This window comes from Aedes albopictus, chromosome 3 (assembly GCF_035046485.1).
Source record: "Aedes albopictus strain Foshan chromosome 3, AalbF5, whole genome shotgun sequence".
NCBI lineage: Eukaryota > Metazoa > Arthropoda > Insecta > Diptera > Culicidae > Aedes > Aedes albopictus.
Window position 1 is genome coordinate 232,994,067 of NC_085138.1, and position 72,089 is coordinate 233,066,155.

The 72,089-nt window shown below is 41.0% G+C and overlaps 1 protein-coding gene across 2 annotated transcripts; it reads left to right on the forward strand.

Moving 5' to 3' along the window:
- The first annotated feature begins 19,400 nt into the window (after positions 1 to 19,400).
- On the forward strand, positions 19,401 to 56,055 carry LOC134291575 (synaptic vesicle glycoprotein 2C-like). Of its 2 annotated transcripts, none has more exons than XM_062859510.1 (6): positions 19,401 to 19,557; positions 53,401 to 53,543; positions 53,777 to 54,311; positions 54,373 to 54,521; positions 54,591 to 55,410; positions 55,477 to 56,055. In XM_062859510.1, exons 2-6 carry the CDS (start codon positions 53,507 to 53,509, stop codon positions 55,658 to 55,660), a joined length of 1,725 nt encoding a protein of 574 aa, XP_062715494.1. In that variant the 5' UTR covers positions 19,401 to 19,557; positions 53,401 to 53,506; the 3' UTR covers positions 55,661 to 56,055. The 2 variants fall into 2 exon arrangements, with proteins under 2 accessions (XP_062715494.1, XP_062715495.1); XM_062859511.1 differs by lacking the exon at positions 19,401 to 19,557 and adding an exon at positions 39,874 to 40,541.
- The last annotated feature ends 16,034 nt before the right edge of the window (positions 56,056 to 72,089 follow it).

Below are 72,089 nucleotides of genomic sequence, written 5' to 3' on the forward strand. Positions count from 1 at the left end.
TCTTCTCTTTCCGGAATCTTTACCAGAAATTGTCCCGAGATCCTAGATACTCCTTTAGGGATTTCTCCCAAAGTAATTGCAGGGATTCTTCTACGGGTTTTTCTCAGAATGTCTCCTGAGATAACTTACGAAATACCTTATAGGAAATTCATGAGAAATATTCGAGGGAATACAAAAAAATCTTGACAGGAACTTCAGGAAAAACATCTCGAAAAAAGTTCTAGGTAATAGTGATCCCGTGAAGTAATATTAAGGACATCCAAGGAGGAATGCTGAAAACCTCATGGAATCCTGAAAGCAGCTGCGAAGTTCCGCGAGGAAAGCAAGAGGAATATCGGAACACTATCGGTAAAAATCCAATAGTTTATGGATAGCTGTCCCGGAAAACCACTAAAAAAGACATGGACACTGGCTTTAGCCGGCGGCTGTACCGATTGAACGAAACTTAACACGAAGTGGCTACGTATAAGAAGCTATTCTCGTGAAAAATTTCATCACTTGGAGCGGGAATTGAACCCTCATTCATCCGGACTCTAACCGCAAGGCTACGAGGTTCAACCAATGACATTCTTGAAGAAACTTTGAATAGTTTTAGATGGATCTTCAGGAGGAATCCTGCGAGAATTTCTAGAAGTATACAGGGAAACCTTTGCAAGAAATATCGGGTTTTACTCCAACAGATATTTCGTGTGAAAGAATACTGCGGAAAGCCAGGAAGAAACTTTGGAAGAAATTCCAGGAATTATGCTCAGAAATATTGAAAGATTTTTTGAAGAGTAGGGGAACTTACGTATTTTCGGCAGTTTTGTACTCTTTGTCATGGGGGGTTTTTTGAAACCTGTTGAACTCAGAGTTGGCATCAAATCCTTCCCAACCAAGGTGAATATGATCAAGTTTCAGGCAATTTGGCCGGCATAAATCCCTCATGACGAAGAAAACAAACCTGCCGATGATACCCTAAGTCATCCTTTATAATTTCTAAAAAAAAAATGTTTTTTTTTATTATAAACTTTCAAAATTTCATCTGGAAAAACCTGGAAAACTCAGGGAATTTTATTTTGAGTTATGAGTAGACACCCTGTAAATGCATAATACGGGCTGATACACGGCTTATTCAAATGCTTAGTGGTTACCTGGGCAATTCTTCTTTTTATTTGTTTGTACGTTCATACTCAAGCTTATTATTTAGCAAAAAATGGAAATATCGGTTGTTGGAAAATGTTCGTTTCTTGGAAAATGTTCACCTTGCCGTAACCCTCTGTGAGATTCGAAGGGACTCGAGAGTGTCCCTGATACTCAAACTACGCTCATCACTCGATCCATCGTCTTCTTGATCAATCGTATCAGTTTATCCGGTAATCCGTATTTGTGCATAATCTACCGTAGCTGGTCTGCGGTTCAGCGAGAGTTACCAGCAATAATAATAATACCAGCAAAGACCAAACCACCAGAGCAAGGTTTTCCGGCGAAACTAATTAGGTTGAAACGAACAACAACGCTATATGCATCATATTAAGGTGTCATGATGCATCACTGAGCTTTTATACGAATCATTTTTTTTTTTTTTTTTTTTTTTTAGTTTAACGACCTTTTAACCTCATAGGTCATTCAGGTCCATAGATTTATTACCATAATCATAGTTACATTACATGTTTTTTCTAATTTTCGCAATGCGCTTTTCTTGCCGTTTTGATGTTTTGGAAAAACGAATGATCCATGCATCGACGTCCTTTTTATCTGGTTCTGGTCCAAGATCCGAATCCATATCTACAGTGCTTTCCGATCTATTATCAATCTCGCTTTCATCCGATTCATCAGTCGTCGGTACCACTGCTTCTGCCGTGATTGTTTTTTGATCCGTCTTCTTACGCGGTGGTGATGTGGTTTCCGATGAGCTCAATTGGCGAACGGTGCGTTTCAACTGACTTTGCTTTTCAATGATTGCTTGCCTCGCCTTTTTTGAAGTGATAAAAAACTGATAATTCTGCAGTAACGCAGCTGAAAAAGTATCATAACAATCACTGCTAGTGAGCATATAGGATGATACTTTTTCATGCGCATATTCACTTTCGTGGCTGAGAATTATCACTTTGAAATTTAGAATCACATATCCAACATGGCTGCCGATGGTGATGATGCCGTAAAAAGCCTTAAGGTATTCGGATCGCAGGCGAAATGTCTTTTTCGTGGTTTTGTATGGATTGCAACAAAGGGATGCACTTTCAAATCGATCGTAGGGCAGTAGAGGGAGAATTTGTCATGCCACAAAAGCTCAGCTTAGAAATTAGCTTAGAATCAGTTGAATAACAGTTTCCTAAGCTTAAGTTTGCTTAAGAGTGGTTTGTTCTACTCATGTGCAGCAAAAATGTTTGTTGGGACAACACTGGGTCATTACCAATATTTGGGAGGAGGAAGTATTACCGGAGGAAAAAGGACAACAAGTTGGATTGCGGGAACTATCGCGTCATCATATTACTGAGCGCTGCCTACAAGATACTCTCAAATTTTATGCCACCGTCGATCACCGATTGCAAGAGAGTTCGTGGGGCAATATAATATGGCTGGATTCGTGGGTGAACGCACTACAACGGATCAGATGTTCGCCATCCGCCAGGTGTTGCAGAAATGTCGCGAATACAACGTGCCCACACATCACTTGTTCATCGATTTCAAATCGGCGTATGATACAATCGATCGAGAACAGCTATGGCAGACTATACACGAATACAGATTCCCGGATAAACTGATATGATTGATCAAGGCGACGCTGGATCTAGTGATGTGAATAGTTCGAGTATCAGGGACACTCTCGAGTCCCTTTGAATCTCGCAGAGGGTTACGGCAAGGTAATGGTCTTGCGTGTTTGCTGTTTAACATCGCCGTGGAAGGTGTAATAAGGAGAGCGGGGATAAACACGAGTAGAACTGTTTTCACGAAGTCCGTTCAGCTGCTTGGTATCGCTGATGATATTGATATTATAGCTCGTATATTTGAGACGATGGCGGAAACGTACATTCAACTTAAGGCAAAACTGGAAGCATTTCCTCATTTTTTGGTTTTTGATTTTTTATTAAATAACGAAGCAATATTTTTAAAATCGGTTTTCGTGCACATGTAGAGTATGGATCAGGGTATCTTCTGATTTTTTTACGCGATAGAAAATGTTTTTCGTTTTTGCAGAAACCATTTTTGAACAAAATTTCACTAAAAAATGGTTTCTGCAAAAACGAAAAACATTTTCTACCGCGTAAAAAATTCAGAAGATATCCTGATCCATACTCTACATGTGCACGAAAACCGATTTTATAAATATTGCTTCGTTATTTAACAAAAAATCAAAAACCAAAAAAATGAGGAAATGCTTTCAGTTTCGCCTTAAGAGTGAAGTGTGAATATCATTGGCATTTTTCGAAGGTAGTCCGGGACATTTACCTTAAATATTCGAAAAATATCGATTTTTCCGTGACTTTCTTGCAGAACTGGTCTAGCCGAACAAGTTTTTCATATACCGTATTTTCAGCTTCAGCTTCTAAAATGAGCTGTAGGTGATTGAATTTAGATATGACGAAATGAATTTTTCAGCACTGGCAGCCCGCCACTTCGAATTTCTATCAACGGTGATGAAATCGAGGCGGTTGAATAAATTTTTCAACCGCCTCGACAACGACACCAGCAAAGAAATTCAGAGTCGAATTGTGGCAGGAAATCGAGCTTACTTTGGACAATCAATGGATCACGTTCGGTGTAGTACATACTAGATTTGTAGTAATGAGCTGAATTTTAGTATGGTGAGAAGGTCAGTTCTCCGTTTCTGCAATGACATGGTGCAAAAAGCGTGGGTATGTATTATGATTCCTTGCCTAATTTGATACTGTTTGAGCAAAACTTTGGATAACTATGTTGTTTATGTTGCAAGAAATGAAGAAAACAACAACACTGTTGTCTAAAGTTTTGCTCAAACAGCATCAAATTAGTCAAGGAATCATAATACCATTTAGTACCATTTCATTGCAGAAACGGAGAATTGACCTTCTCACCATACTAAAATTCAGCTCATTACTACAAATCTAGTACTTCACTGAGCTGTCCTATTAATAACTGTGGAAGTGCTCAAAGAACACTAAGTTGAAGCGAGGCAGGCCAAATCCCAATGGGAATGTAGATCCACAAAGAAGAAGAAGAACTCTACGATCGAAAGTTTACCGTCACAACGCGGATTAAACCAGTAGTCCTGTATGGGCACGAAGCATGGACTCTACGTGCAGAGGACCAATGGGCCCTTGGAGTTTTCGAACTCTTCGGCGGAGTGCAGATGGAAGACGGGAATCGGAGAAGGCAAATGAGCTGCTGAGAGGATACGGTCATCAGGATGTCGGATAGCAACCCGACTAAAACGGTTCTCGAGAGTCATCCGACCGGTACAAGAAGACGTGGTGCGCAGCGAGTTAGGTGGCTCGAGCAAGTGGGGGACGATTTGCGGACCCTCCGCAGAGTGCGGAACTGAAGACACACAGCCATGCCGGTACATACATATATGAAGTTATTGAATAATTTATCTGTATCAATTTGTGGCATGTGACATTTCTCATGAAATTTGAAGGCGTATTGCGTAAACAACTCGAGTCCCATAACTTGCAAACGTAAACGAAATTTCTCTGTTCTGTATAAAACAACACTTCCGATGGTTTTTACCGGAATGAGGCTTGCCGGGCTTCATGTAGTCCAAAAAGTTTTCGATTTTTTCATCGTAAAGTTCTGCTAATACTGAAATAAGAAAGCATGCTTAACCCTCGAGCGATCGCGCTGTTGTATTGTGTTCAACACGTTGAAAAAATCTCGCTTTTTGTACTCAGCATTAGCGTGGTACTGGCGGTGGTGGCCAACCGCGCGTGTTACGAAAGGTTAATATAAAAAAAAATCAATTTGTTTGTCTGCTTGATTAAACTATTTTTACAATTTTTTATGAATTTTCAAGCTAAATCTTTTTTAAAATAATGCAAAAAATCATGTTTAAGGAAGCTACAAAATATAAACAAGACACTAAAACGATCATTGTGATCGTGGAACATTTCTGGAAGAATTCCTACATCTATTGTAAGGGAACTATGCATCTACGTATAGCTGCCATCATTGTCACCGTCTGTCTGAATGAAACCGAACGTTGTTTGGGCATGAATGGGGAAATAAACGGTATGGAGTGGTTGACGGTGGTGACAGAATAATCATTCTCGTTACCTATGTGGATCATCACTTCAGTATTGTATCACTTTGCGGATTAGTTCATGAAACGATACGGCGCGGTCAAGTCGATGGCTACTCTGATCTTCTTTGAAACTACCGGCAATTTACGTGTACGATACATCTCGTGGCATTCTGCGATCTACAACACCGAACACGATCGAAGTCAGCTGATCGACACCCATGTGCTCCGATAGCTGTTGATGAACCTCGACTGCTCCATTTTCTTTTTGGTAATTTTTTTCACTTTCAAATCGATTTGGATTAATTTGTTCATTGTTGTGTTGTAATAACAATCACCCGTTGAGTCGTATTACGTGCGTTTTGTTTGAAACGATTGTGTCTGCTATCCAGCGAAGCCAGCGCCGAACACGCTTATCGGAAACACGTTCTACGCGTTCTCTATCATCAGTTGCGAAGGAGCGGTTGAGTTTCAGTTGGCGGAAGTTTGTGGCACCTGGCCTGGTATTGTGATTTGTCAGTGATCGTCCTGGTGCTGTGAAATAATCCTAAAAAAATATCTGCGCATTTTCTCACACGGAAAATGATCGGATATTAAAGTCAAATATGTTGGATTGCGCACGTTGATTTTGCAATGAAAAAAGTGTTATTATTTCAACCAAGAAGAATTGCTTGTGATTATAATAAAAATAATGTTAGAAATAATCTGAAATTCGAGTGAAGTGTAAATAATTTGAATCAAATATACAAACGAATCGTGTTTTTGCTGAATATATATTTTCTGATTTGCTACACAACAGGATACAACAAAAGTCTTGACCACATAACCCAACTGATTCATTTAAGGTTAGTATATAGCTTGTAAAACTAGTAAACTACATAATGAAATTCATAGCATAATGCTCTTGTATCACAAATAACAGACGTTCATTCTTTGATCACCAGTTGGAAGCTTTAATCGGTCATTTTGATGCATGTCGTTATGCTCCCGTAAGACGGCGCACAATTTTACAATTTGGCCTAATGCCGCTATCAAAATTTGATACTTGCATTGTGCTCTAGTGTCTTTTGACGCTTGCAGGAGCCATCGTGTTTTTTATATGAGTTTGTATGTCGGGAACTCTGCGTTGGCGGCGTAATCTTCGACTGTATCCTTTACGCAGATATTTGTATTGTTCGTGCAGTTGAAAATCGGAATTTTTGACACGCGAAAATCGATTTTTCTCCCAAACCGTTGGTCGGACGTACGTCGGGCAAAGTGCGTAGGATAGAGGGCCAGATCCGCTGCCCAGCGCACTACGTCCGACGTTAGGTTTTACGTGTGGATTTGGAGAAAATTCGATTGTCGCGTGTTGGGAAACTTCGGGTTTCAACCGCGACTACAATAAGAATTTTGTTCGGGCCTTCATGTCTGTTCTGAGTGCTTGCAAATTTTGCATAATCAGTGGTGTATCAGTGTGGTTTGTATAAAAAAATACTACGTTTTCGTAGTTGTCGAGATGAAACATATTCAAATCTTTAATTTAAAAAAAAAAGTTCCATTGAAACGATGTCGTTTACACATGATAACCTTGCAAGTTTATGAGCATGCACCGTGTTTCATAAGACGGAAGAGGTAACCTTGTCCAACCTTATTCACAAAGCGCAAATAATAGAAATTGTTTCTGAATTAATGCAATACGACTTTCATTTGTAACCGAAAATGGTGACCAAACTATGCTACAGTATTTTAACATTGAAAATACATATGCTACATACAATGCTTTAGCTGTAAATGGATCGTGAAAATGATAACTAAATCGTTTTATTAGGCCTGTTGTTTGCTTTGTTGATAACTGTATTATAGTGATTTGTAAAAGTTAGTTAAGATCACTCCCAAATCTCTAATTCTCATGTATTTTTCTACCTGTTGATCACCCAATAATTTTGTTACATTTAGTGTACTACGTTTCCAACTTATGGCTATGGATTTTTATTTTTTCATAGTTGCCTTTTTACACCATACATAAAACATTTTGATTTCTTGTTGAAAAGTGTGCAAGCCTTAACCGTTTACTACTTTTAGAAAGAGTTTTCAGGTCATCCGCATATACAAAAATGAAGGAAATGTCGTTGATGTACAAAATAAATAATAATGGGCTCAAATGAGATCCTTGGGGTACTCCTGATGTAACTTTAATATGTTTAGATTTTACCCCCTTATATCTAACTTTTTGTAATTGGAAAGGTATGACTCGACCCATTTAAGAAGACCTGACCCAACCCCTATTTTTGTAGTCTCAAAAGCAACATTATTACGTCAAATCAATCAAATGCTTTACTTAACTGCCGTGTGCAGCATAGTTGTTCTGTGGGAATCCCTTTTAACATAACATGGGACAATTATGCTGCACACGGCAGTGAAGTCTGTATAAAGAAATTCCACGTGATTGTCATTGTCCATGGCCGTCAACGAATAGTATATGAATTCAAGTTTGTACATGTTAAACGTCCTTTGAAAAACCCGTGTTGTGTGTGAGTTATTCTGTTTTTTTTTACCATATGGTCACAAATAAATTGAACTAAATATTAAATGAGCATGAGCATGAGATGACCGTCCAATTCGTAGTTGCTACTCCGTTACTGACCAGAACAGTCAACATTGCACAGGGAACCAAAAAGATGGGACCTGGGTGTAGCTTTCCATCCTCAATGTGCAATTTTGAAGGTTCAAAACTTTATATTGTCAGTACCAGCGCCGGCCACGTCCTTACGGTCATCGGGGAAGGGAAGGAATGTTAGTGTGACATCTGTTGCTACTAGAGACCGTGTGTACCTCCGGATCCCCACGGTCACAGGAAGGAAGTTTGTTAGTGGGAGGGGATAGATAGTTACATAGATCTGGATTCACATTGGTAAGTGATGTGAGCTATGCAATCCTTGATATGATTTAGTCTTCCGCCAGCCGCGTAATATAAGTTGAAGATGTGATAGTGCTTATTGAGCACTTCCACAGTTATTATTTGAATGGCTTTCTTTGCCTGCCATTGCATGAATTTGTATATTGTGAGGCAAGCACAATGAGACACTATGCCCAGGGAGCCGAGAAAACTTCTCCGACCGGAACGGGAATCGAACCCACCGTCCCCGGATTGGCGATCCATAGCCTTAAACACTGGGTTAACAGGAGACCCCCACCGCGACGTGTACTTTCATTTAACTAGTGGATCATATCATCTATCAAAGCAGGTGTCTCCTAGATTCTCGCCTTACCCTGCCCTACTAACAAATACTTCTTCCCAAGACAAATGTGGGATGCTGTGAATTCCATGGTTTCTAGTAGCAACGATTGTCGAACTAACATTCTTTCCCGATGACCGTGGCGTAAGGACGTGGCCGACGCCGTTACTTTCAAAAGTTGAACTCTCGAATTGTGCACACTGAGAATGGCGGCTAGTCTCAAGCCTCACATTCATTGGTTCTCTGTGCCACTTTGATTGTTCTGTTCAATCACGGAGTAGCAACTACGATGTGTGCGGTTATCTTTACTTTGCTTTGAAAACACTTCAAAATTTCTGCTCTTTAATGACATTTATGAGTGAATTCTAGAATGTCCATCGCATTGACAGCTTTGAAAATATCGAGAGCATGCATCTCATCACCCAAACAACACAGAACTGGGAATGCTACCTATTGTTTACTCACTATCACTGAACATTGAGTAGCATTTTCAACATTATGTGTTTTATGCATGAGGAGATGCTCTTGAAAAGAAGAGTAAAAATACGCCTGGACGCGCTCCCATTTCACCTTAATGTGATAAAATAAATGGCGCAATTTCGAGGGCATTGAAAAATAAATTATTTCATTTACGGATCAAATGGACCAAGCTGTACCGTGCAGATAATCGTACGATTCTTACGATGTACAACCATTTCAGGAAAATGTTTGTTATTTTTGTGATAACGCAGCCTAAGTTGGCAGATTAACTTTTTGTCACAGCGTATCATCTTCTCCCTCCTACTAAGATAAATATGCCATCACGTTGCGAAATTGTGATCACGCTTTCGAAACGAATCTGTATATCGTAGGTATGGCATAATGGACACCCGGGGCGAACAAGTCATGGTTCTATTTTTCAAAAGAACCATTTATATTGCTCCAAAATAACCAAAATATCATTGAAATATGTTTTTCATATGGTGAAATTCTTATAATTTCGAAGCAGCAGCAAATAAGGTATTACGAGTGTTGGAGTGTGTTCGCCATTAAGGACAGACTTGTTAGAATCCCAAAATGGCCGCCACAATGGTTGACTTCGGCACCTACTCACGATTTCGGGTGCACAAAACTCTTCGTAAACAAAACCAGCGCACCTGATCTTTTTATTTGAGGCTCATTACAAGTGAGAAAGAACAGAATAATGAAATTCACTGTTGTTTGAAGCTTGCATCTTGAGATTTGTGCGTCTGAAGTTCTGATGCACGGTTGAAGCGGGATTTCAATATGTTTGTCTTTAAAACAAGTGAATTGTTACCTTATCTACATGTATGGCAAAGGATGAAGTGTTTTATTTTTGATCAGAATTTACTTAAAATAGCAATTTTAATGTTGTAGTCGATGCGGGGCGAAATGAACACCGGCAATTACAAATGGATGTACGCACATTGCATACTGTTAGGCGTTTTAGAGAGTTTGGAAAAAAATCAATCCGATTATTTTAGCCTCAAGTTTATTTAATTAACTTTGATGTTATGTAAACTCGTCTAAGATGGAGTATTATATCTGTGGTATTGATCTCCGTAGGCAGATTACTTAACTGATCGATGTAATCAAAGAATTAGCATAAAATATGCAGGGGTGTCCATTATGCCCCGATGGGTGCCCATTTCGCCCCGTACCTTTCCTGCCAGCCCTAAAGAACACACGATTTTTAATTCATCATTTCTTCACAATAAAGACATTCTACCTGCTGTAAATGATTGAAATACGTAGGAAACAAGCTAAAGTTGTAAGCCAACTGATAATATGTTAAGTTTTTCTTCGCTATACAGGTCTAACGTAACCGTTTGCTTAGGGTGTCCATTATGCCCCTAATCCCGCTTGTTATAAAAAATATACCTATACTATGAAACTCAATAATGAAATTAGTAGAATTAATTACGATTAGTTGAAAAATAAATCACTATCAAATATCACTTTTTGAAGATAGCCACACTGTTAGTTTTTAGATACAATTTTTTACTTCAATTCCAATTGGGGCAGGTATTTGCCAACTGCAAACAGTTGATTAGACCAGGAAAATATATAAATGCTTAGAATCATAAACTTATAATTCGTTACCTAGCAACATCGTATGTTGTTAGATTTATCTGAGTCGATTAGTTCATAAACCGTGACTTGCTCAGCCGACTTCGGATGATGTCGGTGATTGTGACGTGTTTTATAGCTGCCTCAGTTAGATATGAAAATCGTTTACAACTGAAAACATCCATGAGATGTTCAAGATAACGTGCTTACAGGGGGAAAACACGATCTATATGAATTATTTGTGATGATATTTCAGAAATCATGATATTTTTTTTGTTTTTTTAGGTTCTAACTTACTGAGATACTAAGTATAGGCCCGAAGCAATCACGCTACGAGCAATCACAAGATATAAGAGTAAGATCATTAAGTACAAAGAAAATTACGGCTTTTTCTTAACCCAAAAAAAAACATGGATAAATAGAGTTCTTCAGAATAATTCTATGCATAAAGTTCGATTCGAAACAACCAGATCGTCAAAACAATCATGAGAAAGAGAATTATAAATCATATTGAAAGACAGATAAGAAACACGTTTAAGCTGCTTCTGTGAACCAATAGAACCGAAAACACTGTCTACCAGGATGGATATAAACACCTTAATCATTTTGGCAAAGCAAACAATCAACATCATATCTACACATTTTCACACATGGTTTTCATGTCCGGTAACTGGAGCTTTTGATTCGCGAATCATCTTTCTATATCGGTTCTCAGTTCCGCGTGATGATTCAAGTGGCTTTAGGAAATATTCTTTTGAAGTCCCAGTAGAGAGAGGTATTCAGCTGAATCATGCATTCTGTCAACCAGTGTGTCGCTGACCGTGAAAGTGCGAATAGGACAACCAAGATATTAACAAATCAAGCAAACAAACTTCTTCTTGCGTAAACTGCAGCAAAAATCCGATCTAATCCAGACCGCTGGCTGTTTCTGTGTTGAAAACTAACGAAGGTTTAGTCAGTAGGCAGTTTCTGGCCGTAGGGGATGGTGGGCGATAGTTAGATACCACACTGCTGTTATCGTCGTCCGGACCTGACTCTGATCAGTACCTGGTGATGACCAAGCTACGTCCAAAACTCTTTGTCATCAACAATGTACGGTACCGAGGACTGCCGCTATACCAGCTAGACTGGTTGATGTCGCCAGATCCGCAGAATCTCGAAGCAGCGTTGCACGGACGAGGGAGACCTCGATGTGGATTCACGAGAGGACTGCTGGAGTACAGTTACTCCATCAATGACGTAATCGGGAGTACTGTCGGTTATGTAGAGCGGTATAACGATTTTTTTGACGAAAATTAGGTGCAAGAACGTGGAACGATATGAATAAAACCGGAAGCACATTGGCGAATCTAGCTTTTTCTTTTTTCTCATTCATCCTCATTGATAAACAAAAGAAAGAGCGGGATGAGAAGGGGTGCCGCGGAACTCCTTTCCATCCTTCTCTTTCTGCTGTTTGTTTAGGAGAGTGAGCAAGAAAAAAGAAACAGCTAAATTCGCCAATGCGGAAGCAATCGCTTTTTGGGAGAATAAAAACACCGCTTGTATAAGGCGGCGTGTGAGGCAATGGAACTCCTTCAGTTCTGTCTGACATACTGTCAATTTCAAAAGAGGCGAAAGTTCTACCAGAATCTCAACGCATCCCGCAACGGCTTCCTGCCGGAATGTGCAGGAATAGGGACGGATTCCTCTTAATGGACACAGGCGAACTCGTGAATGAGGAGTCAATGGCACCTTCTTTTTTTTCTGAACGATCACTAGTTCAAATGTCGCCTACCTACAAATTGCTTTCCCGGGTCATCTTCCGTCGTCTATCACTTAAAGTAAATGAGTTCTTGGAAAGTTGCCAAGCCGGATACGTCGACGGCCAGTCGACAACGGACCAGATGCTCTCGTTACTTGATTTACATAACGTTCTACCATATTTATAACGTTAAATTTATGCAGAACATAATCGAGTGTTCAACGTCACATAAAGAGAAATAATTGGTTTCGATTGAGGCTAACAACAAATAAAATTCCTCATTTTTCCGCAAGTAATTTCGACATGAATAGAACATGACCTCAGCTTAGTGCTGTAAGATCACTAAGCTCTGAAAGGATAGCTTACCCCAGTTCTTTCAAAGTACTTTCTTACACCGAAATAACTACGTTTCTTAGTCTCAGCTACGAGTAACTATTGGCTACTATCCCCTAGCATTATTCAAGCGCCCTAGACAGAGAGTAAGCAACCATCGAGTCGTCGTGGTTGGAGATAATGTAGCTCCAAATCCCCAGCAATTTATCAACTCTTTCGACGACGACAGCTGAGACGCAAAACGTGCTCGCATGTGGACCATAACGTTCACATGCATGAACACCTTCTATTCTTTGTATTGTGACGTACGAATGTTATATACCTACATTATATGTTTGGTTTTCTGGATGAACAACGGACCTTAAACAATGAATAAACTGCGATCCTTACATCAATTGGGCTCAATTGAGTTAGATGCCGCGCATGACAAATTTAGATGGGCTTATGAGTGGATGATTTGATTACGGGATTCATAGGCGTCGTAGGACCGTCCGTCCGATCGGAATGATTTGACCACAGCATTTGATCCTCAAATGGTACCAATGAGATAGTTTACGTTTACATGAGTTTTCTTATTCTAACAAAGCTGGCGGTACATCATAGAGAATGTGTAATAAGGCTACAAGGTTAAATATATTTGGAAATCTAATTCAGATCGAATTTGTAAAAAGTATATCTGTAGAGATTATCTTCGATGCTCAAATTCAGGTACTCTTCGATATAACGTACAAAACAAAATTCTCTTCGAAGTGTACGTTATATCGAAACAGATTAAAATTTAATATTTTTTATGCTAGTATTGATGTATTCGACGTGAAATTAACCCTTAATGATGATTTCGGTGAAATTCACAAAACCAATAAGGAAAAACTTTTTTGTACTTCGATATAACGTACACAATTTTTTTCCCAAATTGCACTAATTTTGGGTAACAATGCTGATGCTGCAACACAGCATTGATTTGAGTGATTTTGTAGTTTATCTGTGGGTTATTCCTGGGAAAAAATAAAAAAAAATCAATGTTGTACATTATATCGAAGCAAAATGTACGTTATATCGAATTCGCTATATCGAGGGTAAGTTATATCGAAGAATACCTGTATATGAAAGTGGAACATGAGGTCCACTATTTGAGCTTTGGATTAATAGTGTGAAATGGTATTTTCTAAAGTATGCGTCTCCCTAATTATACAATTTCACTCAAAAGTTACTGTAACTGTAAGTGACAAACACATGACAATTAATCTTTTCGTTGAGTCTGCTTCTATACCTATAAGCACATATCGTCGGTTTCCTGCAATAATGGCACAACTCAAAATTTGTCATTTTTGAGATTTTGATGGCAAATGATGAAAAACTATGTAAAATTTCATCTCACAAAGACCCGTTCCAAAATTCGTTGTAAAACGCGAGATTTGGGCATTTTCACCAATTTTCCGCAGTATGGGCACAACTCAAAATCAGTCAACTTTTTCAATAGTCGTTGAAAAATAGTTGTCAAAAATTCATGAAACAGATAGTCCTTCAGCCTTTTTTAATGATACAACAATCAAAATTTGTTTACTTTTGTCACATAATGAGAGAAATAAGTGAATTTGCAGGAGGTGCTTCATGATTGCCAATTTTCAAACGCTTATTCTGAAAATTTACATTTTTTGAGTTGTGCCCCTATTGCAGGAAACCGACGATATGTGCCACAGATAAACAGACGTCACACTCCTGCCGCTTCCCATCGAACCCCTTTTTAACGGTTGATTCAAATTTTCGGTAGTTGATCAATTAACCATTCGCGGCACTGGCATCGTTTTTGCTCCTGTTGGACGTTTGCTCACTACCACTACCTAGTGATGGCATGGCCAACCACAGTACGTTTAGTATTGGGCGATCACGCTTTCGTACTTACCTTACCGGTCAGGCTAAGGCCGGGGTGGCCTCTGCTGTACATAGTAGCCGCCTCCATTCCACTCGGTCCATGGCTGTTTGTCTCCAGTTCCGCACTCTGCGTAGGGTCCGCAGATCGTCCTCCACTTGGTCGACCCACCTAGCTCGCTGCGCTCCACGTCTTCTTGTACCGGTCGGATGACTCTCGAGAACCATTTTAGTCGGGTTGCTATCCGACATCCTGATGACGTGACCCGCCCACCGTAGCCTCCCAATTTTCGCGGTATGGACGATGGTTGGTTCTCCCAGCAGCTGATGCAGCTCGTGGTTCATTCGCCTTCTCCAAGTCCCGTCTTCCATCTGCACTCCGCCGCAGATGGTACGCAACACCTTCCGTTCGAAAACTCCAAGGGCGCGTTGGTCCTCTGCACGTAGGGTCCATGTTTCGTGCCCATAGAGGACTACCGGTCTAATCAGCGTTTTGTAGATGGTTACCTTCGTGTTACGGCGAACTTTATTCGATCGTAGAGTTCTGCGGAGTCCAAAGTAGGCACGATTTCCTGCCACAATACGCCTCTGAATTTCTCTGCTGGTGTCGTTGTCGTCGGTCACCAGTGAGCCCAAGTACACGAATTCTTCAACCGCCTCGATTTCATCACCTTCGATATGAATTCGGGGTGGCGGGCGCGGTGATTTCTCCCTGGAGCCCTTTGCCATCATGTACTTTGTCTTCGACACATTAATGACTAATCCGATTCGCCTGGCTTCACTCTTTAGTCGGATGTACGTTTCCGCCATCGTCTCAAATTTACGAGCTATAATACCAATATCATCGGCGAAACCAAGCAGCTGAACGGACTTCGTGAAAATCGTCCCACTCGTGTTTATCCCCGCTCTTATTATTACACCCTCCAAAGCAATGTTGAGCAGCAAGCACGAAAGACCATCACCTTGCCGTAACCCTCTGCGAGATTCGAAGGGACTCGAGAGTGTCCCTGATACTCGAACTGCGCACATCACTCGATCCATCGTCGCCTTGATCAATCGTATCAGTTTATCCGGGAATCCGTATTCATGCATAATCTGCCATAGCTGTTCTCGATCGATTGTATCATACGCCGATTTGAAATCGATGAACAAGTGATGTGTGGGCACGTTGTATTCGCGGCATTTCTGCAACACCTGGCGGATGGCGAACATCTGGTCCGTTGTAGCGCGTTCACCCATGAATCCAGCCTGATATTGCCCCATGATCTCTCTTGCAATCGGTGATAGACGGCGGCATAAAATTTGGGAGAGTATCTTGTAGGCAGCGCTCAGTTGTGTGATCGCGCGGTAGTTTCCGCAATCCAACTTGTCGCCCTTTTTGTAGATGGGACACACGATACCTTCCATCCATTCCTCCGGTAATACTTCCTCCTCCCAAATCTTGGTAATGACCCAGTGTAGTGCTCTCACCAGTGCTTCTCCACCGTATTTTAGAAGCTCGCTTGGTAGTTGATCTGCTCTAGCGGCTTTGTTGTTTTTCAACCGGCCAACCTCCTCCTCAATCTCTTGAAGGTCAGGGGCCGGAAGTCTTTCGTCCTGTGCACATACTCCTAGATCTGTTACCACGCCACCTTCGGTACTTGCAACGTCGCCATTAAGGTGCTCATCGTAATGCTGCCGCCACCTCTCGACCACCTCACGCTCGCTCGTGAGAATATTCCCGTGATTATCTCGGCACATGTCGGCTTGTGGCACAAAGCCTTTGCACGAGCGGTTCAGCTTCTCGTAGAACTTTCGTGTGTCCTTAGCGCGGGACAGCGCTTCCATCGCTTCGCGATCTCGTTCTTCCTGCTGGCGCTTCTTCATCCGGAAGACTGAATTCTGCATGTTCCGCGCCTGTTTGTAACGTGCCTCATTCGCTCTCGTACGGTGTTGCAGCATTCTCGCCCATGCTGCATTCTTCTCGTTTTTCAACTGTTCACATTCGCCGTCGTACCAGTCGTTTTTGTGATTCGGAGTCGCTGTAGCCGAGGTACTACCTATGGCGGATCGGATGTCCCTCCAGCCATCTTCAAGTGTAGCTGCGCCAAGCTGCTCTTCCGTTGGTAGGGCCACTGTTAACTGCTGCGCGTAGTCTTGAGCCGCTTCTACGTTACGAAGTTGCTCGATGTTGAGCCGCGGCGTTCGACTTCGACGCGTGGTGATAACTGTCGGAAGTTTTGAGTGCATGCATACAGCGACTAAGTAGTGATCCGAATCTATATTCGCACTGCGGTATGTGCGGACGTTGGTTATATCCGAGAAGAATTTACCGTCGATTAGAACGTGGTCGATTTGGTTTTCTGTTTGATGGTCGGGTGATCTCCAGGTGGCTTTGTGGATATCTTTGCGGGGGAAGAAGGTGCTTCGGACTACCATACCACGGGAGGCTGCAATGTTTACGCATCGCTGGCCGTTATCATTCGATACGGCGTGCAGGCTGTTTCGCCCGATTACCGGTCTGTATATTTCCTCCCTTAAAAGGGCCCATATAGCCGAGGCGGTAAACGCACGGGTATTCAGCATGACCATGCTGAGGGTGACGGGTTCGATTCCCGGTCGGTCCAGGATCTTTTCGTAAAGGAAATTTCCTTGACTTCCTTGGGCATAGAGTATCTTCGTGCATGCCACACGATATACGCATGCAAAATGGTCATTGGCAGAGGAAGCTCTCAGTTAATAACTGTGGAAGTGCTCATAGAACACTAAGCTGAGAAGCAGGCTTTGTCCCAATGAGGACGTTACGCCAACAAGAGAGAGAGAGAGATATTTCCTCCCTTCCTACCTGCGCGTTCATGTCGCCGACAACGATTTTCACGTCACGCGGCGAGCAACCATCGTATGTTTGCTCTAACTGCGCGTAGAATGCTTCTTTCTCGTCATCGGGTCTCCCTTCGTGTGGGCAGTGGACGTTGATGATGCTGTAGGCCCTTAACTCTCAACATGCACATCCTTGCGTTGATCGGCTGCCACCCGATCACACGTTGTCGCATCCTGCCCAACACTATAAATCCTGTTCCCAGTTCATTGGTGGTGCCACAGCTTTGGTAGAAGGTAGCCGCTCGATGCCCGCTTTTCCACACTTTCTGTCCAGTCCAACAAAGTTCCTGCAACGCCACGATGTCGAAGTTGCGGGGATGTAGTTCGTCGTAGATTATCCTGTCACATCCTGCGAAACCTAGTGACTTGCAATTCCACGTTCCAAGTTTCCAATCGTAGTCCTTATTTCGTTGCGTGGGTCTTTGCCGATTGTATCGAGTCGTATTTTCTCCTATGTTATTCGCAATGGGGATTTTTACGGGTGGCTTATTGGGCCTACGCCAACACTCCTGTCTCGCCGGAGGGCCATCGTGCCAGTTCTGTTTAACGTCCCAACCAATACTGGGACGACCACGCTGATGGGGCTACCACCTTGGATCTAGCTGGACGTGGTGCAGCGTTTCTTACTCAGCCGCTGTATGCCAGAACAGACGCTGTTTGAGCCGCACCTCCTTGGTGAACAGACACTCGGATCGTACCTCCTTAATCTAGCTGAAGTCAGAAGGACAACAGTGCCCAGGCTGCACTACCAGCTAAGCACACAACTCTTAGCTGGCGGTCTTTGTCATCGCTTGACCCGTGGAAGCATGAGGTAGGAACTTGTGAGGACCAGAGCTATATTGGACGCTCTCCTTATCGACTCACCGTTTTGCAGCCCTTTCGTGAAGATGTTTTTATAAAGATTGTTCTAATGTCAGGTCTATTTCTTTGTGCTATAAGCATTTCCATAATTCAGAGCAGATACGGACATCAGAAGATTAGAAATTGTCCAATTTGTCTAAGCCATGTACTCGCCGATGGCCTCAGTCATGTAGTAGGTGACCTCTAATCCGCGCTGCTTGACGAGCTCAATGAGGGCAGAGTTCTTGTTGAGCTTCTAGCTGAATTGGTCATAGAACTTCTTGTAAAGGTCTTCTATTCTTCGGTGAGTTCCTCGAACAATTCCAGGCTTCCAGGTTCCAGGTTCTTGCGGATGCCCTTGAGGATCTTGTTTTGCTGTAGGTTTTCATGGAATGATGTTCAGTGGCAAGTTCTAGGAGTTGACGATACCCTTGATAAAGTACAGGTAGTCGGGAATCAGTTCTTCGCAGTTGTCCATGATGAAGACTTGGTGGACGTTGTTCTGAAGACTCTTGTGGCTTAATGTTCTTCTTCTTCTTTTATACGACGGATTGGTTCTACTTATGGTATGATATAGCTCGACTGGAACGAAGTCGTCCTCCTGTGCGACGGTGAGTCAACTGGTCGACTTGAGTTTATTCACTTTGGGACCATGCACAAATTACGTCACGCTTTTAGGGGGGATAGGGGGTTTTGCAGAACTTGACGACCTATACAAAAATTGGTATGGTCCCTTACAAAAAGTGTGACATAGAGGAGAGGTGGGTTGAAAAAGGTTGATTTTTGCGTGACATAATTTGTGTATCACCCCTTTGATGTTCGATTTATGTCTTGTTGCGCCATTCGTAGCATGACGATACAAAAATGACGACTGTGGAAAAATAACTGAAATCCAGAAAGTTGAGTCAAGTGAAGTGAAGAAAGTAAGTCAAATGAATTTGCAAGTGAAGTGTTTTTAATATTTTGAAACTCATTTAAACCGACCAGGATTTCTCTCACATTGGATACCACAGATAAGTAACTTCGTTTTAAAAGTCAAAAAATAGAACACAAACATTGCCAAAGTGGTGACGTGTACGCTTATCGCTAAATGCGAGTATTCATCAGCATCACAAACCGCGTACAGTAGCACGAGACAGATTTGAATCTTGGAAGACCATAAGATATCTATTTATTTTGTGATAACACATTATCAAGTGATTTTCGCTGCTGCTTCTGCTGCTGTTGCTTCTTTTCCGGACAACTTCCGAAGCGAGATGCCAAGTAATCACTATATATACCCCCATATGGGCCGGGCAATCGTCCACTTACGGTTTGCTTGCCAAACCAACATTTCAAGTTGCACAGGAGTGATATTAGTGAAATTTTGCCTGGAGTAGTGATAATTTGCCATAACCAGTGGGACCAACCACAGCGCCAAACAACCGGTGAGTAATCTCGAGATGGAAGGACATTTCGAAGCAACAGTTTAGAAAAAAAAAGTTTGGTGAGCAAATCATCTGTTTAGTGGAAATGTGGTTGTTTATACATACACCAGAACTATGCACTAGATGGTTTTTAAGTTCCATTCCAGTACTGTTGTAATGAAAATTAGGATTCTTATTACTAGATTTTTATGGTTTTGCTCTTAAAAATAGGCGACTGTGAATAAAAAAAAATATCATGATTTGAGTGAAAATGTAAAGTTCATTTGTAGGGTTATCTAGTACGGATGAAGTTTAATCTTAATTCTAAAAAAAATGTAAGGATATAAAAACGAATGGGCGGATTTTGAAGCCAGATTGCTCCTGAATTAGGAATGAGTCATTCTGGCTGAACGCAGATAAACAGGCACCATCTGAAACAATCGATGATAAAGACATTCATTCATAAGTGTTCCAATTTCAATTGGGGTTTCCAGGGTTATCAAGTCAACTGAATGTTCACGTATGAAAGACTGAAAGACTGAACTGAAATCAAAATTTTCATATTTTTTGGGTCGTTGTAAAGTCTCTTAGAAGAGCATACACTCAGCGAAAAAAACTATCGAAATTCATCAAAATACCTTATGAATGTTTGCCATAACTCAGCTGTATGGATGCCATAAGAATACCTTATGAAAACTAGTTTTCATAAGTTATCCTTATGACATGACATAAGAAAATCTCATGAAAATGAGTTTTCATAAGATTTTCCTCATGGCTTTCATATAATATAAATTCTAATTAAAAACGGTTTGATGTACGGTGTTAGACTTTGGACGGACTACATATTGAACGTATAAATTTAAATTAAACATTTTTTTTCTTGATAAGGTACTTAATTTGTAGTCCGTTCAAAGTCTAACACCGTACATCAAACCGTTTTTAATTAGATTTTGTTTTAGATTTTATAGAGGCATTTTAAAAACTTCCCCTGTGTTGTAGGGATAGGATTTTTTTCAAAACACCATCGTTCTTCTTCTTCTTCATGCAACATCAAATCACCAATAGGCCGTAGAGACCCTTGAAAAACGCCAAATCTCCAGGGTGAAACGTTGGGTGTACAGACAAATTGTTCATAATTTAAATACTGAGAAAGCCGCTTGCATCCATTAAGTTGCCAGTCGTAAAACACCTTACAAAATTGAAATAAAGTTGATTCCAAAGGTTCAATTGACTCTAAAAACTAAAACAAAACGTTACTGTAATGCGTTGTTAACACTCAAACTGCTACTCCGGTGAACTCCGGTTTAACCCAGTTTCTCTGTATGAGCCATTCCGCTTTAAACCTGATAAAACCGAAATGCTGATGAATAATATAACATATTTACGGCGCTCTTTACGTTACGCTAGATGTCAGATCAGCGGTAAAGCCGTTACAAAACAACCCTCATAGAAATAGCATTACAAAGGACTTCCAATGACAAACCGATAAATTTGAATGACGGTGCATCGAAAACTATCAGAGATCGATGCTTCATCTTTAACGGTTGTCCCCTGTTGCTGATAACCGTTCGTTTACGTTCACCGAGCTTTCCGCGCATATATCACCGCGCGCCGCCTGTCACTCGGCGACGACGACGTCGTCGTCATCGAGCGCAATTGTTTGCAACGTGGTCGACCTGGGCGGCGATGGTAGCCCAGTATATCCACCCGCAACGCCCATTGTCTGCGTTACCATATACCACCCACCCCACTGGCTGGCCGCAGCCACCGAAACCGATGGGGTCCAGCAGCGTGGCCGGACGGCAACGGGGTGTGATTTGTATCTATTTATCTACGTACTAATGTAAGAAGTGATTTAGAATGAGTAATTATATCTGCAGCGCCAGTAATTTGAATACTCACTCGCATGTCCACAGCGTCCGTTGTGGTGGAGTAAGTTAGGTCTACATCCGTGGATTAAAATTTGTAATCACCAGACGAGGGAATGTGGTTAAGCAACTCGGTAGGGCTGTTTGATGTATTTATTTAATGTGTACCTACCCTACACCCTTTCAACATAGGGTAACTGACCGTTGTTTAAGGTACATATTATCAACATGGTAAAGATGAAAAAACATGTTTACTGTTTCTAGTCGCTGTTCTTTTTGAACGTCCCCAAGATTTCTATCTACCTCTTGGAATGCCTCTCATTATTTCTATTAAGATTCCTTCCGTATTCTTTCACGCCATTTTTCTGCTGAATCCTACCAGTACCTATCTTGATACCTTGTTCGCTACAAAGTAACTTTACTCCAACGCCGAGCGTATAGTAGAGCACCATCTTCGTCGGTCTTGGGCGATGTTCCTCCAGTTTCCCCGAACGTGTAGGGATCGTAGATCTTCTTCAACCGCGTCCAGCCAGCGAGTTCGCGGCCGCCCACGAAGTCGCCTACCTCTACCGGGTTCTCTGCTGAATATTATTTACGCTATTATTACTTCCGACATTCGCACTACGTGTCCAGCCCACTGAAGTCTGCCGTATTTTATGCGTTTCACAATATTCGCATCTTCGTACACTTGGTACAACTCGTGATTCATGCGTCTGCGCCACACTCCATTTTCTTGTTTCCCACCGAGAATTGTCCGCAGCACTTTGCGCTCAAAAACTTCAAAAGCTTTTCGGTCTACCTCCGTTAACGTCCACGCATCGTGACCGTAGAGGGCAACCGGAAGAATCAGCGTCTTATACAAAGCGAATTTTGTTTGCGTTTGCAAGTTACGGGACCTAAGCTGGCTACGCAATCCGTAAAAGGCCCTATTCGCAGCTGCAATACGCCTTTTCACTTCACGGAAAACGTCATTGTCACATGTCACTGGTGTTCCAAGATAAACAAATTCTTCAACAACTTCAAACACTTCCCCATCAATCACTACCTCAGCACTAACACCACTAGGCCTGCTTCTGTCTCTACCCGCTATCATGTACTTCGTCTTGGTAGAGTTAATCGTCAAGTCTATCCTCGCTGTCTCTCTCTTCAGAAGAGCATAAGCCAGGGGGGAAATTGTACACGAACGTTCCCGTATGCGTGAGAATTTTTTCGTTAGCAACGAAAAAAATTTACCCGAAGAGACCCGAAGTTGAGCCGAAATTTCTTATGGCAAACCCGACCAGCTGTTGGCGAGTTTTCTGAAAGTGTCGAAACATCACAGAAAAGTAGCAAAAACCATCGATATTTGCTACCAGATCGCATCAGAGGGATGCTTGCTAGTAATTGCCTTACAATTTCCTAATTTATTTGCACATTTGAAGAAATTTTCTGTTTTATGGTGCAAAAAGTTTCCATAACAAATTCCAATCGTGAACCGAAAGAACAGAAAAAGAATAAGAAGCTCAGAAAATTCACCGAAAAACGGCAAAATTCACCAGCCGTCGGCCACGCACACGACCATACTATCTTTATACCCGTCTTAAATTATATCCTGAGCATAAGCTTCCTCCACTGCCCTAAGATCGATGCCGATGAGATCAATATCGTCCGCAAAACCGAGGAGCATGTGCGACCGTGGGATGATAGAGCCATTCCTCTGCACGCCTGACCTCCTAATCGCTCCTTCGAGTGCAATGTTGAACAATAAATTTGAAAGAGCATCACCTGCTTCAATCCATCCAAGGTCACAAACGACACTTCGTCCGTGATCCGAATACTTGATTTTGATCCATCCAGCGTTGCGCGAATCAGTCTAATTAGTTTCGCCGGAAAATCATGTTCTGACATTATCTGCCAAAACTCATTTCTTTTCACTGAACCGTACGCTGCTTTAAAATCAATGAACAGATGGTGAGTCTGCAAGTTGTATTCCCGAAATTTATCTAGGATCATCCGCAGGACAAACATTTGATCCGTCGTTGATCGGCCCTCATGAAAACCAGCCTGATATTCACCGACGAAGGACTCCTCAAGAGGTCGCAGTCTGTTGAACAGGACACGCGACAGTATCTTATACGCCGAATTTAAAAGGGTAATCCCTCTGTAATTGGCACACTCCAGTCTGTGCCCTTTCTTGTAGATTGGGCATATGAGGCCATCCAACCAACTGGTGGGCAATTCTTCATCCTCCCAAATCTTTATAATAATCTGGTGGATTGACTGATGTAGCTGCTCGCTTCCGTGCTTAAGAAGTTCGACCGAGATATCGTCCCTCCCAGCAGCCTTGCTGTTTTTCAGCTCCTTAAGGGCCTTTTTAACCTCATCCAGTGTTGGTGGTTCCACTGCTTGACTGTCATCCATTACACCGTGTCCAATAAGTTCTCATACAAAACACAAATTTAGAAAATATCTTTTTATTTTACATATACGATTAATATTTTCAAAGTGAATACATGTATTGAAAGGCCACATAATACTGATTAAATAAAGGATACGGTTTAGAATAACTTTATTTTCTATTTGTTTTTATAAGCCTAGCAGTACACTTCCGTTTTATGAAATCCGTTTTCTCCGGCACGCATGAAAAATGTTCGAAAAGTTTTTCATTCTACGGTAGCAAAATATAGTCCATATGGATGAATTTTGAGTTTGTATCTCAAGTTATGTACCAAATAGATATACTAAGGCTTAAACAATACAGTTTGGTGATGATATGGTAAGAAATTTGTAAGTAAGCTCAACTTGGGCTGATTTTCATGAAAATATCAGTTATATCAAAGATTAACATCATAAAACCTAAATTTTGGACAAAATTTACCCAAATAGGAATACAAGCATGTTTTAAAAGTGAGAATGGTGTGAATTAACCATATAAGATGCACGCATGCTTTTTTAACACAACAAATCTCATTAAAACAGGTAAATGGACATTTTTGTTTAATTTACGTTTTATTTTATACAACATAAAACGGCTTCGTACTTTAGCAATACAGGATCTCATATTTTTTTCTCTTCTGGCCATAGTTGGTACTAGCAATAGGGAGGACAGGAACCTAATTTGTTTCAACATAAAACCATTACTCGTTAAAATAGGACGAAATACCAATGAAATGACGTGCGTGCCAACTGAAATGGACTTAGGGGGATTAGGGGCATAATGGACACCCTAAGCAAATGAGTCTGTTAGGCCTGTATAACAGACAAAAACTTAACATATTATCAGTTGGCTTACAACTTTAACTTGTTACCTACGTATTTCAATCATTTACAGTTGGTAGAATGTCATTATTGTGAAGAAATAATGAATTGAAAACCGTGTGTTTTTTGGGGCTGGCAGGAAAGGTACGGGGCGAAATGGACACCCATCGGGGCATAATGGACACCCCTACATATTTTATGCTGTATCTTTGAGAATATCGACCAGTTAAGTAATTTGCCAACGGAGATCAATACCGCAGATATGATACTCCATTTTAGACGAGTTTACATAACTTCAAAGTTAATTAAATACATTTTAGGCTAAAATAATCGGATTGATTTTTTCCAAGCTCTCTAAAACGCCTAACAGTATGCAATGCGCCTACATCCATTCAAAATTGCCAGTGTTCATTTCGCCCCGAATAGACTACAACATTGAAATCGCTATTTTCAGTAAGTTCTGAACAAAAATATAATACTTCATCCATTGCTAAATCTACGTATACATGTAGATAAGCTTACAATTCACTTGTTTGTATGGTGGACACCCTCAAACACTCGGTATACCTTATTTGCTGCTGCTTCGAATTTATAAGAAATCCACCATATGAAAAACACACTTTAATTTCAATGACATTTTGGTTATTTTGAAGGAATATAAATGGTACTTTTGAAAAACAGAACAATGACTTGTTCCTTAACACTTATGCATTGAAAGTTTTACATAAAAGTCAACGGTTTCGGCAAAAACAGGGGTGTCCATTTCGCCCCGGGTGTCCATTATGCCCCTAATCCCCCTACGACACATGAGCGATCAGCAAAGAGAGTAAAAGGACAGTTAGTTCCAAAACATATGCTGTATTTGATGTGTGTTAGTTGGCCTTTCAATAAATAAATTTACTTTGAAAATCCTAATTACAGATGTGAAATGAATTGAATTTGATGTTGTATGAGAACTTATTGGACACGGTGTATGTTAATCCTGTTCCTGGGTGCTCCTTCGCTGCTACCATTCAACAAATCTTTGAAGTGCTCCTTCCACCTGGCTGCCACCATTGTTTTGTCTGTCAGTTGCATAAAACCTCCGCATATCGTTCCTGTCCATACTTTTCTGTGCTTCAGCAATAACACTCTCTTCAGGTTGCCGTTTTTTTCTGCGGTGGATTCGCTTCTCTTCTGCTCTTGCAACCCTGTACCGCTCTCTGTTCTGCCGGGTACCGGCCACTAGCATTCGACTTCTGGCGGCATTCTTTTCGTTCGTCATTCGTTGGCAGTCCTCGTCAAACCAACCATTACGTTGGTCGCTGAGTGGTACCAACCATTACGTTACGTCGCTGAGTGGTACTTATCACCTCTTGCGCTGTTGTTGTCACTGCTTCGTGGATAACTCCCCATAAGCTGTTGACATCTCCAGATCCGTTGGTCTCTCCTATCCTCTCGTCTAGCTTCTGATGGTACTGTGCAGCAACCCCTTCGGCTGACAAGCGATGGATATTGAAACGTATCGTCCTGTTGTTTCTTGAACTCGTGACGCTGGATAATCGCGCCCGAATCTTTGCGGCTACAAGATAATGATCCGAGTCATTGTTCGGACCTCTGTAGGACCTCACATCTATGACGTCCGAAAAATGTTGCCCGTCGATCAGCACGTGGTCTATCTGGGAGCAAGTGTCACCACTCGGGTGTCGCCAGGTGTGTTTTCGGATATTCTTACGTGCGAAGTAGGTACTGCTAATTGCCATCCCTCTAGCAGCAGCGAATGTCACAAGGCGCAGACCATTATCGTTGGTAACAGAATGGAGGCTTTCCGTTCCAATGACAGGTCGAAAGAAACTTTCTCTGCCGATCTGCGCATTTTCATCTCCGATGACTACAGTATGCGGCAGGAAAAAATGCGAAAGTGTTTTTCAACTTCAAACCTCATTTTCGTCCATTTGACATTAACCAATCTATGTTTCAACGTTCCATGATCTATAATAGGCTAGTTTTCTGAAAAGTTAATTAAAAAAATTCCCATTTTGGTCACTAACCTTTACAGGGTGGCGCCTGAAGATGAAGACAACCAGAATTTTCAAACCGCAGAAAATCGCACAGGTCGCTAAATTTCGCATCTGATAAAACAAAATTTTTGATTTTCTCTACAATATCATCAAATATATGTACTTATTTCATCTGGTATGTGAAACTACATGGCTCTGGATCAGTGTGGTCTGATTGTTCATCAAATTTGAGCTAATTTTGTTACTGTTATAGTCATTTTGTTTAATGACCATTGGGCGCGCAGTTTATTGATATCCGCTTATTAGGCCTACATTACCACATGTTAAACATCAAATATGTTCATTTTTATTTTTCAGTGCTAGAATATAGACATTGACTGAAACACTGTCATGAAAAAATAGTCATATATATCCCATATTTAGCGTGTAATAGTGCCTTGAACTTTTCGCATTTTTTCCTGCCGCACCCTGTATTTTGACATCTTGTTTTGGGCACTCTCCGTAGGCCTTAAGGCTCTCATCGGGTTTGTCGTTCGTTGGCGCAAAGATGCTGATCAGGCTGTAGTTGAAGAACTTGCCCTTCATCCTCAACACACAGATTCGGTCGCTTATCGGCTTCCACCGAATAACTCGCTTCATCTGCTTCCCGATCACTATAAAGCCAACTCCGCGTTCTGCCTTATTGCCGCCACTGTAGTAGATGTGGTACTTGAATGAAGTGTTGGCGATGGGATCCACCGCTCGGAATTCGCGTTCTCCAGTTTTGGGCCAGCATATCTCCTGGATAGCGGCCATATTAACGCCGACATTCTGCAGTTCACGAGCCAGGAGCCCAACACGTGCGGGTTCATTCAAAGTTCTTACGTTCCAAGATCCGACTTTCCAATCGATGTCCTTTATTCGTTGCCGGGTCTGTTGCCATTGAATCAATCCGTTTATTCTACTATTGCTTTTCTGGGTGTTTGAAGGTTTTCAGCAGGCTACCTTACCGGGGCCGCGCTGCCTATATTGCGTTGAAGGGGCTGCCTTCTTAGGTATGGCTGACGCAATACAGCATTTCATACTCAGCCGCTGGATGCCAGAACAGACGCTGTTTGAGCCGCACCTCCTTGGTGAACAGACGCTCGGGACGTACCTCCTCAATCTAGCTGAAGTCAGAAGGACAACAGTGCCCAGGCTGCACTGCTAAGCACACAACTCTTAGCTGGCGGTCTTTGTCATCGTTTGACCCGTGGAAGCATGAGGTAGGAACTTGTGAGGACCAGAGCTATGTTGGACGCTCTCCTTATCGACTCACCGTTTTGCAGCCCGAATTCTACCAGTATTTTTCCAAATTCTTCCTTGCAAATCTTCCAGGATTCCTGAGATCCAAATGATTTTTCCTGGAGTTTTTCACGGAGATGCTACAAAAGTTCCATCCAGAATTTCTTCCAAAGGATTTCCCGGTATTGCTTTCAGTGTCCCTCGTGGATTTTTTTCTGGAGATTCTCTTGTGTTGTGCCCAAAGATATTTACGTGGGATTTCTTACAGGGTTCATCCCGAGAATTTCACAAGAGTTTCTCTAAGGATAATCGCAGATGTTGTTGGTGGAGTTTCTCTCTGGATTGCTCAAAGATTTTAAGCGATTCCTTCCGTTTTTCGTCTTGGAACTTTCCCAGGAGATCTTCCCGGGAGTTCTCCCAGAGTTGCTACAGGATTTATTCCTGAGATTTTCACTAGAATTCCTCCAAGGAATCCCAAGCAGTTTTCCACGAATTCTCTTCAAGAATCCCTGCTCTAAAGATTTTAAGCGATTCCTTCCGTTTTTCGTCTTGGAACTTTCCCAGGAGATCTTCTCGGGATTTCTCCCAGAGTTGCTACAGGATTTATTCCTGAGATTTCCACTAGAATTCCTCCAAGGAATCCCAAGCAGTTTTCCACGAATTCTCTGCAAGAATCCCTCCCGGGATTTCATCAGAAGTTTGTCCTGTAAAAAAAAATCCGCGAGCTCATCTTCTAGGAGTTTTTCTTGAATTTCTACTGGAGTTTCAGCTGGGATATTTCCCAGGTTCTTGCGGGATTTGTTCTGAAGTTTCACAAGAAATTTCTCTTGAAGATTTTTCCCAGAGTGGCTTCTGGGATTTCTGCAGGAGCCATTTGCTGATGTTTCTCATGGAGTTCTCCCGTTATTTCTATTAGAGCTTTTCTCAGGCTTTTTTTTCGTAGTTGTTTACCGGATTTCTTGCAGTGAGCCACCTGAGATTTTTTTTACAGATTTTCTCTGGATTATTTCCAGAGCTCTTCGCAACGACTTATTAAAGAAATCTTTAAAAAAAAACTTCGAAAGAAATCCTTCGAAAAACTGAGACATCTCGGAAAAAAAGTTCTATTACCTGGAAAGGTATCCCGGAAAATCACAAAGAGAAATTCCTGGAGGAATTTTGGAAACATTTTATGGGATGTCCCGAAGAAATCCAGCGAGAAACTCGGGAAGCATATCGGGAAAACCTCTGGACGAAATCCCAGAAGGTACTCTTGTAGAGACCCCGTAACACCTGCAGAAATCTTAGAAGGAACTCCCAGGAACAATTGGGTAGTTTAGTGAAAAAAATGTTGCTATTTTCTATACCCTAATCGAAAGAGCTCATTTTTCTGAGTATAACGTGATTTTATTGGATTCCGATACCTTTGTTTTGATGGTTAAATTAACAAAACAGTTTTTATTTTTGTGGATAGAATGACAGTTCAATCGATAAAGTGACAGTTCGACACGAACAAAAAAATTTCCCTATACAAACTTTAAATGCATTTTTAAAATAGTTCCCGGACTCCGAAAATTATGAAATTTTGGATTTCGACTAATTGTTGGGCGGAGAATCCGATTATGAAATAATCCGGATACACCCAAAGAACCCAATTCTCAGAAATTCCGAAAAAAAAAATCTTGGAATGAACTATTTATGGGAGCAAACAACTACGTAATCTCTAAATAGACAAAAAAAGAGACAGGAAAAAAATCTTAGATAAATTCAAAGAAGTTTTATGTTTTTAGCTTTCACTTTTTGTAAAACTAAAAGGTTTTCTTTAAGTGACAGAAATTAAGAGCGCTAAAGGTTTACGTCTTGTTACAGTCATATAACAGAACATTCTAAATCTTTTTATTCATCTTCTATTCCTAAAATTGATTGTTCGTATAAAAACTACGATAAACGGTTCAAGTTCAATACCTTCGAATACCAAAGCAAAGCAAAGCAACGATAACCGTACACATCGTAGTTGCTACTCCGTGATTGACCAGAACAATCGAAATTGCACAGAGATCCAATAAATGGTGCTTGGGACTAGCTACACACTCTCAATGTGCACAAATCGAGAGTTCAATATTTTAAAGTCAATAACGGCGCCGGCCACGTCCTTACGGTCATCGGGAAAGAGGAAGGAATGTTAACTCGACAACCGTTGTTACTAGAAACCGTGGAATCCACAGCATACCCACAGTTGTCTCAGGAAGGAGTATTTGTTAGTAGGGTACGGTAAGGTGTGGAACTTGGAGCCACCTTTGGTAGGTGATATGATCCACAAGTTATATGGAAATACACGACACGTTCTTCATCCCGATGAATTATTTGGTCGTGATAGTAAGGGTAATGCACATACGTCAACGATCTTTCTATATTAAATGCGTTACCGCATTGATCGTTTACACTACCGTGAAAACCGACTTTCCCACGAAAGTTATCGCGCGCTTCTGATTTTGCATTCAATATTCGCGTCCCCATCTTCCTAGCGAGAAATCCGATCGACTCACGGAAATAGTCGTGCGTTTCACACAATATTGAACTTAGAATATACGGAGAATAAACTTTCAAGCTTAGATAGCTATTTTCGAATTATGTATTTTACTAAGAGTAGTTCCATGTGTTACCTGTGATCGACAGCCGTTAAGGTAACTAAGCCAATTATTTTTAATTTGCTCAATGATTGTTGTGAACTGCAATCACTTTCTTCTAAAATTTTTATCGCTTCAATATTAGACCTGCACCAGAACTACAAGATTAATTTGCAGATATTACAGACTCCAGGAGTCCTAATGAAAACGCATTGGCGAAATGACCCCAACTTCTTTTAGTATGTAAAGAAAAAAAAACTCGGAATGATCTCATCCAGTTCCATGTCGTCGGATGACCGCAACCATTCCTTGACTCCTTCAATTTTCTGCAATACTGTTTGCTACCAAGTGTTCATCCATTGTTATCATTTCACGAGGAAGGGAAATGTGCACCTACCCAAACACGTGTCACTCCTCACTTATTCCTTCGAACAATGCTACGCGACCGAGATTTTCATCGCAACTGCCGCAAACAAGCGTCACTTTTTTCCGCCGAACAATGCAACCCGATCGAGATCCGCAACTGCCCAAAACATGCATCATTCTTCACTTCATCCTTCGAACAAAGCCACCCGATCGCGGTCCCCATCACAACTGCCCCAAACACGCGTTATTTTTCACTTTTTCCTTCGAACAAAGCCACCCGATCGCGGTCCTCAACGCAGCTGCCCCAAACACGCATCAATTTTTCACTTTTTCATTCAAACAAAGCCACCCGATCGCGGCCCCCATCGCAACTGCCCCAAACACGTGTTATTTTTCACTTTTTCCTTCGAACAAAGCCACCCGATCGCGGTCCCCATCGCAACTCCAAGTTCAATACCTTCGAAAAATGCCGAAAATCGGCAATATCATTTATGATATTTATCATGAATATAAATATGAATTTTTCGAAGATAGTCGATGACATTGACCTTAAATATTTAAGTGCGAGACGTTTTCCGTGCCCATATAGCCGAGGCGGTAAACGCACGGGTATTCAGCATGACCATGCTGAGGGTGACGGGTTCGATTCCCGGTCGGTCCAGGATCTTTTCGTAAAGAAAATTTCCTTGACTTCCTTGGGCATAGAGTATCTTCGTGCCTGCCACACGATATACACATGCAAAATGGTCATTGGCAGAGGAAGCTCTCAGTTAATAACTGTGGAAGTGCTCATAGAACACTAAGCTGAGAAGCAGGCTTTGTCCCAGTGAGGACGTTACGCCAAGAAGAGGAGGACGTTTTCCGTGATTTACTTGTAGTTTTTCATATACCATATTTTCAGGTTCAGGTTCTGAAAGTACTTAGGTGATTGAATCTAAATATGTGACATTTTCAGCACTGCTTTTGGGAAATACCTTCAAGCCCAGCACGTGCTCGATATCAACCATTTACCCGATTACATTTAACGGTAGGGCTAGGATGTGGAATTCTGTTTTGCAACCTGTTCTTTGAATTATTTATAGGGCAGTAGGGCATTGATTCAAATATGTTTATATTCCTGTTTTGAAGTCTGAGATCCGATCGATCAATTATCTGCATTGTTTTTTCCTCTATTAATGGTGTTGTATTATCATTTTAATTTTATGTACTGCCATTTTTTACTAATGCGTTACTAAGAAAAATAAGTATTAGAGATATTTTTTTTGTAGTGCGATTCAATTAAACATTAAAATGAAACATTAAATGAATTCGCTGGATAGGGTGGGCCAATCATTCAAAAAGTAACAATGAAATCTAGTTTCAAATATAGCTACATTTGAAATCAACAAATTGCTGCAACACTTCAGCTAATTCTAATAATAACACAAGAATGGGTTTTAATGAATGATTCTGACTCACCCTATCACATCTAGACCCAGAAACAGCGGTTGTGACTAATATCTTGACGTTTGTGCTGTATATTAGTTATAATTTGTTGAATTTACAAACTTAATAGACGCTAATTGTGGCGGCCAATAGTGCCATTTCCACCGTAGCTAATAAATAAAAGCGATCGCAACGCAACACACGTCGCCGGTGGTACCTAGGTATCAAATCCACATGCCGTCTGTCCAGAAAACAATAAACAATGTGATCGAAAGTTGGCCAATGACCAAGCATCCATCAAGGTTTTTTTCGCAGGAGTTTCGTAAGGTTTTTTTTTCGCAGCTATGTCGATCGGTGCGTTTCTGTGTGAGTCACCCATACGACCATCTTCAGTATTGAAGAAGGCGAATGTCTATGTGAATGACCATTCCAAAAAAAGCTTTTCCCAGTCCTAGATCTAGATATTACCTGTGATACTCAATGCGCGTATTTTTTTCAATTGGGTATCACTTACTTTCCCCGCAATTAGTTATGCACTGCTTCTATCAGTAAGCCAATCGAAGCCTGGTCAACGGGTATTGACTTGACAAATGACGTACTTATCAACATTCCATCGGGATGTGATTCATATTCAAAGTGATGCATAACCTTAAAATCTTCGCACAGTTATCATGTGGATGCTACTGATATTGCCAATGCTACTTAGCACCCACGCACAGGGGAAATCCCCCTTCCAATAAGTGGTAAAAGGTACCGAAAATTTTATAAAAACCGGTTGCATAGATGACTGTTTTGAATAACGTGTAAAAAATACGCACAAATTGAACATGATAAGGCCTAGAATTGACTTCTGTAAAATACATTAGAATTACAGAATTCAAGATAGTTTATGAATAGTCGAATCTACTTACTTATGTTTAGGAAGACTCGATCGTTGTATGTAAACACGTAGCCCTTCCAGCCTCGTGGTAGCTGGGCGTCCAGTTGATACAACAACGCGGATTTTACGATTTTCACGTTCCTCGCGACCTTCGTGAATGGGACAACTTTACCCCCGAAATTTGGCCCTCGTGCGGTTTTCATTATTTTGGTTTTACTATGCAGTTTTTGGTGAATGTAATGATTAATTTGATTTACTGAAATAGCATAAATTGTGATAGTTACGCAGAGAAGCCAACAATTATTAATATTTTTTTCTGTTTGCTCCCTCTCCATCAGTTTTAGTTTTCAACCTAGCTATCGGGTTAAATCATATTATTGTTTAAAACAAACGTCTAGTGTTTTAGATATGAGTTCTTTGGCTATTGAATACTATACCAAGTATGAATTTATATCATATCTTCCAGAATTTTCCCAAAATTGCACTATAAAATTTTAAACAGATTTTTTTCCAAATGCCTCATTTTTACTGAACATTCATCTGGACATATTAAAAGAAATTGCTGGAAAATTTTTGGGTGGATTTTTATTTTGATCACTGGAAACCCTTGAATAATCAGTTAAAACTCTTCAACATATTTCTAAAAAAATCAGATCTTCGAAATTATTCTCAGAATTTCTTCACCGTATTTTATTTAAAATCTTCATGATTACTTAAAAAAAATATATTAAAAAAAAAGATACTTTTTACAAACATGTTTTTTATTATTTGGATATTCTTAGTTATTTCTTAGGATTTTCCCAGATGTTCCTTAGTCTGCACGTGCTCGTTAAAATTTGTGCACTGTTTATTTTCTATAAATTTTCCAAGTATCCCGTAATGTTTGTTTTATTTATTGTTCTGAAAATACGAGTTCAAGCTGTTGCTAGTAGTTTTTGGAACATAATATGATTCTTACCAAATATGAGGAAAATACTTTTTTATTCCTTATCAATTTGCAGCTCTATTGTCCACTAGGACATTACGTGAGCGATTAAAATTGACAACTACAGCCCTAGGCAAGGGACACACGGGGCATGCACCAGTGAATACGGAGAAGAAACTATCCTCACCCCCAAGGATGGGACCACTCACTTGCAAAGAGTTACCGCAGTGGAGTTACACTCACTTGCTATTTTCTCAGCTCAGAAGCGTGCAATCAAGAAACGATGTATGGGCGACTTTTGCCTTGTGGTTTTGTCTAAAAGTTTGCCGAGTAGAACAGGGGTCAAGAGGTGAATGTAAATTACACTTACCTCGTGAAGAGTCGCTTTCACAGCTCTGTCACGACTTTGGTAGTGTAACTCTTTGCAAGTGAGTGTTCCCACCCCTGCTAACCCCATAGTATGGTGCGATTAGAAGGGGTATGTTTTGCCAAATAACTAAAAATGATTATTTCGTGTGTTATTACGTGCTTCAGTCATTTTTTTCTGCCCATTCTCTTGAAATCATGAAGATTGATACGTCGCACGGCATGATTTAGTTGCAAACTATGTCCCCGATGTGTCATCGGAACCCCCGTGGAGCATGTGCTAGATGTTCCGGGGTGGCCATATTAGTTGATACAGACTTCAGTCTATCATTTCTGACTCAGTCATTGGAAATCATGAAGATTGATATGTCGTATGGCATGCTTAGGTTAAAAACCAGAAGTGTCCCCAATAAAGCCCCGCGGAACCTGTCACGGGGATCCGGATGGGCCCCCTGATCCCAGCACAATCCGGAATAACCCCGGAATGGTTCCAGATATTGCATGACCACTTGAGTATAATAAACTTGCACCAATTTATGATCGATTGAGGGCGACTTCAAAAAAAATCTAATGATAATTGATAATCAAAATATCAGCATTTTGATAATGAGTTGTCGGGGGTTACGTGAAGGTTAACTGCTATAAAATGTTGATGAATTTTGGTAAACTGAACTTTCACTAGAAAAATGGTTGCGTGATAGTTTTCGATATCAAACTTTTCCCAGTTTTGAAAATTGGGACTTAATATGATTCTTTCCAAGTCCACTAGGACATAACGTGAGCGATTACAATTGACAGCTGCAGCTAAACTTTCTACAGCGCCTAGATGTATTCTATTCTACTATATCATTTCCTACTTTGCTTTTGTTCTGCTTTCACTTTTCTACTCTATACATAGTAGAATGGGAATCATGACGATGTGGATGGATAGCTTCTGTTTCTTTCGGGCCCAATTGATCTCTAAGTTTAACCGATCACATATTGACAAGAAGAACTTACTTACTGTGGGATACCCTATTGCCAGGCGTTATATTCTATGCAATGTACCCCTTGACCAACTGTCAGTTGACGGTTGAAGCAAGACAGGCTTCACACTATCAACCAGCAACACTGGCTATGTCGATGTGTGCACACAGCACGTCGACTCTGCCTCTTTCTTAGGTAAGCGGTCGACCGCATCGAACGCATCTCCCGGTGCAGCAATCATCTTGGGTAAGCGGGTGGTTCTCGCTAGCGACTAAATTCCCAAAACTCCACACTTACTTTCAGTCCTGAGCACCCATGATGCTGCAGAGGGTCGAATTCAAAGATCTCCATCCTGGGCGATTGCCTGCCATCGCCTTGACCTGTGGCCAGGTTGACATCCTTTATTTCCTTGTTGTGGCTTCGCCGCCATGATCCTCAGGATCTGCCTCTGCTGCGATGTCCTGCTGAGCTCCAATCTAACGCTTGTTTGCAGATTTCATTCCCGCCCCTGCGTAGAGTGTGGCCGACCCACCTCCACTTTCACCCCCGAATTTCTGTCGCAATCGACTTTTAATGACATCGACGTGAAGCCACCGACGAACCGACGTGACAGTGGCGATCCAAAACTGTCCCCCCTAATTTAACGGTCGACCAGCGAAGCGAGCGATCGCTTCTGTCAAATTAGCACAGACGCGAACCTTTTCCTATATGAACACACGGGGGTTTGGTGTCGAGCTATCAAATCATCGCGAGCCGTTATAGAGGTGGCGATAGCTATTTTTCATCATGGCGTCGCGGACAACAAATTTGAATTTATTTGTTCTAGCTGTCACGTCGGTTCGTCGGTGGTGAAGCCCCACACTGGAAATCCACATGTGAGGCCCCCAGGCATGAATTATATACCGTAGGCATCTATTGATGAACACCTGCAGCCGTCGAGTGTTCTCCGCTGATACACACCAAGTTTCACTGGCGTACAGCAGCACAGATTTCACGTTCGAGTTGAAAATTCGGATTTTGGTGCGTCGAATAATCTGATTGTTTTTTCCATGCATTTCTTAAACTTGTAAAGGCAGCCCTCACCTTCTTTATCCGTGCACCTATGTCGATCTTGGTGCCACCATTTGGCTACCAAGATATTGGAAATTTTTAACTTTCTCTACCGCTTGTATTCTGCCCTAGCTTTAAGGGTTGACTATTTGGTCTTGTTGACGTTGATGGTGAGACCTGCTGCCGAGGAGGGATCAACAGAATCATCGCGCTTACTCTGCATATCAGAGTGCCGTTGAGCTAAGAGAGTAACGTCACCAGCCAGATCTAAGTCATTTACCAGGATCTCGTTGATTACGATGAGGAACAGTAGCGGTGATAGTATACATCCTTGTCCCACTCCAGCAACGACCCTGATGGGGCATGATGGGGCTTCGGTGTTGACACGGTTAATGCGTCGAACCCTTGGCGAATCATGCTGAGGTGTTGGTGGCGTATCCGACACTTCAAAAAGGTTTCCAAAGTGCTTGAACCAGCGTTTCAGCTGGTAAGCCGGGTCGGCCAATAGCTGTCCAGATGTGTCTTTCACGGGTATCGTAGCATTCATCTTAGTCCCACTAACGTGACGTGAGATTTTACGACTTTCTCGCCTTTCTCGGCTAGGGAGTCCGCTCACGCTCTTCTGTCCCGCCTACATGAGCGCTTCACTTCCTTCTCGAGAGCCGAATAGCGCTGACAGGCTACGACCTTGGCTCCTCATGTTTTCGCTCGCTCTATCGCGGCGTTGGCATTCCTTCGCTCCTCTATCTTCCTCCAGGTGTCATCTGTGATCCACTGCTTCCTATGGGTGCGTAACTCACCCAAATTATTCTCGCCGGTGGCGATGAAGACGTTCTTGATGGCGCTCCATTGATCTTCTACGCTTCCACCTTCCGGAATATCCGCAAAACGGTTCGACGACGAAGGACCTTTTCACCGCAGAGTCTTCCAGTCGGCGTGTGTTGAACCGGCACAATAGGTTGTTGGTCTAAGGTCTCCCATCCACCGTGGGGCTGCCACCCTATGTATAGCTTTCGGCGCAAGGGCATTTCTTACTCAGCCGCTGGATGCCAGAACCGACGCTGTTTGAGCCGCACCTCCTTGATCGACCACAGTGCCCATCAGGTTGCACTACCAGCTCACAACCAGCGGCGTCATTGTCGCGATTTTTTCCGCAGTCAAGTTCGCAGATTGTGAACAATCCTCGGTACCCATTTTACGTAATTTATGTTTAGTCCCTTACTGTCAGAGCGGTCAGATCGGTGTAACACGCCAAATATAATTTACACAAAAGGCAATTTACACGGTAAAAATACACGATAATGAATATTTATTGAGTACCGGACTGGACACAGAAAATTTAATGGTTTTCTTTGGTACATAGAGGTCTTGAAATTAGTCTATATCACAACTCTTAGCTGACGGTCTTTCGATTGATCCGTGGAAGCGAGGTAGGAACTTGTGAAGGCCCGAGCTATGTTAGGCGCTCTTCTTATCGACTAACCGTTTTGTAGCGCCAGGCAAGCCAAGAAAAACGCAAGGTTTGAATCGTTACTGTTACTTTTGTAGGTTTTATGGGAAAACAAAACTATGTTTAAAATATTGATTATATCCTGGTTTTACCACCATACAGCGCTCTAAGTATTAGAGTGGGTCAATTTTGTATGGAGAAAGTTAAATTTTGATCGCATTAACCCGGAACAAAGCTTTTTTCAATCCATATTAGCGCCCAAAACAACTGTGCAAAATTTTGAAGCGATTAGTTGCGTCCCCGTATTCCGCATTGCGATTGAAATTTGTATGGAATTTAGTATGGAAAAACGTACTTTTTTGCATTATATTCATAAGTTTCTTTTGTCTAAAACCATGTAACTAATGACGTTAAAGTATAGTCTAGGATATGCCGAAAAACTTTGCTGAAGACCACAAAGTTATCCGATGCTTGTAAAAAAGTAATTCGCTTGGTAACTTAGGCCAAAAATTGAGATTTTATTATTGATGTTATTCTTTTACATGTTAAATGTTAAGTACTATCAGACGATCTAAACGTAATAACTTGTGTCACAAATGTCGGATCACTTTGCGGTCTTCGTCAAAGTTTTTCGGCATATCCTATAGGCTACATTCAACGTCATTAGTTAGATCGTTTCAGGCAAAAAAAAGCAAATTATGAGAAAAATGTAAAAAAAATGTTTTCTGATACTAAATTGCATACAAATTACAATCGCAATACGGAACCAATCGCTCCCAAATTTTGCACAGTTGTTTTGGACGCTAAAAGGAATCGAAAAAGCTTTGTTCAAAAAAATCGACTATGTAGACCCAGTCTACTATGTATGTGCATTATCTTCCACTTTTTATGAACTTTTTAGGATAGCATTGTGATAGGTAACTGCAAAATTGTTGCACTATAGCTAACTTTCTGTCAAAAAGCATTACAGTTAAACCGTTTGCACCGAGCGAACATCTACTGTATATTAACCCTTATGTGGCCGACAGGATATCCGGGTACCCAGAGCCCATTTAAAAAGCACGGTGTAGAAAAAAGCAAAAAGTTTGTCGGACACATTTTCAAAATTCAAGTTTTCTTCGCTGAAAAATTGGCAGTGCCAATATTAAACGGTTTAATTTCAAAATTTTAAAGGCAACTATAAAATACCAACTTCGACAGTGGAAGCATTTCCAAAAAATATACCTTTTGGATCGCAAATGTATATCAACAACCACGCGCCTCCATTTGTCCCTAAGTTTCCTTGAAATCACGTGGTTGATGTCACCAGAAAACCAAATAAAGAACTGCAATTTTTATCAATTTACATAGGGAAATTGAAACAATTTCCATAAGTTTACCTGTCACGTTTCTAGAAGAATTTCTCATGTAAATGTTATACCATACTAGTTTTGCTAGAAGCATTTGATTACGTTCAATCGCTCGGGAAATAGAACATTAGAACTTCACCCTCAATACATTCCGTGTGCTCCATCACCACAACACCTTCCGAACAGGCGGGAAAATTTTCTTACGATTGCGCTTCCGCTCAGTCACTTGCTCTCTCGTTCGAATCTCTCGTCTAGCAGCAGCGGTGAGCTACAGATAAGCTACCTTTAGCTAGCCACCTACAACGCTCTGCACGTCTCGGTCTCGGGCCCGCCTGGTCCGGTCCTAATCAACCGATCGGCTCGTATCTCACGCGCGGGTGCGGTGCGGAGGCTGGGATCTGTCCTGTGTAGTCGATCCACTTGCAACATTCAGCAAATACGCGTTCGGGCGCGAGCACTTATTATGATAATGTGATAATAGAGAGCGGGAATAATAAATGGCTTTTGGAGAGAATGCCAATTCATATGTTTGTTGTTATTATTGATTCGGTTCAGTTTAGTAGATCCATTCATCGAACCAACATCTCCCCCTCAAGGAAAGCGCGAGTCGCTCCAATCGGAAACAGAACTTGCTGAACACCAGCCAGCGATCGTCAGTCGGGATACGAGTCATAGATTTGGAGGCTGATTGTGGAGTTTGAAGCTTAAAAAAGGCCATTTTTTCTCTTTTCGAAATTATCTCGAAGTGAAGATGAGTTCCCAACGGTTGGCGACATTGTAGTGGAGCATTGATAGATCGTGTGAAAGAAGCATCATTGTGGAATTCAATAGGAACCTTCACCCGCTGAGGCATTGAACAAAACGGTATTATCAAGTAGACCGCGCATATTTACCAAATGAACAAAGTTGATTGGGCCATTCGAGTGTATTTTTGAAGTCTCTGTTTGGTCAACGACTGAAGCGTATTTGAACAGTGGTGTTAATGATAGTGCGGACAACAAAGGCTCAGAAGTTGCAAGAAATAGTTATCGCATAGACTACAGTGTTAGAAACGAACAAGTGATATTTAGGTCGATAACGATAAGAAGTTATGGTCGCTGTTGAGCTGAGATTCATAAAACCAACGAAAATTTTCTGACTGCTGCTTTAACACAAGCTGGTGTCCTGCTGATCGAGTGACCAACGGCTGCATATTTGCTCAAGATTACTCATCTGCATTCGCACGACCGTGTGCGGTTCACACCTTTGGATAAAGTAAGTGATAAATGTTGATACACCTGACTCTGTCTCCTTCATATTATTTTTTTTTCTTGCGGAGAGTTTCGCAAAACACATGTGACTGGAATTTACAGGTTCTAGTAACAAATGGTAGTCAATTGAAACGCCTTTCTGGAACTAGAGTTTGTTGTGCACTACTAAGCACAACATTCGATCAATATATACAATCACAATAACAATTATACTAAGCAAAATTTTAAATACAGAATTTTAAATTAAATTGGTTATTTAACATACATATTTCACATTTATGTATGGCTAAGTTGATGAGTCTTACTTACACTTTAATTGCATTTCTAGCATTCTCTGTGTTTCTAGTTGACATACTTGCAATACTCTCCACTTTCAGTTTGTTCTAAAAAACTTTAGCAAACAACTTTTTATTTATTTTATTAGAACAGAGAGGATTTATTCAAGAAAGGCTCAATCTTGAAAAAAGTCCAGTTTCAGTTCAAAGTTCCAAAAAGTCTGAGAGATTATGATGTTTTTAATAGCTTTTAGATTGAAATTTTTAAAATGATACCAAAATAGATTTCTAGTTATGTCATTTAAGCAAATTTCCACATTGGTTCACTTTGTTCGCCAGTAATACAAAAATCATTCAAGTTTCAAACCCGCTCTGATTTCTGATTTCTTTTATCGAACCCAGTCACCCTCCTTCGACATGACCTCGCTTAATATCTACGCCTTTGCCGAATGTTGGCCTTCTTCTGTTGTACATAATCTATTGCGTGTGCATGATAACTGGTGACGAATTAGATCCGTCATAAAATACATCTGTAAATGCTGCCCCTACATTTTAATAAGCGTTCATTTTGCCACATCTGACGTGAGGTGTAAATTGACCGTATTCATTGAATGGACTTTTAGCGTAGCTTTCCAAAACTATTGAACATCGAACATGTTACGATGGTCAGAGAAAGCGATCTCGAATTTTGATGGTTTCTTTCGTTTTTTTTAACAATACAAAGTAAATCCAATTTCTAATTCATTATATATAAGTACACTTAAGAGAACCAGCATAAACAAGGCTTTGCTTACTTGCAATAAACATTATACAAACAAGATCAGATGCATTAGAGTTACATCTTTTCGAGATTTGTGCTATTCAAAACGCGATTACGGATTCAGTATGGCGATTTGGAGGTTTAAAGTTTCTTCTTAACCCTCCTTGTGCATTAGGGTCGTTTTTGGCCCAAACCATGCACTACGTCAGCGAGCTGCTTCCAACGTGATGCATTGTAAAGGTTAATGTGGATAGGTTCCAAACTAAATTTAGTTCATTGTCGATCATGCTAAAACCATTCAAATATGATAATGTCTCCAACGTCGGTCACATCCAACGCTTGCCAGATCACGCTCCACTTGGTCCACCCATCGTGCTCTTTGCACTACAAATCTTCTTGTGCCAACCGGATTAGTAGCGATCGCCAATTAGTTTCCCGGAATTCAGACAACATGCTCTGTTCTTCGTATCCGTCTAACTTTAGCCAGTTTGCTGGGTTCACCGTATATTGTTCCAGTTGTAGGTTCCTCTGTCTATAATCATTGGCAGGCACAAACATAGTCTATCTATGCTAAAGGAAGTTAAGTAAATGTTCATTACAAATAGACCCATGCTGATGCTGGGTCATTAGGTCGAAGGCCATTAGGCCGAATGGTCATTAGGCCGAATTTACATAAGGACGAATTGCAATTTCACAGATATCTGGAAACGGATCTTTTGTTTTAATCTTCTATTATTGCCAAAAACTAATTTAACAATGAAACTAGAAAGAATAGCCTATGTTGAAAAAAAAGAAAAAAAAATACGATTTGAATATCAGCAGTTTCACCGCATAAAACTATTTTAACAATGATACTAGAAAGAACAGCCTATGTTTCAAAGACAAAAAAAATCGGACATATTAAAAATGGACGTAGGCAAAGGAAACTGTCAGTTAATAACAGTGGAAGTGCTGATAGAACACTAAGCTGAGAAGCAAACTTTGTCTCAATGGGGACGTAATGGCAAAAAGAAGACCCAATAGTTATTCGGCCTAGTGACCATTGAGCCTATCAGTAGGTCGGCTCTAGAGGCACGTTCTCCTCCATTCGGGAAATTTGTGCCATTGGGCCTAACTACCATTCGGCTTAATGACCTACGGCTTAATAAATGGCCTGACACCATGCTGAATATCCACGACTTTACTGCCCATAACTGCATAACAGTCACATTCGTCAAAAGTAGGCATTGGAGAAAATGGAGCTCAAGTTTGCAACTTGCGTTAGTATGGGAAAGGATTGTAATTTCAAGAATTTGCCAAAAACTCAAAATTAATCCTCTAGCAATGAAATCTTCTACAGCTATTCTCCTATCCTTGGCAAAGATTTGTAAAAATAATTAGACCAAAATATGATTGGTGGTACGCTATGAAGCCAGTATCTATTATCAGTGTGACTGTTATGCGGTTACATTTGTGATTATTTCTTAATGAGACAAAATGACTTGGTATTTATTTCACATTTTGTAGAACAAACTTGTCAAGTTCATTTGGGTGGATGAAAGTACTGATAATTTGGAGATGATCCCCGGTAATAACTAAATATTGACAGAAACTGCAAATGTTACAAATATGCAGTTATGGACAGTATTACAGCTGTGGTCCTCATACGTGTCCGTCCAGCTATTGCGTTCGACTCGCCGTATTACACTTTCCAGGACGATGTAGAATAGGGTAACGGTCGAATTTTGGACCCCTAGAGGACATTACTTTGAATGTGAGCTTAAATCAAACAGATTCAGAGGGTGTTACACATAATGATGATGTTGATAATGACCGTAAAAGCCTCCACTATCCGTCAAAAATACCCACAAGGTCATTTCTGGCTGAAAATTTGATGAAAATAACTGATTTTTGAAGCATCAGTTTTCACTGTTTTGGACACCCCAACGTATTTTGGACCCTCTTAAGTATATATTTTGGACACTCGGTGTTTAAACCCGCTTGAAACTATTTTCGAAGAATCTGCAACTTGGATATGCTGCATCACATCCTAATTACTTGATTGACAAAGGCTGATTACACGAACTTTCCCCAGCACCATTTTCTCTTCCCGTAAACAAGCCGCGGCAATCGCACGGATGACGAGATTAACAAAACATAATTTCAAGGCAAATAAAGATATTTCCAGTGAGGAAATGATTGCTGCTCGTACAGGACAATCTAATTTAGCGAATGTTTCTAAAAACTTTTGTCATCTCTTCATTAAATCTGTGAAAGTTATGATAATACGGTCCAGGGGGTCCAAAATATATGGGGGTCCAAATTATATTGGTTACCCTAGTAGGAAGAAATTACATCACCTTGTCGAAATTCTCGACGAGATTCGAATGTTCTGGATAGGAAACTTTTACGTAATACTGTACGCCGTCTGAGAGCTTCCCGAGAAAGCCGTTTTCGTACATAATTTTCCTTGTTCTGTGTGATCCATACTGTCGTATGCCCCCTTGAAGTTGTTGTACAGGTAATGCGTACAAAAAACTGGATTGATGCTCCGTGTTCCTGCATACTGCCCTTCGCCGTTAAAGCGCTCGCCGAAGTGCTGCTTCCACCTTTCGATGACCTTCAGTCCGTCCGTCAAGATGCTCCATATTCTTGCACATTTTGGCTTATGACACGAAGCCATCCATCAATCAGAACGTGACCTGTTTGCGATTTTGTATACTAAGGAAAACTTCTTCCATGTACTACAAAAGGTCATATTCTTAGAGGTGGCGAAATGATGAGTCACATGCCGACTTCTACAACAACCGCTGAGCGCTGAATTTCTCAATCGTCAGTCTCAATTCTTCCTTCTGGGTGGCCGCCCATGCCATGTAGGCTAGAGTGGGTCATCGCTTATATGAAAAAATGTAAAATTCAATGGTATCTCATCAGATCAAAGTTTTTTAGGTCCCATTTCAGGACCCAAATAAGTGTGCCAAATCTGGACACGATCGGTTATGTCTACGTTTTGCGCATCGCATTTGATGTTTGTATGGGATTTTACATGGGAAAACACACTTTTATGCATTTCTCTCATGCTCGATTTTTTCTAAAACCATTTAACCGATAAAGTGAAAACATAGCCTTGGGTGTCCTGAAAAACTTTGCTAGGCTCTCATTTTACAGTATCGGTTAAAAAGTTTCAGACAAACTTTTTCAACTTATGACAAAAATGCAAAAAAGTATGTTTTCCCATACAAAATCCCATACAAATTTAAATTGCAATGCGCAAAGTGTAGACGCAACCGATCGAGCTCAAATTTTTCACTGATACTCAGGACCCGAAACGGAACCAAAAAATCTTTGATCTGAGAAAACGATTCCGATGACCCACGCTAATGTAGGCTTTTATTGAGAAAGGAGGGGCTCTGGCTAAAGTTTACGCTCCATACAAATTTTCTATTTTTATGAATGAAAGCACATAGAATGGATATTTAGGTACAATTCAAAAACTGTTTAAGAAATTTAAGGTGACTTAACGCATCACTGAGCTTTCAAAGGAATCATTGACTATTTGTTTTCATTGACTGTTTGCCTCGCATTTGTGAAGTAATAATAAACTGATTACTCTGCACCAAGGCAGCTAAAAAGGTATCATCGCAATCACTGCCATTGGGCATATAGGATGATATTTTTTTCATACGAATATGCGCTTTCATGGCGGGAAATATCACTTTGAAATTTCGAGCCATATACCCAATCCAACATGGCTGCCGATGCTGATGATGCCATACAAAGTCTTAACCCTCTAATGGATACCTGGGTTCCATTGGACCCCACAGCCCCTTTGAAGTGGTCGCAAAAAAGGTTGGATTGACATATCGGCTCCATTTTTACAGTACCTTCAAACTAAACCGCGATGAGCTATTTAGGCAAAAATAGCAATAGTTTCAACCGGGCGATTTTGTACCCCTGGGGTCCATTGGACCCCACGGCACGAATTATTGATCTTTTGAGCTTTTGATCGTGACTTTCTAGAAAAATGCTGTCTTCGACAAAATTGTTCAACAGATCAAGGGCAATCTTATAATAAATAAATTGAATCGAAATTAGCTCAGTAGATGGCACTAGTGTGTATTAAAAGTACGGATTAAAAGATGTATTATGCTCGAACATTTTTATATTCAGAATATTCTATACATTCGTGTCTTCGGCAAAAGTATTGATAACATCAAAAATTATTTGATAAAGACAGTTTTTCTGCAAGCTGGCGCTAATAAATACATATCCGCCCAGCATCCTAGACATCCCAAGCGACAAATAACCCCAAAAAAGGAAGCTTCTTTCGAATGTCTTAATACAATACAATATGTCTACGATATGTATCGACAATGATTTTTCATAAGGGCCTAGCTGACTTGATCGATTTCTTTGTTTACATACTGTTAACAATTCCAATACTTCCTGTTTGGTGGAAAATTTACTTCATAATTGCCTCATCATGTGGCGCAAATGTAGCTGCAAAGATCACATATGAATAAGACTTTTGAACCATATTTCACAAATGTAAAATGCATTTGATACGTTGACATCTCGATCGACAGAAAATATTCGAAGTTTATGTCTTCGGCGGAATTTAAATTCTTTCAATGATTCCTCTCAAAGTTCCTCCAGGGCTTCATCTAGGAGGAAATACATTTGGAATTCATCCGCATTTTTTTTTCCAGAAATTCTTCTCGGGATTTATTCAGAAATTTCTCCAAATATTTCTCTTGGGATTCCTCCAGAAATTCGTCCCGGGATTCCTTCTGAATTTCCTCCCGAGATTCCTTCAGGAATCTATCCCCGGATTTCTCCAGGAATGCCTCCCGGAAATCCTTCGGATATTCCTTCTGGGATTCATTTAGGAATTTGTTCCAGTATTGCTCCTGGGATTCCTCCAAGAATTCCTTCCGGAGCAACATCGTGGTGCCACTGCTATCGCAAAGTTCTCTCGCTGCTGTGAGTGGTGAACATAAAACTTATCTAGATATTCGTACTTCGAAGTGATGATCATCACTGAATTTGATTCCTTACACAGCTTCAAACGTGCTTGTTATTGCTTCAATGAATCTTTTTGTAGGTATGAGAAGACCGACTCTAGAGGCACGTTACCATCCATTAGGGACATTTGTCCCATCAACAATATTCATGCTACATGTTTGTTATTATCTTTCAAAATAATATTTGCTTTGCATCAGACTTCAATTAGCACCAGATACCTGAGTTGTAATAGTTCAACCAAAACCAGCTGATTCATATGTTTAACCATTAAAGAGATATAATAGAATAAAAAAAACTGTTGGCATTCTGAAAGCGAAAAACACCACATACCGCGACCGTGTGTAATTTATAAAACAGTACTACCTGCTGCGGCAATCCATCATTATAGCTTACAGGACAACTACTGAGCAGATGTTTTCGTATGTCAACAGTCTCAATCAAAACCCTAAGATGCTGTTGCGCTTAGTGTTTCGTAATGTGTTTTATTTTAACGAGCACGATAAATACAAAACCGTTGAAATTTGTACTCACGTTAGGTGGTTTTGTATCATATGTATGCCATAAAAACGTTCTAATAAATCTGACAAGGCGAGGTAGGTAATCTTGCAATTAGTTGAGATTTTTTTACAATAAACGGTGCATCTACCTGGGCAAGTTTAAACGATTGGGGTAAGTTGAAACAGTGAGTTAACGTGCTGTTATCTCTTCATGATGAACAATTTGAATGTCATAACAACAAGTTTTTGTATCAAACAATTTATTGCTAAAGGAGAATTTTCCAAATTGTATTGAAATCTTCAAAGCTTCGTGTTTCGATTTGCCCCAGTGTGCCTTATGTAAGTCGGTTTGTTTTGAAACAGTAGCAGAACATCTAGATGAGATACTGGAGATACTCCACCAGTACATGTGAAGCTTTTAAGCAAGACCGCCACGGTTCACGATCTTCTTCTTCTTCTTCTTCTTGGCGTAACGTCCTCACTGGGACAAAGCCTGCTTCTCAGCTTAGTGTTCTATGAGCACTTCCACAGTTATTAACTGAGAGCTTCCTCTGCCAATGACCATTTTGCATGTGTATATCGTGTGGCAGGCACGAAGATACTCTATGCCCAAGGAAGTCAAGGAAATTTCCTTTACGAAAAGATCCTGGACCGACCGGGAATCGAACCCGTCACCCTCAGCATGGTCATGCTGAATACCCGTGCGTTTACCGCCTCGGCTATATGGGCCCTCGGTTCACGATCTATTCCTAGTCTAACTCTCCTAACTTTCTAGGGCATAGATCATCTTTATGTCTTCCAGTGCCACACGAATAATGTGATATCACACGAATAATTTGCGATATCGTCCATCAAAGGAATGCGCAACTAACTTTTTCTGGAATTTTCAGGAATCATGTTATTATTGATGATTACAAACACCTCTAAAGTTATTTTCGATTGAAATGTGACTTTATGTCGTGTCTGAGACAAATTATTCAAACAACATCTTCATTTGATAATTAATAAGATCGATCTTACTATGCCACGATCCGTCTGAAAATGTGCCTTATCATCTTGAAATTTTATCACCAGATATTCCACGCGTGACGAAAAACAACTAAATTAAACAAAAAACAAAAATCTCTTATTCTCATTTGTTTACCGTTGAAAACAGGATTTTTTCACACCCACATTGTGTATTTGCAAATTTGGGGCGTGTTTTCTTAGGAAAACATGTTTGAGTTTCCCAATTCGATAATTGCTGTGTGCGCCGACGATAAGTGGTATGTCGTAACACAACTGCAGTATAGGCGAGCTAGATTAAAAGTGTTACGTTTTCTGTTTTCTTTAAAGCTACCACAATGGCAGCTTTATGTCTGGTAATTTATTTGCCGATAACAGTGGCATACACAGGAGTACCAGTGTTTCTCAAATTAACATTTTTATTGATTGTATGTCTGTAGAGTTTTATGGTTTATCCCAAAACTGAAATTGAAACTCCTCTATAATAGAGATACGGATAATGTGTTGCTACATAACAATACAGTTTTAATGAAGTCTCGATTGGATTCCCAATACGGTTTAGATTTTTTTCGTAATAAAAATGATGATCCCTGAGAAATAAACACAGTACTCGTAAAAAATAGACATAGAAAATAATCTATAACTTTTGATTGCGTTGACAAACACAAACGTAAACAAACTTTTTTTTTTAAAATAACGCCCGCTTTCCGTTTTAGCTCTAGAGGCAGAAATGTTGGACCGATTTAGCAGATTTTTTGTATGTATAGTAATCCTATACGTATACATGCAAACATGTTATGTAACAGTTTTTGGAGCAGAAATAAATGAGGGGGCATCCATAAAGTACGTCACGCTTACAGGGGGGGGGGGGTTCTGAGAAGTGTGACAATCAATGTATTAAGTATAGGAAAAAACCCGTACGAAGGGGGGAGGGGGAGTTGAAAATTCCCATTTTTAGCGTGACGTACTAAATGGATGCCCCCTGATGACTATTTAGATGGTCTCAAAAAACTTAGGTACATTCAAGTTGATAGGATTCAAAACATCTACTTCAATGAACAGGTATCAAAATATTTGAATCAATACCAAGTTTAAGAACCTCCAACTAGGCGTAGCCGGAACATTACTATTCATAGCTCCACTTTACATTCTTGCATGTATCCAAAAACAAGTTTACTGGTACCTATATTAATTATCATATCGGTACGAAGGCTTTTACCCATTACATGTTTACAAATAAATCTAACACCTTTGCGCGCGCGCGTACTCCAGCAAGTAGATGGTAAAATAGGCCCCTCCAGCAACCCTTCAATTTTATTGCACAGACTTGACCTTGCTTCCAGCAGCACCAACGCTGCTACTTCTATGATGCACGTTGCGCTTGTTAAATTGCGTTTGAACTTATAGTTTAGACTTGACTACCGGTTTTCAGGTTCCTGCCGCCGTATCCACGATCCCTTGAATACCTACAGTTGCTGCACTCAAGCAAATACGCACATTCGGTCGCCGGGCCGCGGTGCCGGTAGGTATATTGCGAAGGGGGTAAAATTTTGTCGGCAAATCGTTTCAAAGTAATAAATGTAATTGTTGAAATCATCGGCTAATTAAAGCATCACTTAATTTTAAATTACCTGACTCTCGGACGCCGCCGGTCGTCGTCGGACAACAGCAACGGTGTTAGGAACTGCGTTTGTTGCTGATTGAGCAAATGTGAGAAACGGCATGCTGATGAAAAGGCCGGAAGCAGTAATTGTCCACAGGCTTGTCGAACACGAAATAAATCAAATTTGTTCGAGATGTGGAACATTCTTGGGGGCGTTTGCTTGCTCTTGTTGGGGATTGGCGCTAATAGTGGAAAGTTTGTTGATATGCCGCTTCGGATGTGTTTTACATTCCTATAACGATAATTCCAGGTTCAAGATGGCACTTTTATGAAACAGTGTAATATTCTGACGTAATGAGTGACTCTCCTTACAACATAAAAGATGTTGAATGTATTCATAGGTTGTCCGGCAAGCTCATTAACATATTTGTTTTAAGGATGTTGGAATTGGAATGCGGCAATGCAAAGCCGATATGTGGTCATGCATCTCTAATGCTGCTAATTTCATGGACGTTTTTGGGAATCAGCTTACTCCTTGGACACCAACTGTTGGCAAATATCATATTAAATTTTCCAACTATTGAGTGCTTGAAAAGCACCAGAGGCAAATTGCCCGTTAGCAGTTTCCGCTTTGACTTGGAACAAAATATCTGGAGGCTCCATCGAACTCTTTACAGCAGATATAAGCATCAAAAGGAGGCGCGTGGTAGTTAATAAATTAATGGAATATAGGGTGCGGAACTGTTTGGGCAGAGGAGTCCTATAAAAATCAAAATAGCTAGTAGTAATAAGTTTTAAATTTTCAAACAATGTGTGATAGCTCCCATTCAAAACGTGTTCTGAAATTCGTTTGAAACATCATGATTTGGATTGAAAATTCCATGAAAAAAAACGCCCATAAATTAAAAACAAAACTTTCTCATCAAGTAAAAAACGGTTCTTCTCATAATCTCTTATAAAAGTTTCTTCATAGTTTCTTAACATGTATAATATTAGATCTCCATAATTCCTAGGAATTGTTTAGGAAATTCATATACATAGCAGTCTTATTTGTGTTTTTTTTTTTCTTGGAATTTTGACGAAAAGTCCTCATAAACATAAAAAAAATCTGTAAAATGTAGTCGATCTCAAAACAGACATTTTTCAATAATCCTAGAAACATCAAAATTTGAAATGTTAGGGATTTTTAATGATTCAGTTGACATTCTGGACTAGTATTTCAATACTTTTGATTTTTTTCAATTATTCAAAAAATCGCCCCCTTTTTCAGTAAGGTACACCGGGGCAAGTTGAAACGGGTAAGGCAAGATGAAACAGAGGGTTAACATGATGTTTTCTAATGATGATAAACTGTTTAATCGCCATAACACATAGTTTTTGATTCAAACCATCTTTTAGTGAAGGATAAATTTCCAAATTGTATTGAAATCTATTTTAAAACTTCGTGTTTCATCTTGCCCCACCCGTTTCAACTTGCCCCGGTGTACCTTATTTTCGCCCCCCAATTTTGGTTTTTCACATTTTCGCCCCCTTCGGCCTGATTTTGGCCCCCTGGGGGCGATTTCGCCCACTTTGGGAATCACCGCTTTAGAGGCACACATCTGACGAACGAAACATCGAACCAAGCCGCACTTGTTTATCCTGGCTTTGCTTACTTGCAAAAAAGAAGCAGATTCTTTAAATCGAGCGCATTTGCCATAGGGGACGGAACAAATCATAATTTGTCTAAACAAAATGAGTTTATTTTTCCAAAAACTTGCACAATAAATTGCCGATTATAGGAATAGATTTAAGCATAAAGCAAAAACAAACTACCGAATAGTTTCTCAACTAACTTTGATAAATTACAAAAGTACATAGTATGATTTCTACTCTGCTCGAAAAACTTTTGAACAATAAGCAGCTTTTAAGTTTATATGGAAAACAGCTACATAAGTAAATAATTGAACTCTAACAATCTATCCTCGATTCACGGAATCTATAATGTACCAAATAAAATTAAACAGTTCGAGCTGTATGCAAAATATTCCGGCATGTGCACCGTCTCCAGCCAGCAAGTGTTCCTACAATAACGGTGTCTAGAGATGCATCGCTGCCACCCACCTCGATACGTCATGTGGTGTGGAAATGATGAATAAAGTTTAGAATAGGTACGTTGCACTTGTTGTATAGGTATACGAATACCTTCTGCTGTTGATACTGTCGGATTGCGAATTGATTGACAAGGTGATTGTGACCATTATTGTGGCGACGGAGCGTGGCCTAATCGCGCGGAAACGTTGTTGATTTAGGCATATCAAATTTTATTCAGCACATCTGTATCACGCTAAAGATTACCATCTAAAAGCGGCATTTTGCGTAATTCGGTTCGACGTAGGAGAATTTCCTCGGTAGAAGACAAACATTTCTCTAATTATCCACAGTTAATTGGACTAGATATAACGCAGAGAACTGAGTTGCACTTCGCAATCATTCCACACGCAAAGCTTGGGTCATCTACGCCGCACTCCACCACTGTGGTACCATCCGTTCTAGGACAGAAAAAATCAGTTCCGGCAAGTCTGTTGCGCATCTTGTCAAACAAATGCTATTCATCAGCTGTGTTTAGCTGGAAAACTGTGGAAAAGTGAATCGGATTACATCTAGGTATCGCTGCAATGCAACATGCACGCTATGATGCGCTAGGCTAGACTTGTTGCCGGCTTTGTACCTAATGTACAATTGATATTAGCACGCTGGTGTGGCGATGTGCGTTCAAGGTGTAGCGATGAAAAACAAATCTACGAACAGTTATTCTATGCAAATGGAGTCGCATGGTTGTTGACCTTACACCGATGTGTCCTGTTTTTCGAATTGTTTATTCGTGGGTCAAGGTTGATGTTACGTCAGTGCTGCAATTTTTCGACAGGCCTTTATGATAGCGATATTTTGCTTTTTTCATTTTCTCCGTTTTGGTTTTCCTGTCAAAGTTGCTTTCCGATCAGCAACACGGGAGCGAAATGAAATAGGTACTCACACTCACACGCAGCGTTCTGAAAGCGAGAGCTGACAGGGCTAAATTTCCATTCAATTTTCTGTAGTTGAGTGTTTTCACCCGTGCTAACGTATAGGGCACTCACTCTCACAAGCCACCGCTTGAGACGAATGGCCTTTCAGCATGAGTAGTGTGTGGATGATTGGGAATTGATCTTGTTGGGTCGCTCACGAATGGAGCTCTCGGATTCTGTCAGTTCTCACATCGAGAAACTGAAAACGACCGCCGCAGTCATTCATTTTCGGCTGAAAAACAGGCACTGAGACTGATATTTTGCAGGACTGATTGTGGAGCAACATCGATATTGATGCGAGTGGATCGTGCCGGGATTATGGCCACCAAAATCTAACTCGAAGCATCATTCAGTTATTCAATAAGGTCTGGTAGCAGTTTGTCCAGACAAAGGCCCGCCGCATGCGTTTTCGTAGAGGAGGCTGCGTATTTGTTACTTTTTCACATTCGTCAGATATGATCTGCTCGTTATGCCATCCCTATACTGTTCTGTCCTACATGCGTGGTTGATTATCAAATCAATGATAATTAAATCAATAGTCATAACATTAACTGATGGGCTTGAATTGACTGACAAATTCAGCATTTTGGAGAATTTAACACTTATCAGCACAAGTCTGCAAATCCAGTTTACTAACATTTTTCTTATTTTTTTTTTCAAATCTCATTTCAGAGTCTCTAAAGAAGTTAATCCATCAGTTTCAACCGCTCAGCTGATATTTGATTGTATTTTTTTTTTCACGGGAAGAAAAACACACAAAACCTCTTGCCTACATAGAATGGTAGAAAGTGAAACCGATTCCAAAAATTCAAAGTGTAAGTATTCATCATCGAATTCAAATTCCGAAGTAACAATTTGAAGTTCAATTAGTTTTGTAAGAGTTCTAGAAACCGTCATAGAACCTAAATTATGTATCTAGGCTTTATGGTGACTCTTAAGGATTTCTTTAGATTAATTTGACTTTAAAGGTTTCTTGGGATGAGCAGTTGATGTTATTAGTTTTGAGATTTTTATCATAAATAGATAACCTTTTTGCACATCTCCGCAGATACCAATGTAAAGGACGACAGAGTAGCAAACGGCGTCGGTTCGAACGAGTATCCGAACACCGTCTCATCGGAGAAAGCCAGCAAGGCTGACCATATCCACCAGACCGGCTTGCAGATTGTTGCCTCGAAGCAGGACAAGGCAGCGTCGCTCGATGCCGAGCGGGGCTACACCAGCAAGGCTGACTTCGAGCAGGCGATAGAGCTCACTGGTTATGGCAAATTTCACTACATCCTACTAGCAATATGTGGTCTCGTAAGCACCAGCGAGGAGATGGACGTCATCTCGATGTCCTTCATCCTTCCCTCGGCCCAATGCGACCTCGACTTGAATACTCAGACCAAAGGATGGCTCAATTCGATTATCTTCATTGGCATGATGGTTGGTGCTTATGCTTGGGGAAGCGTTGCAGACTCGCTGGGTAGAAAGAAGGTCCTCATCGTCATTTCGATCATGAACGCCATCTGCATTGTTGCTTCCTCGTTCTCACAATCTTACGAAGTGTTTATGGTGTTCCGTTTTCTCAACGGCGCTGCGTAAGTTCTTTGCCATGCCACAACGCATGAAACAGCGTATTCAATCAACTTTTTCTTACAGATTGGGAGGCAGCGGACCAGTCATCTGGTCTTATTTCGCGGAATTCCAACCTAAGGCAAAGCGTGGTTCCATGTTGAGTTTCATGGCAGCTTTCTGGACTATCGGTAATCTTCTGGTTGCTGGTTTGGCATGGCTGATTATCCCAACTAGTAAGTTATAAACTCGCAGCTTATTAAGATCGAACATTCTCATCATTATTCTTGTATTCTCCCCTGCAGACATTGGATTCCACACCCCCGCATTCACCTTTAACTCTTGGCGTATTTTCCTGATGGTGTGCTCAATCCCATCATTCGTCGTCGCAGGTCTACTCCTCTATCTACCGGAATCTCCCAAGTTCTTGCTCTCACAAGGCAAATTTGAAGAGGCCCTCGCCATCTTCCGTGGCATATACGTCACCAATACGGGCAAATCGGCGGACCTTTATCCCGTCAAGGAACTGTTGATTGACGAACAGCTCAGAAATGAACTGGCAGACGTGAAGAAACCCATCAAGAACAAATACAAACGCATGTTGCACGATATCATGGATAACAGTAAACAGCTGTTCATGTCTCCGATCCTGAAGTTCACCACCATCTCGATCACGATCAACTTTACGTTCCACATTGGCTACTACGGATTGATGATGTGGTTCCCTGAGCTGTTCAACCGCTTCGATGAGTTCATCCGTGCTCACCCAGATATCGAAGAGGCTGGTGTGTGCCAAGTCACCGACTACGTGGTTGGTCATGGCTCGCATGGCGAATCTGGAGTTTGCTCTGCCACCATTCCAAGTACGGTCTTCTTGGAGTCACTCATCACTGTTGCCGCAGCACTCCCTGCAAACGTCATAGCGGTCTTGGGTATGGACAAACTAGGCAGAAAATTCTTTTTGGTATTCAGTACTATGTCCGCTGGGTTCTGCTCAGCTTCGATGTATTTCGTTACCAATAAGAATCAAAATCTAGCGGTATCGGCAATCTTCAGTGGTGTAATCTCGATGGGTAACGCGTCACTGGATTGCTTGATTACGGAAGTCTTCCCAACGAATTTAAGGTACATTAGTCTCAAACTTCTAATCAACCGACCTTCCTTTCTAATAAACCTTTTCCAATATTACAGAGCAACTGGTGTGGCCATTTCGATGGTGGCTGCTCGTCTTGGTGGTATCATTGGTAACGTTGTGATAGCAACGCTCCTAGATATGTACTGCCCAGCGCCAACGTTCATCGTTGCAGTACTGCTGGCTGGCGGTGGCTTGATGTGCCTCTTCTTGCCGAATACTACGAAGACCGATCTGAACTAGGAAAGCCTTCTAGACTTAATTGTATAACGCAGGACGTTTCAACTTTCCCTCACCTAACAAATCTGCACACATTCTGATCTGACATCTTTAATCTTTCCTTTCTGCCCTTTTGTGGAAATCTCAACACATCACGAAAGATCTTGCAATCGATGAATTTAATATAGCTTTAAGTTGAATATAATGGATGAATATATTTTGTAATATATACATGAGTGTTTGCCGGACAATGAACGGCAATCGTGGAATGTTTATCAGTTGAATATTGAATGTTCAATTTTTAAATGTTGAAAATGAAACAAAACTAAAGAAATACAACTAAACGAAAAATACAAAACTTAACTTAAACACGTCGGAAAGATTGTAAACCTCAATAAAGTAAAATGATAAATTTCAAATGGTTTTTTGACCAAATATCACTTCGCCTTCTTAACCCCAGTCGTGCATTATGACCCAGACAGGCACATTGAGCGTACTCTACGTCAACGAGGTACGCTTCAGTTAATGCATGAAGAAGGTTAATATTTGCATTCCGATGCATTCAATGCGGTTTTTTGGGATTTTTTGTCATTTTTTTTCATGATTTGTGACGCATTTTATATTAAAGGAATAAGACAGCATCCATTTACTACATAACGCTAAAATCGACATTTTCGATACCTCTCTCTCCTTCGTAAAACTTTCTTTTTGTATGAAACCCCTAAAAAAAATTATAGGCACGTGGCCAATGGTCACTTCTCATCCCATAGAGCGTTAGATAATTTGTGAACAACGCCTAATAAGATTTTCGATCACCAGTTTTTCAATCGCTTATTTTGGAAAATTAGAATTGTTAAAAGTAACTGTTCGATAATGGTAGGGTGACCATACATCCCGTATTCAACGGGATAGTACCGTTTTTATGACCTTTTAGGGTTGTCCCGTCCTATTGTGGAAAAAGGTCTGTATTTTTCGGAAAACGAGCATCTTAGTGTTAACACAAAAAAAGATAATTATAACTTATTAAGATAATGTTTCGCAATATTTTCCTATCATGAAACAGATATTTCTTGATTAAGAAGTAAAGGTTGATCCTGTTAAAATTTCGAGTTATCCAAGAATATCTAAAATGGCGGTCTAAAATCCAAGATGGCGGTTCAACATTCAAGATGGCTGCTGTTTAATGAAGTATTAGGATCTGGATCTAAAACCAAGCAATATGGGTATATTTGGTATGGTGAAGATGTCCAGAGTCCAAAAATCTCGACCAGAATATCCAAGATAGAGTTTCAACTTTCAAAATGGCGGCTGTTTAATAGAGTTTTAGCGCAGACAAACAGACGTAACACTTGCGAAATTTCCATCGACCACGCTTATAACGATCATTTTAAATGTACATAGTTGTGGCCTTCACAACCAGAGGCGCGCGCATCGGTTTTCTATGTGTTTGACGTTTCACACTAGCGCCTTCTGTTGACGATATGGCACAACACAGTGATTCGTGCAACTTTTCCACCAGGTGATGGTAGTGTGAAGTGGGCGATGGATTTCCATGAAAATCGTTCAAGATGTTACGTATGTTTGTCTGTGGTTTTAGGCTTTAAAACCATGCAATATGTGTATATTTGGTATTAGAAAGATGGCTGGAGTCCAAAAATGACGATTAAAATATCCAAGATGGCGACCAAAATATCCGAGATGGCGCCTCGCAATTCAAGATGGCGACTGTTTAATGCAGTTTTAGGACCTGAAACCATGCAATATGGGTATATTTGATATAGGGAAGAAATATGGACTCCAAAAATGACAACCAGAATATCCAAGATGGCGGTTTAAAATCCAAGATGGCAGCTCAAAATTCGAAATGGCTTCTGTTTAATGGAGTTTTAGGCTTTAAACTATGCAACATGGGTATAACTGGTATGGGGAAGATGTCTAGAGTCCAATATTGCGCGCAAACCCCAAAATTTTATTCTCACCTTTGGGTTTTCGCGCCGAAGACCCAGCGCTAGATTCGGCGACAAAGAGAGCTGACAGCAGTCGCCGGGCAGTTGGCAATCCTGATATTTGACGGCAGTCGCCCGTTAGTCATGGGAGTGGATTGTTGTCACGCAAATAGAGCTTTTCGCTGAAAATGCATGCGTATTGAGGTCTTGTTGACAGCTTTTCTGCTGTGTTAGTGTAAAATTCAGTGATTTCCTGCACGCTAACCCTCAGCTACCCAGATTGATGTCAATGCGACCCAGATTGAGCAAAACTGCAGTTACTCTAATCTGGGTAAAGGCAACTTTACTCAAATCTGGGTTACCGATGTTGGTGGCAAAATCTGGGTAATCGGTACCCAGCTCCTCCGGGACCTTGATTTTGTTAATTTATTTCCAATTTAGATTTTTAATGGAAAGCTCCAAGTCCCATTTGCTTTTCACTTACCTGATGCAGGAAAACAGTTCCCTGGAAGAATCTCACTGTTTTCCCGTCATTTATCCCCATATTTTTCGTGGAAACATCCATAATTGCCAGCGTTCGCCTGACCGCTGCCATATTCTCAAGCCGGAAAATGACAAAGTGCCGATTACACAGATCTTTACCCAGATCCAACCAATCTGGGTTTTCGGGTTACCCGGATTTTGACAACTGCTAACAACATGAAAATCCGGGTAGAATCGACCCAGGCGATGGGTAGTTTCAGGTTAGCGTGTGTATCGCGTAAGCCTTCGCTGGAAGGAAACGTCATGTTGCTCAGCGAAGCAAAGAAAATTTTCAGTGAAAAAAGCAATAATGACGATTAAAATATCCAACATGGCGTCTCAAAATTCAAGATCGCGGCATAAAATTCAAGATGGCGGCTGTTTGATGGAGGTTTGGGCTCTAAAACCGTTCAATATGGGTATATTTGGTATGGGGAAGACTACCGGAGTTCAAAAATAGCAACCAGAATATCCAAGACGTAGTCTCAAAATTCAAAGTGGCGGCTGTTTAATGGAATTTTGGGCTCTTGGGCTCTTGGGTTCAGCAGTGGTGAATTAGCACAGCACGTGGTAATCAACTGAACGCCTTATACTTCAACAGCTGTTCAGCTCAAAACACGTGTTTTCCATTCTGATTTCGCTGCCAGTCGCACGGTAAGAAAACTTGTATCGAATGCGGCCAAAAAGTGTTGGTCCTTATTGAAGATATTGTTTCCAGACGAACTAATTGCGATATGAATGTTTTTATTTTTATTATTAAATATCGGTCTTTAAAAATGTATGACAATATGTGGTGCGGTATGGTCTTGGACATGGTGCATTCACAGCATTTGTTCAGGTAATCTACTAATGCTCAGTCTAAGATCCGTTAAGCATTTTTTTTTATTCATGCCTTTGTCATGGAATCTTGATATTATGTTCAATAAATAGTGCATAAGGATGTTTAGGGATACTTGAAATGTGTCGATTTCTGAATGCTGTTTGGTTATCTAGGTGACTGTGGGAACAATATTCAGTAAACACGACAGCAAATGTCAAATGCATCGATCCAAGCGTCTCGTTCAATCGAACTGCTGCGGAAGATGAAAAAATGTAATAATCAAGGTACAAGATATCTTGTTACAGACTAATAATAATAAATAAATGCCTCATTTTTACGTTGATTACGTCTCTTGGCGCTCAATGTTAAACAACATAATTCCAGTCTGTTTTATTTTATGTGATTCGTTTAAAATTTTGGTTCTTTAATAACTTGTCTTGTCTAAACAGTTTAAGCCATGATTTATCCCATAATCCGAACAAAGTTCCGAGTCAAACTATGACGGGCTGAAGGCGTTTATTTGACAAGTGAAAAGCACATTGTTCAGCAACGCTTATCGATACATCAGCTTATTAAGATGCAGACAAATGTTTTGTTAAACCCTTTGTTAAGGTGAAACATCAAGAAATCCCATTGCAATTTTTCATACAAACTTTAGAGGCACAAATATGACGAACAAAGCATCGAACCAAGCCGCACTTGTTTTTCCTGGCTTTGCTCACTTCCAAAAAGAGGCAGCTTTTACAAATCGAGAGCATTTGTTTACAAATTTTCAAGATTGGTGCTCTTGAAAACGTGAGTAGGGGACCAAGTCGGCCATTGTGGCAGCCATGTTTGTATTCTCTGAAGTTTCTCCTTAAGGAATCAATGCTTGTCGAATAAATTTCTTGTTAAACTTTTGAAAAGTGCTTTAATTTATCATTGTTGATACCGATGAGGAAAGTCGAACATTGACTACATTCTCAATTGAAAAATCATTTAAACAGTAATGTGTAGAGCATAATTTTAGTTCAGCTATCATTACCATTATTAAGCAACAATTCAGCAAGCTTGCTTGTTTGTGACTTGCAATTGTTAGTTGGGGAGACAGCCGGTGGATTAATTAGGGTTTCTATCTTGTTACTATCTGGTCAGCCTATTAATGCACTGAAATAAATTTTGTTGTGGAAACTACCGATTCCATAGTAAAATTACTAACCGTACCTATGATATCAACCGACAACAATTTCCAGTTGATTCCACTAAAACACTGTCAACTTAACTAGCAGTGCAGTTAACATTACCAAAAATAATCTTAATTTAACAAATGAGCATTGTATTTTTAACCATACTGTGTTGTAAAATGCGTGTCCAGGAAAAATTAACAATGGTTTGTTGTTGAGACGACTACGCTTTCAGTTGAGTTTACTACAATGCATTGTAATTTCAAGCATATTTCAGTTACCTTAACAGTTTTTGTTTTCGATTGAGAATCATAGGTACGGTTAGTAATTTTACTATGGAATCGGTAGTTTCAACAACAAAATTTATTTCTGTGTGGAAAATGGTCGTTTTAGCTAGAGTGACTGGAAGGGAGAGTGGCGTCAATATCAAAATTGGAACAGCGATCATCTGTCCATTGGCGAATCTAACTTTTTCTTTTTTCTCACTCATCCGCCTTGACAAACACGAGAAAGAGAGGGATGCAAAGGGGTGCCGCGGCACCCCTTTCCATCCTTCTTTTTCTCGTGTTTGTTTAGGAGAGTGAGCAAGAAAAAAGAAAAAGCTAGATTCGCCAATGCATCTGTCAAATCCATACAAATTCCCGTTCCAAACGAGCAGGAGACCTGTCAAAATTGGAACATGACGCCACTCTCCCTTCCACTCACTCTAGTTTTAGCTAAGAAATGATCGTGTCTAAGTTTTAAATCCGTTTCTCAAGGCTAAGTGGTCCCTCAAAGGACCTAAAAGTTGTCAAAAATTGTACAGTAGACGTTCGATAAGTGCAACATGAATACGTTTCAGTTACCGAATGAAATTCGCTAACTGCAACGACTGACAGCCATCAAACAGTTGTCAATTGCTTTTGGACGCAGCCAGAATGCACTCAAAAACATCGCAATGCAGCTGTAGTGCATCCGAAAACATCGCGACTCTGTTGACCTTTTGTTTTTGACATAGCAGTGCGATAACTGTAAAATTGTTGCACTTAGCGGACTTGCAGTTAAAAAGCATTGCATTGCAGTTAAACCGTTTGCACCGAGCGAACGTCTACTGTATGAGCGTATGAGGCTAAAACACGATTTTTTTTCTTGAAAAAATACGCTGTTCTACTAAAACCCATTACAGTGCCGATTCGTTTGTTGGGGGCTCGTAGATGGGCTGTCTCGATGGTTGAATGATCACTGGTTGGGGCAAAACCCAACTAAAAAGCACTGTCAATGTCAAAAGTTTAACGTCTGACCGTCGTTGCATCGCAGCTCCTGTATAGAGCTTGCTGACGTTTATTCACCTTTCTCTTTCAAACATGCAGGCGGAATAGGATTTGTTGTCATCAGGAAAGGTTTCCCGATGAAAACAAATCCTATCCCGCCTGCAAGCTTGAAAGAGAGAGGTGAATAAACGTCAGCAAGCTCTATACAGAACGTTCGTGCGAGTATGTGATTATTGTTTCGTGACGTATTTCTCACCACTTGCGTGTGTCTAAAGCATGTTGATCAGTTGTCAGTTGCCCCAACGAAAGAACACGATTCGCTAATAGGGTCCTAAAATTAAAGACGAAATCTCGCTTATATTGAATAATACGATCAAGCATGGTATTCTAGTCGGAATTATACTTGTTGGATCCCAGCAATCATTTGTATCCAAAAATATTTGAATTTGATCACAGCAACCCTCGCTTGACTATATAAGTGATGGGGCTGACAGTAGATTGATTATTCTAAGTTTGACTATCAAATATACTAGAACTAGTGAAGAAAAGTATACCAAACTCTTTTATTCCGGAAGTATACCCGGACATATCAGCTGGCGACGAGGATTCAAGAACCGAAGCGATGGCGGAACTTCAAGAGGCAATACTCCAGATGGCGGCGCTTCTGCAGAAGCTAGGGCAACCAACACCAGCCCCTAGCAACCCGGAGCAAACACTCGAAGCCTTGGCAACCAACATCAGCGAATTTTCGTTCGACCCGGAGAATGGCATTACCTTTGAGAAGTGGTACAGCCGGTACGCAGACCTTTTCGATTCGGATGCCAGGAACCTGGAGGATGCTGCCAAGGTACGTTTGCTGCTGCGGAAGTTGGACACACCGTCTCAGACGCGGTACACCAACTACATCCTGCCGAAGCTTCCCAGAGACGTCAACTTCAACGACACCGTCGAAACCCTGAAGAAAATTTTCGGCTCGCAGACGTCCATCTTCAACAAGCGGTACCAGTGCCTGCAGCTGGTGAAATCTGAAGCAGAAGACATCATCAGCTACGGAGGAAAAGTCAACCGTGCCTGCGAAGAATTCGACTTCAAGAATGTGAAGATTGACCAGTTCAAATGCTTGGTGTTCGTCTGTGGCCTCAAATCCCACTGCTACGCGGACATCCGAGCCAGGCTACTCTCCCGGATAGAGGCTGAAACACCCGAAGCTCCCGTTACTCTCCAGCATCTGATCGACGACTATCAGCGGCTCGTCAATCTCAAGGCGGACACCACCATGATCGAGCGTCAGTCAAGCTCGAAGCCATCGGTGCACGCTGTACAGGAGAACAAGGGAACTTTTCGACAGCAGCAGACCTCGAAACCGGAAGGTAAGACGCCTCGCACACCTTGCTGGCAATGCGGCCAGATACACTTCGTTCGGGATTGTCCTTTCTCGAACCACCAGTGCAAACAATGCAACCGTAGTGGTCACAAGGAAGGCTACTGTGGCTGCTTCTCCAGGACGAAACCAAACCCACCCGGGGAGGAGAAGAAGCCATCGTCGAAAAAAGCAAGTCACCCAAGGAAAGCGAAATCCCGGGGCGTGTACATCGTGAATCACATCGCACAACACTCCAGCAAGCGGAAGTACGTGCCAACGTTTATCAACGGCGTGGCAACCAAGCTGCAGTTGGACACAGCAAGCGACATCACGGTGATTTCGAAGCAAACCTGGAACTACCTGGGTAAGCCTACAATCAAGAAACCGTCCATCGAAGCCATGAACGCGTCGGGCAAGCCGCTTCTTCTGATGGGTGAGTTCCAGTGCGAAGTGAGCATCAACGGCAAGAGTGGACAAGGAAGATGCTTCGTCACGACGGCATTCAACCTCAACCTCCTTGGCATCGACTGGATCGAACTGTTTGAGTTGTGGTCCGTACCCATCGACTCGATCTGCAACCAAGTGCAAGCGAAGCCGGTCGAGCAGCACGTTCGTGAATTTCGAGCGAAGCACGCGGACGTATTCAACGACTCCCTGGGGCACTGCAAGAAAATGAAGGTAAAGCTCTATCTCAAATCAAATTCCAGACCTGTTTTCTGTCCCAGACGGCCGGTTCCTTTCAACACCATTCCTTTGGTCGATGCCGAGCTAATGCGACTGCAACCGTTGGGCATCATCGAACCTGTCGACTTCTCCGAGTGGGCTGCACCTATCGTGGCGGTGCGCAAAACGAACGGCCGAGTTCGCATCTGTGCGGATTACTCGACGGGGCTCAACGAGGTACTGGAGGCCAACCACTATCCGCTTCCAACCCCGGAGGAAATCTTCGCTCAACTCAACGGTAGCACCATCTTCAGCATCATCGACCTCTCCGACGCCTATCTGCAGTTCGAGGTTGACGACGATTCCAAGCATCTGCTCACCATCAACACGCATCGGGGGTTGTTCAGATTCAATCGTCTGGCTCCAGGAGTGAAGTCAGCACCGGGAGCATTCCAACGTCTGGTGGATGGAATGATTGCGGACATACCCGGCGTCCGCTCTTTCATCGACGATGCCATCGTATTCTCGAAGGACATGGAGTCACATCTGGCCACGCTCAACCTACTGTTCCAACGGCTGAAGGAATACGGCTTCCACGTCAAAGCTGAGAAGTGCCGTTTCTTCCAACTGCAACTCGGCTACTTGGGACACATCGTGGACAAACAAGGCATCCGTCCTGATCCTGAGAAAGTGAAGGCCATCGTAGCAATTCCACCTCCGAATAACGTTTCCGAGCTACGATCGTTCCTGGGCGCAATCAACTTCTATGGCCGATTCGTACACAACTTACACGAATTGCGTCATCCGATGGACCAGCTTCTGAAGAAGGAATCCAAGTGGCGATGGACCCCAGAATGCCAGAGAGCGTTCGACCAGTTCAAGACGGTGCTGCAATCAAGCTTACTGCTGACACATTACGATCCCAAACTACCGATCGTCGTGGCGGCAGACGTATCAAGCAGTGGAATCGGTGCGGTGATTTTCCATCAGTTTCCCAATGGCAGCATGAAGGCCGTGCAGCACGCTTCAAGAACGCTCACACCTGCGGAGCGTAACTATGGACAACCTGAAAAGGAGGCACTCGGATTAGTCTATGCGGTGACAAAATTCCACAAGTATTTGCTCGGGCGGCATTTCACGTTGCTGACCGACCACAAGCCGTTATTGTCCATCTTCGGATCCAAGAAGGGCATTCCGCTGCACACTGCGAACAGGCTGCAGCGCTGGGCACTCACGATGCTCAACTACGACTTCGACATCCAGCACGTATCAACGAACGAATTTGGCTGTGCGGATATGTTGTCTCGGCTGATCGACCGAACCAACCAACTAGAGGAGGAATATGTCATTGCGGCACTCACCCTGGAGGAGGACATGTCAAGCATTCTTTCCGACGCAACTGAAAAGGTTCCGGTTGCATTCCGGGCATTGCAGAAGGCAACATCGACGAACGCTACACTTCAAACCGTTATCAAGCACATCCGTGATGGCTGGCCCGCCTGCTCCAAGAATCTCACCACTGCAGTTCAACCCTACTTCCACAGACGAGAATCGCTCAGCGTAGTCGACGGGTGCGTGATGTTCGGCGACAGGATCGTCGTTCCCGAGACGTTTCGACAGAAGATCCTGCATCAGTTCCATCGAGGTCATCCCGGAATTGTACGTATGAAGGCAATTGCAAGAAGCTTCGTGTACTGGCCCGGCATCGACAACGAGATTGAGGACTACGTCAAGCGCTGCGTACCGTGCTCAACAGCAGGCAAGGCTCCAACGAAGACGACATTGGAATCGTGGCCCATTCCGGCCAAACCCTGGTCCCGGATTCACGTGGACTACGCAGGTCCAGTAGATGGAGTCTACTTCCTGGTGGTAGTCGATCCCTACACAAAATGGCCCGAAGTGCACGTAACCAAGTCCACGTCAACGAAAACCACCATCAAACTGCTGAACCAATCATTCGCAACGTTCGGCGTTCCAGAGGTAATTGTATCCGACAACGGCACTCAATTTTCGAGCCACGAATTTCAAGCGTTCTGTACCAGTCAAGGCATCCACCACATCCGGACCGCTCCCTACCATCCCCAATCAAACGGATTAGCGGAAAGATTCGTGGACAGGTTGAAGCGAAGCCTGCGGAAAATTCGCTCGGGGGGAGAAACACTCGAGGAAGCACTCTACACTTTCCTTCAAGTCTACCGCACTACACCAACCGGTGACCTAGACGGCAGATCTCCGGCCGAGATGATGTTCAACCGACCGCTTCGAACAGTGTCGTCTATGCTCCGACCAACCGAACGAACCAACACCGAGTCTAGAGGCAGGACGAAACAGAACGCCGCTTTCAACAAGAAGCACGGCGCACTCCAGAGAAGTTTCCTGAACGGTGATCCCGTGTATGCCCAGGTACATCGTGCAAATTCCTGGCAGTGGGAACCAGCAACCGTGATCGAGAGGATTGGAAAGGTCAATTACAACGTGTTCCTTGAAGATCGTCAACGACTCATTCGGTCGCACGCCAACCAGCTCAAGACTCGTGTTCCAGAACGCCGTACCGCTCCAGCAGATCAACCGACACCACTTTCTGTATTTTTCGACGGGTTCGGATTGGCCATTCCAACCAAGACTCCACCGAACGCCATCCCACTTGAAAATCAAGAGCCACAGCGGTTTGATGAAGCACTTCAAGAGAATCCAGAAGATCCCTACCTGACGGATGATCTATCGGAAGATGAAGCTGCCGGTTACGAAGAAGAAGATGAAGAACCACCGGTAGAACCAGTCGAACCAGTTCAACCAGCGACACCGATCCTAGAGAGAGGCCGGCGCATGATCCAACTTCCGGCCCGGTTCAAGCCCTACTGGATGATGAAGCCTTAGGGGGGGGAAATGTTGGATCCCAGCAATCATTTGTATCCAAAAATATTTGAATTTGATCACAGCAACCCTCGCTTGACTATATAAGTGATGGGGCTGACAGTAGATTGATTATTCTAAGTTTGACTATCAAATATACTAGAACTAGTGAAGAAAAGTATACCAAACTCTTTTATTCCGGAAGTATACCCGGACATATCAATACTTTACTCGAACTTGAAAAACAAAGGATTAATGAGAAATTTCGAAATAAGTAAAATGGTACCGTCTTACCCCGTTGGTTCGACACGTTTTAATACGACACTTTTTAATTCGTACCCCGCTTATTCGACACATGTCGAATTAAAAAGTGTTCGAATGTCACATCGATGTACACTGTAAATGCAAAACAGTTTGATATTGCGCTTATACTCGCACCCGCAGCAGCTCCTCTTGCAGCCGCTAATTCCGGAAGTTCTGAGTTGGTGCTATTCGACACCCAAACCGCCTGGCGACCAACCGGAATGAACTGAGGATGGCAGCAATCGTAGAAAGAACGAGCTTTTCATTCGCACCACCGCAATATCTGTTGAAATTATGTTTCATAACAAATCCGGAAATCAAAACAAAAACAAAAATAGAGTTGCCAAAATTTATTGAGCATGATGGTGTAGGGTGACCAGTTTGTCGAATTAAAAGTTTACCCCGGTTATTCGACAACAGTCGGTGTCGTATTAGCGGGGTAATACGGTAAATAGTTCTACCATAGACTAATTTCTACTTTGACATTTGAGGTCAACCTTGTGTGACTGAGCTCGACATTTTTCGCACTGGGATTTCAAAAATGCGTTCCTATCTGACATACACGGTAAAAACTCTGCACGCTCGATGTAAGGGAAAAATCCCTTAACTATTCAACATCCCAATCAACATGATCAAAAGTGTTTCTCCTTCAAAATCGCTATGCTGTCAGTGTTGATTTCAGAACCAAAACAAACTCACCGGAGAAATCCACTGAAAATCACTTCGATTTGCACTACTGTATAAAGCAGTACGATCCAAAGTGAAAAGCTATTGGTTTGGTAATGACTGTTCTGGGCATGAAAGTAAATACAGATGACAGGTGGTAGAAAGTGTTTCGCTTCGATACGCGCCTCTCTAACAGATGAGAAGTAGTGTAGTGAGAAAACAGATGATCGTGAATCTAAAGGTCCTGGTATCGAATCTGGGTGAGGTGAACATTTTTTTTTAAATTCTAGTTTTGAAATCAAAACATTGTCAACAACGAATTGAAGTGAAGTTTCATTAAAATTGAAGAGACATTGAATGTTCTTTTTCGAATGAAATTTAATTGATAACGAACTGATTAGACAGTAGTGCGAATTCAAGTGCCAATCAGTTCATATCAGAGTGCAGATTTTTTACCGTGTACACGGTGAAAAAAAATCACTCAAAGTATGTGTTATAAGCTAGGGACGCGACAAAAGGCTAAAAAATAAAAATTATATATTTTCAACTATGGTTAATAAAAACGTCAAAAAATGAGTAAATACAGTAGACGTTCGCTCGGTGCAAACGCTTTAACTTCAATGCTTTTTAACTGCAAGTCCGCTAAGTGCAACAATTTTGCAGTTATCGCACCGCTATCCGTCAAAACGAAATGCCAACATCGATGCGATGTTTTTCGCATGCACTTTTGTTGCAGTGCGATGTTTTCCGTATGCACATTGGCTGCATTCTGCAGCAACTGACAGTTCTTTGACGTCTGTCAGTTGTTGCAGTTATCGAATTTCATTCGCTAAGTGAAACGTAAACATGTTGCACTTATCGAACGTCTACTGTATGTACTCTTGAACCATATATTGTGGTTTAAAACAAGAATCCCGATAGGACTTTAGAGGAATTCCACGGAGTCATGTCAGTCGATCCTGAGCGACCATTTCAAACATATCTGAAACTTTGCACAGTTTTTCAATTTCATCTAAATCGCCATTTTTCGATATTAAACCTTCATATTCACTCACGACTAACTTTTCAAAAGGGTGTATGCGAAAATAGTTCAAAAATATTCTAAAAGCTGTACAGCAAAAACGGATTGTTCGATTGTTATGAATTTTTCAGCAAAGTTAGATAACTAAATGATGATTCCTTAGAAAATATACACTGTAAAAAATTTATTTTTTTACTTTAAAAAAATATGATCTTTGTCACAAAAACTCAAATATCTCAAAACCCTATCTTTTTACCAACGTCAATTTTTTAGGGGAAATGGCCCATTATATCAGCTATCTACCATAAAATTTTGGTGATGGTAAACTGATAAACAAAAAAGTTATGACATTTCAAACATTTCACAATTTTTACATTTAGTAACAAAAAAAAATTTTTTTCTGTGTAAATTATTTCGAGAATTATATTTTGATGTTGATTTTATTGTAAAGGCTACCGCCTGAATTAAACAAATTGTTTTCATGATATTTTTGTTTGATTATTCATAATTGCTGTAGTATCTATTTGAAACTTAGACGCGATCCAGTGTTGTGATCAAAAACATTGAGAGTGTCATACTTTTTATTGTACGTGACTGGTGAAAAAATCCCTTGATAGTGTTGAAAAGCTGTTGATTATAAGAAAAATGGAATTAAACTTATTTTTAAGAGAAAAGCTGTATAATAAAAGTTTTATATACGCGTATACGTCTAGTTTATCTAAAAAAAAATACCTCTTAAAGAACAGACTTTATGATCGGAAGAATGTGAGTAACTTCAACAACAACAAATGCATGAGAGGTACATACCATAGACAAACAGACGAAACGCCTAGAACAATTTTCGTGAAAATCCATCGCCCAGTTCACACTAACACCACCTGGTGGAAATGTTTCACGAAACACTGCGTTGTGCAATATCGTCATCAGAAGGCGCTGGTGTGAAACGTCAAACGCACGATGGGCGCTCTTCTGGTTATGAAAGCCACAACCAAGATTCAAAATAATCGTTAAAGGCGTGGTCAATGAAAATTTCGTCAGTGTTACGTTTGTGTGTCTGTATACATACCATGACAATGCTCACGAAAAAGCAAAGAAATAGGGTAACCAATATAATTTGGAACCCCATATATTTTGGACCCCCTGTGTCCTATTATCACAACTTACACAGGTTTAATGATGAGATGACGGAAATTTTTAGAATCATTCGCTAAATATGATCGCTCTGCACGGGCAGCAATCATTTCCTCACTGGAAATATCCTTATTTGCCTTGAAATTATTTTTTGCCAATCTCGTCAGCCGTGCGATTGCCGCCTCATGTTTACAAAAAGAGATTGCAGTGCTGAGGAAACTTGCAGTTGTAAACAAAAACGTTTATCATTCTAGCGCATTAATTTCGCAAAGTTCGTCTAATCAGCCTTTGTCAATCAAGTAATTAGGATGTGTTCCAGCATATTCAAGCGGCAAACTCTTCCATAATAGTTTCAAACGAGTTTAAACACCGGGTGTCCAAAATATATACTGAAGAGGGTCCAAAATACATTGGGGTGTCCAAAACAGTGAAAAGTGATGCTTCAAAAATCAGTTATTTTCATCAAATTTTCAACCAGAAATGACCTTGTGGGTATTTTTAACGAACAGTGGAGACTTTTACGAACATACTAACATCATCATTATGTGTAAATACCCTCTGCATCTGTTTGATTTTGAATTAAATTCAAACCAATGTCCTCTAGGGGTCCAAAATTCAACCGTTACCCTACTTCGCTATGGATATTAAATTAATTATTAGTAATTTTTTTCTTCAGTCAAGCAAACAACACCAAACTAGTCAGTTAAAACTAATAAGTGATTTTGTTTATTATAATCTAACGAACAACATGAACAGTCGCTTTCTCAAAGGTCTTCAACTCAACGCTCTCTTGTAGACCGTTTGATGAAAAAAATGTTCAAAAGGGTTACGAAATCTCACCGAAAGCACCATAGATAAACTGAAAGAGACTCGTTATGCCCATATTGAATACAAATTTACTTGCACGTCCTGCCGTCTAGACTTTGACAAACGAGCCATCTGTATATCATCGGTAAAGCAGGGCGCAGGAAGTTCTAAAACGACAACAACTGAGAAATTGCCAGAAGTGCTAAGTGCAGAGAGTCATGCCACCGCACCATCAGCGACATCTGTTTAAACAATTTAATCACGCCCCTTTTCAAAAATGTTTTGGAATATTCTTCAACATCTATACCCATTTCAATATTTTTAACGTTGCAAAACACGCTCTCAACATTCATCTTGAAGAAGAGGGAAAACACTTGTCCTCAAATGTAACAGCAAATTAATGAATAAGGTACACCGGGGCAAGTTGAAACGGGTGGGGCAAGATGAAACAGCGGGTTAACATGATGTTTTCTAATGATAATAAATAGTTTGATCGCCGTAACGCATAGTTACGCATAGTCAAACAATCTTTTAACGAAAGATAAATTACAAAATTGTATTGAAATCTGTTTCAAAACTTCGTGTTTCATCTTGCCCCACCTATTTCAACTTGCTCCGGTGTACCTTAAACGACTAATGCGCGGAGGGCGTGATAAAATCGGAACATTACTGTACATATAATATACATAATACATAATAAAAACAGATTGTTTTACTCACGCACGACCATTAACAATAAAATCAGCATCAAACTGCGATTTCCGGCCGAAATAATTTACACTTAAAAAAAATATTACTAAATGTGATAATTGTGAAATGTTTTAATTGTCATAACTTTTTTGTTTATTAGTTCATCATCACCAAATTTTTATGGTAGATTGTTAATACAATGGACCGTTTTCCCTAAAAAATTACGTTTGTAAAAAGATAGGGTTTTGAGATATTTGAGTTTTTGTGACAAAAATGATATTTTTTAAGATTAAAAAAGATTTTTTTTTCACAGTGTATATTTTCTTAGGAATCACCATTTAGTTATCTAACTTTGCTTAACAATAAAATCAGCATCAAACTGCGATTTCTGACCGAAATAATTTACACAGAAAAAAATATTTACCAAATGTGAAAATTGTGAAATGTTTGAAATGTTATAACTTTTTTGTTTATTAGTTTACCAACACCAAATTTTTATGGTAGATTGCTAATATAATGGACCGTCTTCGCTAAAAAAATTACGTTGGTAAAAAGATAGGGTTTTGAGATATTTGAGTTTTTGTGGCAAAAATGATATTTTTTAATGTTAAAAAAGATTTTTTTTCACAGTGTATATTTTCTTAGGAATCACTATTTAGTTATCTAACTTTGCTGAAAAATTCATAGCAATCGAACGAACCATTTTGGCTGTGCAGATTTTTGAATATTTTTGAACCATTTTCACATACACCCTTTTGAAAAGTTAGTCGTGATTCAAAATCAAAATTTGATATCGAAAAATGGCGATTTAGATGGAACTGAAAAACTGTGCAAAGTTTCAGTTCAATAGAAAATCATGAATTAAAAAATTTGCTTAATTTTGATGCTGTTGCTTGGAATCGCTCTTTAGGATGCTACAGTAGACGTTCGATAAGTGCAACATGTTTACGTTTCAGTTACCGAATGCAATTCGCTAACTGCAACGACTGACAGCCATCAAACAGTTGTCAATTGCTGTTGGACGCAGCCAGAATGCACTCAAAAACATTGCAATGCAGCTGTAGTGCATCCGAAAAACATCGCAACTCTGTTGACGTCTTGCTTTTGACAGATAGCGGTGCGATAACTGCAAAATTGTTGCACTTAGCGGACTTGCAGTTAAAAAGCATTGCAGTTAAACCGTTTGCACCGAGCGAACGTCTACTGTATTGGAGCGCAGTCGTGACCCAACCAGCGAATCCAGGCTGTATATTGG

What these genes read in the sequence shown, in the direction of transcription:
- LOC134291575 (XM_062859510.1), top strand. Translation starts at nt 53,507, where the DNA reads ATGGTAGAAAGTGAAACCGATTCCAAAAATTCAAAGT. An exon ending in ATGGCTGATTATCCCAACTA is followed by an intron (nt 54,522 to 54,590) that starts GTAAGTTATAAA and finishes TCTCCCCTGCAG; the next exon opens with ACATTGGATTCCACACCCCC. An exon ending in GTCTTCCCAACGAATTTAAG is followed by an intron (nt 55,411 to 55,476) that starts GTACATTAGTCT and finishes CCAATATTACAG; the next exon opens with AGCAACTGGTGTGGCCATTT.